General features: G+C 38.3%; 1 protein-coding gene across 1 annotated transcript; it reads left to right on the top strand.

Annotated features, from left to right (window-relative positions):
• Window positions 1-13,922: 13,922 nt before the first annotated feature.
• Window positions 13,923-54,550, top strand: LOC121390713. Its single transcript, XM_041522611.1, has 3 exons — window positions 13,923-14,095; window positions 30,394-30,538; window positions 54,167-54,550. The coding sequence occupies exons 1-3, from the start codon at window positions 13,967-13,969 to the stop codon at window positions 54,259-54,261; spliced, it is 369 nt and encodes a 122-aa protein (XP_041378545.1). The 5' UTR covers window positions 13,923-13,966; the 3' UTR covers window positions 54,262-54,550.
• Window positions 54,551-72,089: the final 17,539 nt, after the last annotated feature.

Genomic DNA, 72,089 nt, shown 5'->3' with positions numbered 1-72,089 from the left:
CAAGATAATTCGTAGTCATCGGCACCGAGTCCCGCCGGATCAGCTTCTTCAACCCACGGTTGACGGCATTCCGAAGGATATTAAAACGGGCTATAGTCATTTCAGGGGACTTCCTAAATACCCGACGGCGGCAAATCTTCAGGATACACACTCGAGCCACCCCCTCAGTCAAAAAAAACGTTGACGCAACCTTAAAAGGCGGTCAACTATCTCCTTCGGGACTGTCCCGGGGGCAATGTCATTGCCGCCCAGGTGTATTATCACCAGGGACGGCTGGTAATCTACCACTGCCTTATATAACTCCTCCGAGATACGGTCCGACCGCATACCACCTTGACCAAAAAATCGACATTCGGCTGACACACACATGTCACCACGTGTGTGCTGTCCTAACCGCCTGACATAGCTGCTACCAAATATAGCCACCTTCTCCATGTTAAAACAAGTAATGGGCAATGGGCAACTATATTTACGTGCCCCTATCCACAAGGGTTCAGGCACGCCCGCCCCGGATCTAGCCTCTCACTTCGCCAGTGACCACCTCCGGGGCGGGACAAAACAAGTAATGGAATATTAGCAATAGCCCGCCTATTTATTAAAACCAGACAGGATTAAAAAATACGTTCCACTAATTGGTCAACCACAGGACCAATCAGGGTCACCAAAGCTCCCAACCAGAATAGAACTCACTAATTACACCATCTCTCTTCCAGAAACATCAACTGAACGATATATCCAATCAACGACCGGAAAACTGTACATAACTGAGGACTGTTCATTAAAAAATTATCAAATGTTATTATGCACTTTATGTATGTAAAATAGTAGATACAATTCCTTTCACAGCAGACAAAGGTGAGTAATAGTCGCTACAAACAGACCAGACGATCGCCGATAGAAAACAAGATACAAGTAAGATTAGCTAACCACTTACCTAAATAACTAGATATTCATACTCCCCCAGGGGGCCCAGGGTGGGACCGGGAGGCATACCTATCGATACTCGTATGACTGTTGTGAATGAATGGTACCTACTACCTAAAAATTATCATATGCAAAACACTAGGCTTTTAAAAAAAACTACACTCACACTATAAGGGAAATCCCCTTCAAATTAGATAGCTAGAGTAACCAATAACACCCCCCCCCCCCCACCTCCTTGCATTCACTATGCAATTCAAGGAGGGGGGGGGGGATGGGTGGCTTTGATCAGCCGTTGGAAACATAGAATAAGGACTCAATACAATAAGAACAACCATAACAAAAAAAAAAAAGGTAAACATGAACACGGCACTCTCAGCATATCATAGGGTGCATTGACTAATGATAACAATGCACACGTCCATACGCAACACCAAATAATGGCCCAGCACGTACTCCAATAAGGAGTCGGACAAAAGAAACCGGCTCCGAGTACACCACTGCACTGCACCCAGAAGGGACTGAACAAAAGAATACCAGCCCCTTCCCCCAAACCCAAAACAAAACTTTCCTTGGCGCTGGTAGGACCTTGGGCAAAACGGACGAACCTACTCCACCTCCACGGCAACAGCATCGGCAACAAGCTTCCAACATCAAGCTCTCCACCAACGCCTCTACCTCGTCCAACATGCACAAATTGCTCGAATCTACCCTGGGTGTTCATGCCACGATCAGAAGAGATCAGGCCCTTTCTAAGGGCCCTGTGGGCAACCTAGGGAGACACCCTACAGCACCAAGACGGTCATAATAAAGAGTCACTTTCGGAATACTAAAAGCAAAACCTATTGGCTCTCTTCACTATTTCAATTAGAACGACCATCAAAATTGCGCCAAATTTCCTTCATGTAAAACGCGCACCTCTTCCTCTTTGACATAATCCTACGGAACTTTCAAAATTCCATAGCACCAAATACCCCCCTCCTGCCACCAACATTGGACTGCTGGTGCTCCCTTGCATTTGCCAGTGCAGGCGTTCCCTCTCTACAACCCTCCCCCAACCCTTTCCTGTCCTGGACAGAGGGAACCGGCCTTGCCAGGATAGGCGTGTGCTACAACAGCTTGCTCTGAATGTGCACGTAAATCTCTTTGTCTTGTCTTGTCTTTAAAGCGGTCAGGCCCTTTATCAGGGCCCGATGGGCAACCTAGGGAGACACCACAGCAACACCTAGGTCTAATTAACGAGCTACTCTCGATATACTAAAGTCAAAACTTATACTAGCTCTACTACCCTTTACAGTTTAGACTGACCATTCAAAATTCCCGCCAAAATTCCTTCAAACCTTTTCTCTTTGGCATATTAACTGCTCCATTCAAAATTCCATAGCACCACCACCCACCCCCGCCTGCTACCGATCCCGGTCGGACTGCTGGTGCTCCCTTGCACCTGCCAGTGCAGGCGGTCCCTCCCCCCCCCCCCCCCCCCCCCCCAACTTTCTGTCTTGGACGACAGAGCTTGCTCCGCAAGCACTTGCGCACACGACAGGCGTGCGCTACAACAGCTTGCTCTGAATGTGCACGTTAAACCATATGACATGACATGAGATATCAGGGAGAAACATATTGGAAGGCTTTCAGGGAACGCGTCCGTTTGGACTTGGTAAATATTATTTCTGCTCTGTTGTATAACCTTGATGTGATTGATGTGACTTTAAATATTTTAATACTGTATTATACCAATATTATTTAGACGGTGCTGCCTGTAATCTGACGCAGTAAACTGTAGGCTCACTGTCTAATATATAAAAAGCTTACCCAGTCATCCTAGAGGACCTAGGTAAACTGTAGGTTCTTGTCTTTATTGTGATAGGTACCAGTATTAATTCTGTATTACAAGGTTACTGAATGAGTAGATAAGGGTTAATTAAAAATTAACCAGTTAGGAATAGAGTTGTAATTCCTTTATTAATTAAGTTCCCCTGGAAGCGTTTCTCAATTATCACACGTGTGGGTGTTGTGTCACGGTGAAGTGATTAGAATATTGTATAAACTAGACACCTAGTGATTAACTAATTAAGTGATCAGTTCTGGGTTGTTACTATTTGTTGTTGTTAATTAACTACTGCGGCAGTACATTTGTCAGCGTAGATTAATACAGATTCCAAAGTGTATTGTGTTTTTGTTGTGTTTTCTAGTGAACTAAACGTGCTATATTATATATACTTTATATAAGATCTTATCTCTGTTCATACCTAGAGACGAGCCACGCGGGTATATACTGCCCGATACAGAGAGATCTAATAGATATACAGTTAGGAGAGATATTTGGATAATCGTGTTTCATTCAGTTACGGGTATTATAGGATCCCCGTGACAATATATATATACACACACACACACATATATGCATATGTATATTTGTTTATACGCATTTTTGTGCTTATATCCAATTACGGTTCAAGCACGCTGTCCTGGGCACACACCTAATGCTACCAGGACTGTATGTCGACGACAGTGGGTCAGTGGTTAGTGAGAGAGAAGTCGGTGTAGCGGCCTTACCCCTACTCATCGAGTCGTTAAACTCGTTCTGGGAGGGAGTCGGTTCCGGGGTGCGAACTCTGTACCTACCCGACTTAAGTTCGATGGCGAAACGAGAACACCATCGAGGCCTCATACATAGAAAATGTCCCTTATATTGGCCCAAAGCAAAATGATGTAAACTTCCTTTAAATGTAATTCACATCGATTTATTAATCATCGGCTGTTGGATGTCAAACATTTGATAATGTTGACAGGTAGTCGATTTATTAATCATCGGCTATTGGATGTCAAACATTTGATAATTTTTACATGTAGTCTTCAAAGGAAACGCGTTACATTTTTTCCATTAGTAGCAAGGGATCTTTTATATGGACCATCCCACAAACAGGACATCACACGCCACAGTATTTTATTTACCTGTCGTGGGGCACTGGTTGGAGCGGGAAAGCTCAGATCAGATTCGATCCTACGACCAACTCTATGGTGGGGGCGTGACGTAGCCCAGTTGTAAAGCGATTGCTTGTTGCGCGATTAGTTTAGGATCGATCCCCAATGCTGGGCTCATTGGGATATTTCTCGTTCCAGCCAGTGCTCCACAGCTTTTATAACAAAGGCCGTGGTATGTACTATCGTGTCTGCCCGGGAAAAAAGGAAAGACATGTTTTATTTAACGACGCACTCAACACATTTCATTTACGGTTATATGGCGTGAGGCATATGGTTAAAGACCACACAGATATTGAGAGAGGAAACCCGCTGTCGCCACTTCATGGGCTACTCTTTTCGATTAGCAGCAACGGATCTTTTATATGCACCATCCCACAAACAGGGTAGTACATACCACGGCCTTTGATATACCAGTCGTTGTGCACTGGCTGGAACGAGAAATAGCCCAATGGGTGTCTGCCCGGATACTGCATATAAAAGATACCTTACTGCTAATCGGAAAGATTAATCCATTGTTCTGCGGCAGCGGGGTTTTCTGTGTGATCCTCAACCATAAGTCCGACGCCATACACCCGTAATTAAAATGTGTTGAGTGCGTCGTTAAATAAAACATTCCTTTCTTTTTTTCTACCGACTAACTTGGACTGAATCCCTCCAAAGAATTTGCCCTGAGATTGCTGCTTTTTTACAACATCGGCCTCGGAACGTGGTACCGTGGTTAAGCCATCGGACATAAGGCTGGCAGGTACTGAGTTCGCAGCCCGCTACCGGCTCCCACCCAGAGCGAGTTTTAACGACTCAATGGGAAGGTCTAAGACCACTACGCCCTCTTCTCTCTCACTAACCACTATCCCTCACTCCAGAACACACAGCCAAGATAGCTGAGGTGTGTGAGTTCCCAGGACAGCGTGCTTGAACCTTAATTGGATATAGGCACGAAAATAAGTTGAAATAAAATACAATGCTACAGATTAACAGTCGTTTTGTAACGACTGAAAAATACATTAAACAAATTGTCTTGTTTTCCGATACCGGTGCCTGTATAACAATATGTTTCTGGTCTTCTTAATATCTACCGGCCTCGGTGGCGTCGTGGTTAGGCCATCAGTCTACAGGCTGGTAGGTACTGGGTTCGGATCCCAGTCGAGGCATGGGATTTTTAATCCAGATACCGACTCCAAACCCTGAGTGAGTGCTCCGCAAGGCTCAATGGGTAGGTGTAAACCACTTGCACCAACCAGTGATCCATAACTGGTTCAACAAAGGCCATGGTTTGTGCTATTCTGCCTGTGGGAAGCGCAAATAAAAGGGAGGGAGTGCGTCGTTAAATAAAACATTTCTTTCTTTCTTTCTATCCGAAGTGGTCAGACTAAGCCCACATTTAAAAGCTGACGATTAACCACAAGAGACAAGCACCTGTCGCGTTTGGAGAGACAAGGACTGGGACGTGGAGGTGGACAGCGAAAGAAGTTGAAAGACAGAAGGAGTAGACAGATCGGCAAGAAATAGAGGAAGAACAAGAAAGGAAGTTTGTTTTGTTTAACGACACAACTAATTGGCTTGGGCAGATGAATACGTTTTCTACATTAGATAAATATGCCTAGTCATTTATGTGGTCACTGAACACGAACCCGGTGGAATGGTTTGTCTACGACTAAGTTTTATATCCGGAACTTTAATTTATTCAAAATGGCGGCAAAGTTTCATCCCGTTTTGTGTGTTTTGTAGCTTCTACATCCTACACCCCTATGTAATATATCTATATATGGATTTAATGGGTAACAGAAAACAAAAAATGACTCTTTCAAATATCACAGACTTCATATTGAGGTCTTTCCTGCCTTTTTGCACAATAAAATAACACTTTCTCTACAGGATATCATGGAATTTCACTATTTTGTCAGCATCTTGGGTGAGCAATTTGAAAGTGGGTCATGTCTTCACCCTATTTAATACCTAAACATGGGTCTATATCGTTATTGTTGAAAAGGGATGGCATAAATGTTTCGAACCATCCTGTTATATCTGCAAACACAGTGTGGACAGAACGGGTTACTTATTCGTCGAGTCCTATCAACAGGCTCACGAATACCAACCAAAACGATAACTGTTTCACGGGTGCCTATCTGAAAAGTAGCACGCTTTCTATATGTTATGTACCAGAAAAAAGGTCTTCAAGTAACTAAAACGAGAGCAAATTAAACTGTAGGTAAAACGATTGCATTGCTTGGTTAAAATATATACAGCTTTATACCCAAGACACAAATTCTGGTTGACTAAGACATTTCAGAATATTGCAGAAAATTAGGGGGGGGGGGGGGGGGGGGGGGGGGGGGGTGGTTACAAATTAAATGACTGACCACTAATTTATTCAATATATCAACAAAGAAAGATGATGAAGTAACTAAAAATAACGAAGACATCTATTTGAATAATGGGCATGGACAATACAATGCAACAGTACACCTTCCATTCTTGAACATTACGTTCCTTTAAATGGCATATGAAAACAATATGTGAAGAGAAAGAAAGTAAGAAATGTTTTATTTAACGACGCACTCAACACATTTTAATTACGGTTATATGGCGTCAGACATATGGTTAAGGACCACACAGATATTGAGAGGAAACCCGTTGTCGCCACTACATGGGCTACTCTTTCCGATTAGCAGCAAGGGATCTTTGATATGCACCATTCCATAGACAGGATAGCACATACCACGGTCTTTGATGTTGCAGTCGTGGTGCACTGGCTGTGACGAGAAATAGCCCAATGGGCCCATCGACGGGGATCGATCCCAGACCGACCGCGCATCGACCGAGCTACGTCCCGCGCCATATGTGAACAGAGAAGAAACATATTATAAAAGAAGAAGTAGGACGTAAAGGACAAAGTAATGTGCAACAGAAGTTCACTTTCGAGATTAACCAAGAACCCAATCAGTTAGTTTATAAAGGATTCTATTGTACTGTTTAAATATACATTATGTCAGTGTTGGGAGGTGTGGCTGGTGCCAAAATCAGGGGTGAAGATGGTCATTCAAACTGAAGGCCTACAGTACACCAGATTCATTTGTGAACTCAACTGATAAGGTTTGGTAAATCATGTAGCTCCTGGGTAGAATTCATTTGCCACCGGCATCGGTGGCGTCGCGGTTAGGCCATCGGTCTACAGTCTGGTAGGTACTGGGTTCGGATCCCAGTCGAGGCATGGGATTTTTAATCCAGATACCGACTCCAAACCCTGAGTGAGTGCTCCGCAAGGCTCAATGGGTAGGTGTAAACCACTTGCACCGACCAGTGATCCATAACTGGTTCAACAAAGGCCATGGTTTGTGCTACCCTGCCTGTGGGAAGCGCAAATAAAAGATCCCTTGCTGCCTATCGTAAATGAGTAGCCTATGTGGCGACAGCGGGTTTCCTCTAAAAAAAACAGTGTCAAAATGACCATATGTTTGACGTCCAATAGCCGATGATAAGATAAAAAATCAATGTGCTCTAGTGGCGTCGTTAAATAAAACAAACTTTAATTAATTTGCCTGTTTTCTTTGTCCCATTCTTGCCGTTTGTGTATACATAATGCATTATCTTATTAAAGATAGTTTTTGAAATATCATTTTTAAACTTCATGTTAAATGTACTCCATTTTCATATTCTAACTTTGTTACTGGTAACCGTTTCTGGTTCGGATATTATACGCATTAAATTATAAATCAGTCATTGACATTTTAAAATATTTTGTTGACTTTGGCTTGGAACTATTCTCATACTTCTTAATTTTTCTCTCTTTTTTTTTGATCTCGTCCCAACCAGTTCACCAAGACTGGATACTGCATATAAAAGATCCCTCGTAGTTGATACCGAAACAAGAGACATTAAAAACGAAATCAGAATGCACATCCTGGTTCATGCGCCATGTTATTTCGGCTCCAAATGCGGTTTTGCGTCATAGCAAGAAAAGCCCGGCAAAAATCGACAGCATACTACGGGAATTTAATTATTTTTTTTTAAATAAGGGAAATATTTAAATTGAAATCAGAATGCATGTCCTAGTTCATGCGCGATGGCATTTTGGTTCTAAATGCGATTTTACGTCACAGTAAGAAAAGCCAGGCAAAAATCGAGGTCATACTACGGGAAATATTGACGAGGGTCAGTATTGACGCGCGCGATGACCAGAGACCAGAAATGTAATTTGTTCGGCCTTATCTGAAGCATAATCTGTTACATCCTGTTACTTCGTTTTTATTCTTCTCATCCTAACTCGCATTTTTGTTAACAGGGTTCTTTGCCTGAAGGCAAGACCCCTTTTCCATTGTTCCATTTTCCTGAATATTAGTCTCAGATTGTCTCTTCAGATGTTCCCAGCTGATATAAAACGTGTGGCTGTAATTAGGCCATTCGTTAGGTATACTAGCCACACAAAATTAAGCAAATTAAATTGTTTTATTTTCGTAAACCATCTTTCCAACCGTATGTTGACTTACTATAATAATATCAGTAATATTATATATCATAAACCGGCTTCAGTGGTGTCGTGGTTAAGCCATCGGACATAAGGCTGGTGGGTATTGGGTTCAGAGCCCGGTACCGGCTACCACCAAGTGCGAGTTTTAACGACTCAATGGGTAGGTGTAAGACCACTACACCCTCTTCTCTCTCACTAACTACTAACCAACTAACAACTAACCCACAGTCCTGGACACACAGCCCAGACAGCTGACGCGTGTGCTCAGGACAGCGTGCTTGAATCTTAATTGGATATAAGCACGAAAATATGTTGAAATGGAAAATGGAAAAATCGCCATTGCAATTAAATTATCATGTCGATTATATTCTCTTCCAAAAAAAGTAGGGGAACTCTAATAAGAATTTACAATTGCCAATATTGTAAGGTATATTAGCTGTGGGGAATGGTTATATGATAATAGTGAATTAATTGGGCAAACATTACAACCGGTGGTTCAGTATTACAGTAGGTTTTATGACCACCAAAGATCTTGAAGGACGAATGGGGTCAGAAATGAAATTTGAAAGTTGACGTTTTTTTTATCAGTAAATCGCAAATTCAAACAATAAAAATGAGTAAAAACAAAACAATAACAACTGTATGATCAACAGAATGAAAAAGATTGACAGACATAATGTTCCACACTGATTAATCGACCTTCCTGGAAATTGTCAAAATCGAGAATGACGCCCCACGCACGTGTACTGCGTGATGCATGTGCAAACTATGGAATGTGTTTCGGTATGTTGATAAACAGACCTCAACGTGTTTTACTAGGATGTCTGTGGTCTAATAGTTGATATTAATATTTCAGGTTCCCCTACTTTGCGTATATATTGCGTAATTTATTGTGGGGAGTATATGTTCGAGGAATCACTATTTTTACAAACTGAGCATTTGTGATACGGTCAACTTAAGGTATTTTGTCAGACTGACATTTTCTGTTTTATTTTTTATAGAATTTTTTTTTTAATTATGAAATACATTCCTTTTGATAAAAAGGGTCAGGCGCGTGTGCAAGAATTATAGCTGGAGGGGGGGGGAAGGGATCTAGACTGTGAAGACCGATGTTTAAACGGGGGGGGGGGGGTATTGAGATATACTCGCCCGGATAATGTACTAAAAACAAAGAAAATTTCCTTGAGCGGAGGGAGGATTGGGGGAAGGGGGGTCGAGTCGTAGGGTATCCACGAGTACAGGAGTACTCAGGCACGGGTCGAGTCTAGCAAGACTCGAGTCCGTTCACAGGTCTCGAGTACCCGTGTAAGGGAAAGCACTCTCATTTAATTCTATTTTCTTACGTCATTTTGTCGTATGATTTGCCGCCGGTTACATTACATGATTACGAGACATGGACGGAAAACAAAAGTCGAATGTGCGGGATGCAATACAATGGCATGATTTGGCATCCATGTTCAGCGCTGGAATTAAGATGCATTATGCTATTTTACTTTATTCTTTCTTCCCCCCCCCCCCCCCCCCCACCCCCCCCCACCCCCCCCCCCCCCCACCTCATATGCTATCAAATTCAACCATACCTAACCTGCGGTATTAATGTCAACAAACGAATGAACGGTTTTATTTAACGATGCACTCAACACATTTTATTTACGTTTATATGGCGTCGGACATATGGTTAAGGACCACAGAGATATTGATAGAAGAAACCCGCTATCGCCACTTCATATATAGCACATACCAAGGCCTTTGATATACCAGTCGTGGTGCACTGGCTGGAGCGAGAAATAGGCCAATGGGCCCACCGACGGGGATCGATCCCAAACCGACCGCGCATCAAGCGAGCGCTTTACCACTTGGCTACGTCTCGCCCCAAATAATGTGCATGAAGACACTAGGAACAAAACCAAACCAAACAATCTCTAATATCAGTGTGTAGATTCCGTTCTCGTTTCATCACAACCAATGTGCATGAAGACACTAGGAACAAAACAAAACCAAACAATCTCTAATATCAGTGTGTAGATTCCGTTCTCGTTTCATCACAACCAATGCCCGAAGACTGGTATATCAAAGTGCATATAAGAGACCCTTGAATGTTGTTGTTGTTGTTTTCGGCAGTAGGTATGGCGGCAACGGGTTTCCTCTCTTATTATCTGTGTGGCTTCTAACCATAATGTCCGACGTCATTATAACCATGATAAATTGTGTTTAGTGGTGGGTCATCAAATAAAACCATATCTTCTCCTAACCGTTGACAGAACTTCCGAGCAAAATCTAGAACTGCAATGTTTAACGAACAAATGACACCCAGAATCTAATGTTCCTAGTGCCAAGAAACACTATAGGGGCTGGATTTAGCTCAGTCGGTTGAGTGCTTGCTTGAGGTGCTTGCGTCGCAGGATCGAACCACCTCGGTGGATCCATTCAACGGACTGGGGGGTTTTTCTCGTTCCATTCCAACCAGTGCACAATGGCATACAGTGTTTAAGTCTGTGAATCGCTTAAATGCCTCGCCTATAGGAGGACATTTCATTTTAACTTATTTTCGTGCTTATATCCAATAAAGGTTCAAGCACGCTATCCTGGGCACATACCTCAGCTATCTGGGCTGTCTGTCCAGGACAGTGGGTTAGTTGTTAGTTGGTTAGTGGTTAGTGAGAGAGAAGAGGGTGTAATGGTCTTACGCCTACCGATTGAGCCCTTAAGAACTTAATCTGTGTTGGAGCCGGTACCGGGCTGCGAACCCTGTACCTACCAGTCTGTAGTCCGATGGCTTAACCACAGCGCCAGCGAGGCCGGTATAGGAGAACAGCCACTCCTATAGGAGGACAGCCATTCCCCTGGAGATATAATGCTAGTCGATACAAAATGTTAATAGTCAAAAACATCTTACAATGCAGCACACTAAGCATAGTCCTTTAAAGGAACTGCCCCAAGTCTGCAGCCAATGTAGACAACTAAACATATATTAAATAGGGCTGCAAACGAATCACTACGGGTTTTCACATGGATTACACCCAATTTTGAGTGTTGAATTTTGGAAATACATGGTAAAAACGTCTCTGGTTAGCAAATGTTGCCCAAATATCTGTATAATTTGTGCCCGAATTTGAGGTTTTGCTCCAGCACTAGGTGTGGGGGGGGATCCCCCCTGACTCATACGCTTATGGCCACTCCCGTGGAAACCATTTACTGAACAATGCACCGTTATTGAACCACTCAAAGAGGACTGCCACTCCTAGACTAGGTCATTGGAATAAACTATAGCTGTGATGAGGAAATGTTTTGGTTTTTTAAAAAAGAAATGTTTTATTTAACGACGCACTCAGCACATTTTATTTATGGTTATGCGGCGGCAGACATATGGTTAAGGACCACACACATATTGTGGGAGGAAACCCGCTGTCGCCACTTCATGAGCTACTCTTTTCGATTAGCAGCAAGGGATATTTTATATGCACCATTCCATAGACATGATAGCACATACCACGGTCTTTGATGTTGCAGTCGTGGTGCACTGGCTGGAGCGAGAAATAGCCCAATGGGCCCACAAACGTAATTGTTATGAGTGCATCTCATCACAGCTATATTTATTCCAATGAACTAGTCTAAGAGTGGCAGTCTTCTTTGAGCGGTTCAATAATGATGTCTTGTACAATAAAGGATCTCCAAGGGAGTGGCCATAAGCGTACGAAACAGGGGGCAGGGACATCTGCCCTCCCTCACACTCCCCGGTGCTTGAGCAAAACCTCGAGTTCGGCCAAACATTATACAGCTATTCGGGCAACATTTGCTAACCTGAGACGTTTCTACCATGTATTTCCATCATTCTACCCTCAACATTGGTTGTAATCCATGACAACATGCGTCGCGATTCGTTTGCAATCATATATGGCTGTTTGACATTATTGCTAATATGAATATATTGTATTATCCAGATTCGGGCAACATCCTATTAATTCGGACAAAAGCCAGCCTGTACCCCTACAAAAACAATTAGAGCCCGTACGACTATGTGAGTGGCTGTCGTCCTATAGGCGAGGCACTAAAACGATTCATAGACTTGAATACTGTATTGCATTTTACCGAGGTACGTACGGTTTTTAACCATGGATAATTTGGTTTTGTCGCTCAGATTTAGTCATTAAAGAAAGAAAGAAAGAAATGTTTTATTTAACGACGCACTCAACACATTTTATTTACAGTTATATGGCGTCAGAACAATGGTTAGGGACCACACAGATTTTGAGAGGAAACCCGCTGTCGCCACTACATGGGCTACTCTTCCGATTAGCAGCAAGGGATCTTTTATTTGCGCTTCCCACAGGCAGGATAGCGCAAACGATGGCGCCTTTGTTGAACCAGTTATGGATCACTAGTCGGTGCAAGTGGTTTACACCTACCCATTGAGCCTTGTGGAACACTCACTCAGGGTTTCGAGTCGGTATCTGGATTAAAAATCCCATGCCTCGACTGGGATCCGAACCCAGTACCTACCAGCCTGTAGACCGATGGCCTAACCACGACGCCACCGAGGCAGGTTAGTCATTAAAGGGACAAATTCTAGTTTCAACCCGTGAGAATTAACACTAAGTTTAGTTAATCTACAAACCTGTAACACATTTGGATAAAGTTACAATAGAGTGAAACATGAGTCTGTGACTTTGAAATGATGAAATACCCTCTACAAATAGCCTAAAACTCCACTCCATAACTGTTACTTCTCTGACGCACGTGCGTTTTTAAAATATGAAAAATGCATTTTGTGATATTAAAAACACCAGGATGAACAAAAACACTCCGAATGTACGGAAATTGATAATCTAAACCATAAAACCTAAGTAAAGTATGATTTCATTTATCAATAAACAGCTATAATAGTCAAAACAACTAGAGTTTATTCGTCTTAAACATGTTGTAATGTCAGTAGACTCAGGGCAATCTCATTAAAAATAATAAAATTACACCCCCGCAAAAACAACAAAATATTGTTCTTTGAATTTTCAATGACCTGCCTCAAAAATTCTTTGACAAATTCTACAATCCCATGCGTTGGCAGTGCTTCAGTTTGCATCATTCGCACGCCATGTTGATCTGTGTTAAAAATACTACTTAATTACTCGCTAAGCACCGAGAAGCCAGTCTATTTTCTAAACAACCCTCCATAGAAAAACGGTTCCAATTGTGAAAAACGGTTCTTTTGTCCTGGCAGGAACAACAGTGTTTTTTCCTAATCTGTGTGAGATTAGTCGTTGTCGTGTGTTGGCTTGCTTCACGAAATAATTGCCTACTTTTGATAACCTATTCAGTATTATAATTTTTGTACCTATTTTCGCTCAATCAAATCAATTGACACCCATGCGTGACTTCTAATCTGAAGAACAGATTTCACACACACACACACACACACACACACACACTCACACACACACAAACCAACGAAAAACGAATAACCCACTCGCGTTTCCGTGGATGCTTTTGTCGACCAACAGGAAGAGGGAAGAAGCTAGGCGCTGGTTGGATAAAAACGGCGCGCGATCTCGTGCATTGGTAGAGCAAGTTTAGACGTTTGGCAGACGAGTCGGAAAGATGAAGTGTTCAACAAACGTTCAGCTCTTCCAAGCCTTGTCGTTATTTCTTCTTCTAATTCTTCACAGTTTTTCTCACGCGGCGCCCATAGATGGATTTTCAGCCGAGGAAGATGAAGAAGCATATAAGGTACAGTAAATTAATTTGGTGTCAAGGATATTGATTTATTTCTAACATTATTTAAGAAGTCTGACCCTCCTCCGTCCCTCGCCCGCTACCTTGGGGACTATAATTTTAGTTTCCATCTGTCTGGCTGTCCGTCTGTCTGTTTGTTTGACTGACTGACTGTCTATCCACTCGTTTTAAGAAGCGATCTTAACACTAAGATTACCTTAAGTACATAAGGAAGTTATGCAATTAAGATGATCTCAGTGCTAAGATCTATTCGTAAAATGGGGTCCAAGGAGGCAGTACCACTAAGCGATCTTAGCGCTAAGATCACCTTAAATGTATACAGTCGTTATGCACGTAAGGTGATCTTATGGCTAAGATCGTTTAGTAAAATGGGGTTCAAGGAGTCAGTTCCACGAAGCGATCTTAGCGCTAATATCACCTTAAGTGAATAAAGTAATTATGCACATGAGGTGATCTTAACGCTAAGATCACTTCGTAAAACGGTCCTGGATCATTTTTAATAGAGTTATGACCGTTGAACTTAAGAGATACTAACATTTGTCTTGCCCAGCAGAGGACACGTATTTCTTTAGCAGCACTGTGAATGCTTGGGTTGGGTTTTTTATTGTCTTTATAAAATGTTAAAAATCGTATATATTCGAGCGAGCGGTCAATTCTGTTTCTACCTACCTTACATACCAGGTAAGGATTTCATTACTTATCATGGACTTATGCCAGAAATGTGCCTCAAAATGAGTAGAAAAAAATACTGTTCTCATTTTGAGACACATCTCTGGCATAGGTCATCCACCACAAACATTCACTGATTAGCACTGTTCAACTTTGATTTGACAAATTTTCTAAACCATCTTGTCCAAATCTATGTATGTGTCTCTTACGTCTTTGCAGAAAGGCAAGAGTGTAAATCAAATTCTGTTCTGTTACAAACATTTTAAATACTGACATAACATTACATACAGCCTGGATTACGTATTGGAATTAAATTCAGGGCTGAAAATAGTAAGTAAAATGGCAGGCCAAACAGAAATATGTCCTGTTAAGAAAAAAATATTCGTTCTGGAAACAAGACAGCTAGTGGTTTGAGATGGTAAAGTAAAGTTTGTTTCATTTAACGACGTCACTAGAGCACATTGATTTTTTATCTTATCATCGGCTATTGGACATCAAACATATGGTCATTCTGACACTGTTTTTTAGAGGAAACCCGCTGTCGCCACATCGGCTACTCTTTTACGACAGGCAGCAAGGGATATTTTATTTGCGCTTGCCACAGGCAGGATAGATCACTGGTCGGTGCAAGTGGTTTACACCTGCCCATTGAGCCTTGCGGAGCACTCACTCAGAGTTTGGAGTCGGTATCTGGATTAAAATTCCCATGCCTCGACTGGGATCCGAACCCACAACCTACTAGCCTGTAGACCGAAGGCCCAACCACGACGCCACCGAGACCGGTCTGGTTTGATATGGTGTCACTGCGTAAAAATGTAGGATATCTGTGATGTATTTCTTCATTGTGGAATTAAGATATAACAGAATCTTGAGATAAACAGCAGATGAGATAAATCTGTCTCTTGATAAACGATCTGCGATTTTTGTATGGTTTTATTTTTGTATGGTTTTATTTTTGTGTGGTGCATTTCTATTTCATCTGCTAGTTTTAAAAATGGACTGTTTTTTAGTTGTTCGCAGGCCGCTAGTTTGAGCCCTGAATTATTTTTATTTAAACGGAGATGGAGTGAGAATTTTAACAAGTGATTAAGGATAAAGTTGCGTAAAAGATGGGTACAAAAAAAACCACCATGTTGATGGGGGTGGGGGTGTCTTTCCTGATTTAGGATTTATTTACTGGTTCGGCAGTTTGTGTCCCCAGTGAGCGTGATTGAATATTAATGCGATTTAATTATAAGCATGCTAAATTCCTACACGTGAGCAGATAGTCCGTTCAATTCAATTCTGTTATCGCTTTCCGGTACAAGCTTATCTGCATTGATTGTGACTGTGACTGTGATATGTGATATGTAATACTGTGATACTGTAAGGTGGGCTTACATAAACCCTAATTGGAGGTAAGCATTGGAATTATTACTTAATATATCACAGGGGTGAGGGTTTGATTGAAAACATATTTTATTGCATATATTGCATATGGTTAACTTAAAGAGCATTTGTAATAATTGTCGCTCTCAAAGTTTTGAATCATGTCAAACTTTACCTTTCTATTTATGTATCAGTTAAAGTTTAACAATTACCAGTCATTTGGTTTTGTTAAAAATTAATACATCACAGGTCGAGCAATCTGGGGAAGGACCCGGTAACGTGGGGTTTACCAGATCGGTTTTTAAAAAGTTCTGCTTTCTTGTCATCCAAGCAATCTTGAGTAGTGCCCAGAAATGGGGGTGGGTGGCCAGGTTGGAGAAAGAAAGTACAGGTGCGAAGCGTAAATAATTTTGTGTAAAACAAATGTACTTATAGTGTTATTCGGCATTCAGTGTTTTATTTGTTAGTTACGTTCCGTCATGTTTTGACCTCTGTAAAATACGTCAACGTTAGTTTCTGTTATTTATATATGCATGTAAATGCCTTCTTTTTTTCGTTTTTTTTTCTCTATCAATAAATACATGTAGCCTATATGACCAAGCATATATTTCAAATTCATCTGGGTTATCTTTTTTGTTTTATTTACTTACTTTTACAATATACGTAAAATGAATGGACCACAGGCGTCGAAAATGTCAACAGCTAGGGTGGTATGGGACGAGATGGGATGCCGTGGGGTAAGATGACTGATATATTAATTCGCCTTTCAACTGGGGATGCATATTTTTTAGAGTTCAGAGGTAGGCAGCAAAGCGCACGCTTCTTACAATATTAAGCGAAATCAACCACCTGCAGTGCAATGCAGTTTCAAATTTGAACACATATATTAATTTCGAAAACTCGCACTCCCTGAAACTCGAACTATCGAGTTATCCAAGTTTGACCGTATGTGTGTGTGTGTGTGTGTGTGTGTGTGTGTGTGTGTGTGTGTGTGTGTGTGTGTGTGTGTGTGTGTGTATACACACACACACACACACACACAAAAGGATTGGGCACAAGTTATCCAACTTACGAGGCCCTCTCCTAATTACAAACAAATTGTAAAATAATGGCGACTGCAATTTTCAATAAATAAATCAATTAAAGTAAACGTTTGTGAAAAACGATTGAATAAACTGAAAGGACAGAAAATGAAAAGAAAGGGAATAGAAGTAACGACTATGGACACGAGCTCTAGTTATTGTATTTGCCCAATTTCATCATCACAATAATTTTGTTTTACTCTGTTGTAACTTTATTAAAATGTGTTGCAGGGGGAAATTTCACAAAACATCGTAAGTTTACGTCTGCGACTAGCGGTTATACCGGACATACATTTACACTTTTAAATTCACTTTGCCATAAATTCAAACTTAATGGACGCTGCCAATTTTGTCACTTTAATAGAAATTCCGATATACACGGTGACCCTTGTATATAGCCCTCATTAAAGTAATAAGGGCTGGCTATTTTGTCAGTTTAATAGAAGTGGCGGTATACACGGTGGCTGTGTATATAGCCTCGATTAAAGTAATGATGGCTGGCTATTTTGTCACTTTAATAGAAATGGCGATATACACGGTGGCCGTGTATATAGCCCTCATTAAAGTAATAAGGGCTGGCTATTTTGTTACTTTAATAGAAGTGGCAATATACACGGTGGCTGTGTATATAGCCTCGATTAAAGTAATGAGGGCTGGCTATTTTGTCACTTTAATAGAAATGGCGATATACACGGTGGCCGTGTATATAGCCTCGATTAAATTAATGAGGGCTGGCTATCTACACGGCGGTGATATTGCGGGGGGGGGGGCTTATTTTAAGACCACCACACCACATTTTAAACTTTCCCCGTTCATAGCGTTGGTTACATCAAGTTTTTGTCTAATGAGATTTTTTTGAATGGAGAACAAAATACCGTTCTCGACCTTTTATGGTGCTGGGCGCACATTAAATCAATACGTTTCTTAATGTGCAGGGCGAGTTGCTTCCTTCTATTTGGGAAATTTAAAATTAAGTGTGGTTCTTTCTACGTCCGATATATAGCTGGTATCCAAACTTTGTGGCACCGTGTTTCAACCGAAATAGTGCAACAAATGGACATAAACCAAAAATGTATAACCTACAATATTCACTAAATCCCGATTTAAGCACTTGCATCATTATTAACAAAATAAATCTTCCAACTACAACATAAAAAAAAAATAGCTCGCCATTTTAAATTTGCTAAATGAAGGGAAGCAACTCGCCCTGCACATTAAGAAAAGTATTGACTAAATGGGCGCCGTGCACTAGTGGTAATCTAAGTACTTATAAATTTAGAGAACTAATGGAGAATAAACGAATTAGTACCCTAAAGAAATTAGCATGTTTCTTAAATATAATAACTAATGAATTCAAAAGCCCTTGACTACAAATACTATCAAAACCAAAAATATTTTTAAAAATATTACCATTATCCACTGCACCATATTAACGTTTAACAGTCTATTCGTTTATAAGTACTTGGATACTCGTCTATCTGTATTAAATATTGTATTATTACATACTATATTGATATGTGTGATTGTATGTGTTTGTGTATGTGTTTGTGAATGTATTGTAATTAATGTATTTATCGGCAACCATCTTGTCACGTGAATATAACAAAATGTTTATGTATATATTCCTCCTATGCCGTTGTGTAACGGCCCGAGTGTAAATAAAGTATTGTCGTGTCTTGTCTTGTCTTGTCCTAGATTTATTTTGATGCCTGTTTTAAAGGGACATTCCTGACTTTGCTGCATTGTAAGATGTTTCCGACTAATAAAATATTTCTACGATTAAACTTACATATTAAATATATTTTCTTGTTTAGAATATCAGTGTCTGTATATTCAATGTGTTTCTGGTCGTCTTAATATTTGTAAGAAAATCAAACTAGATTTTGTCTTCAAATAATTTCGTACGTACGAAAAAACGATATTTTAGGAAATAAAATGAAATTTAACCTAGTACAAATATTAGAACGATCAAAAACACGTTTAATATACAGCCACTAATATTTTATGCAGAAAATATATTTGATATGTAATCACATTCGTTATAAAGTCTCTGTTAGTCGATAACATCTTAAAAATTGCAGAGAACTCAGGAATGTCCCTTTAATATTTTCCACCCAAAAGCCGATGTGTATTTGTGTGCTGGGGTGTCGTTAAACATTCATTCATTCATTGATTCGTTTTAGTATATAATTTTATTGGTCCAAATGATTTCACATAGATCTATTTCCCTGATGTGGTGATTTTAAATGTTACAAATATCTCAACAAGGGATTTAAATATCATTAAAGAGACATATTCCCGCTAAACTAGAACGTAAAGCGATCTGGTGATACGATTTTGATTACAGAATCTGTTATGAGCCCGTCTTTACGTCAATAGAAGGAAAAAAAACACCCACAGAGTTTCATCAAAGTTGAAACAGATGGGTTTTTTTACTTGGTTCTGTACAGCATCTGAGATGAGATGTAACTTTTATATGATGTTCAGCTGTGTTTATCACTTGTTAATACGTCGACACGACATGTTTCCCAATTATTTGTCCGCAATTATTGGTATAACAACAGTTTCTTACATAGCCGTTGGTGAGAACATCATTCGTTATTTTTGATAACACATAATACTAGTTTACACATGTACGTGTGTTAACAATTTCAAGACATACGATAAAATTTGCTTAAAACCTGGCTTTTGAGGATACGTATGAAATAGAATAATACATTCGTGTCCGTTAGATACTATTTATCTCACAACTCGTTGCTTAAAAACGTATCAAATTCGCTTTCGCTCGTTGACGTTAGATACATTTTAAACAACTCGTTGTGAGATAAATGGTATCTAACGGCCACTCCATTATTATTCTCTGAGTTAGATACATTTTAAAACAACTCGTTGTAAGATAAATGGTATCTAACGGCTACTCAATTATTATTCTCTGAGTTAGATACATTTTAAAACAACTCGTTGTAAGATAAATGGTATCTAGCGGCTACTCAATTATTATTCTCTGAGTTAGATACATTTTAAAACAACTCGTTGTAAAATAAATGGTATCTAACGGCTACTCCATTATTATTCTCTAGTTATCACTTGTCAATACGTCGACACGGTAATGTTTCCCAATTATTCGTCCGCGATTAGTGAAAGTAAAATATGGCTTTTAAAAAAAAAAAAAAAAAAAATAGCAGGCCAAAAGAAATATGACCTGCCAAGACAAAAATATGATCTGCCTTGAAGATGACAGCACGAGGTGAATGGAGGGTTTGGATAATTAGACCTCTGAGATGTGTTTTAGAACATTCTAAAATATAACAGAATCAGGTGCCCAGCCTCAGCTAAATAGAACTTGGGATGATTGTCTCTTGAAAAATTATCTGTGATATTTTAGTAATTTTAGCTGGTGAATTTTTATTTCACCTGCTAGGTTTAAAAAATGGGACTACTTTTCGCTTTCCGACGGCCGCTATTTCGAGCCCTGTGTGACACGTATCCGATATGTTTTAATGTTCTTCTGTGATGTTCCAATGATAGATTATAATCGAAAATTGATCGCTTTAGCACTGGCGATTATTAAAAGGTATATGTCTAATCGATTATGTGGTAAAATATTAATCGTATTTGTTACCCCTTTCGACGCCATATAACCGTAAGTAAAATGTGTTGAGTGTGTGTTTAAATAAAACATTTCCTTCCTTTCCACGCCATATAACCGTAAATAAAATGTGTTGAGTGTGTATTTGAATAAAACATTTCCTTCCTTTCCACGCCATATAACCGTAAATAAAATGTGTTGAGCGTGTGTTTAAATAAAACATTTCCTTCCTTTCGACGCCATATAACCGTAAATAAAATGTGTTGAGTGTGTGTTTAAATAAAACATTTCCTTTGTTCCTCCTTTTTAAGAGACCGGCCTCGGTGGCGTCGTGGCAGGTCATCGGTCTACAGGCTGGTAGGTACTGGGTTCGGATCCCAGTCGAGGCATGGGATTTTTAATCCGACTCCAAACCCTGAGTGAGTGCTCCGCAAGGCTCAATGGGTTGGTGTAAACCATTTGCACCGACCAGTGATCCATAACTGGTTCAACAAAGGCCATGGTTTGTGCTACCCTGCCTGTGGGAAGCGCAAATAAAAAATCCCTTGCTGCTAATCGGAAAGAGTACCCCATATAGTGGCGACAGCGGGTTTCCTCTCAAAATCTGTGTGGATGAACCTGCTTATATATATGTATATGTATATATATGTATATGTATGTGTATGTGTATGTGTATGTGTATGTATATATATATATATATATATATATATATATATATATATATATATATATATGTTACAGAGAATTTGATCACATTTTGATTGTTAATATTTTGTCGTGAAAGAAAGTTTGTTTTGTTTAACGACATCACTGGAACACATTGATTAATTAATCATCGGCTATTGGATGTCAAACATTTGGTAATTCTAACACGTAGTCATCAGAGAAAACCTGTTACATTTTTCCTAATGCAGCGATGGAGCTTTTATATGCACCATCCCACAAACAGGATAGCACATACCACGGTATTTGATATACCAGTCGTGGTGCACTGGCTGGGACGAGAAATAGCCCAAATGGGCCCACAGAATGGGATCGATCCTAGACCAACCACGCGAGCTCTTTGTCACTGGCCCAGTGGTACAGAGGAAGATAGGTAAGAAACCCGCTGCTGCTATATAGGCTAGTCCATACAATAAAGCAGTAATCAATCTTTTGTATGAAACCAACCGGCTTCGGTGGTGTCGTGCTTAGGCCATCGGACTACAGGCTGGTAGGTACAGGATTCGCAGCCCGGTACCGGCTCCCACCCAGAGCGAGTTGTAACGACTCAATGGGTACGTGTAAGACCACTACATCCTCTCCTCCCTGACTAACAAACTAACAACTAACAACTAACCCTCTGCCCTGGTCAGACAGCCTAGATAGCTGAGGTGTGGGTGGGTGTGGGTGTGTCCAGGACAGCGTGCTTGAACCTTAATTGGATATAAGCACGGAAATAAGTTGAAATGAAATGTATGAGACCTCTGAAAGTCGCGAAGTCTATTTTTCTTTCGTGTATTAAATGTAGAACATTTAGATGTACGGAAACGGATTACCTAAATAATTCCGCACTGAAACAATTCACGCGGTGAAGAAAAATACCTTTAAAAGAGTTCCGACTAGATTGTTTTTCCTGATTTCAGAATCATTGTATTCTGCATTCAGCACCAATATACACCGTGGGTACATAACCGACCATTCTATAAATAGATAATACTAAATGATTTGCCGAAAGATAGCATTTATCTCGCAAAGAGTTGTTTTAAAACGTATTTAACAAGCGAAAGCGAGTTGGATATAGAGAATTATACTACATGAGTGGCTGTTAGATAACATTTTATTCTTAAACGGGTTGTTTTAAAATGTAATTATCGAGCGAAAGCGAGTTGGATACGCTTTTAAACAACGAGTTGTAAGATAAATGATATCTAATGGACACGAATGTTATATCCTGAAAAAAAACCCAGTTTACAAATACATTTAAATGCCCTTTCCAACTAAAACCTATTTACGGCCCTTTCGCTTATAGTTAACTTGTGCGTTACAAACAAGTAAATTTCAAATTATCGTGTACGTCTTTTTTTCATTGTTTGGTATAGCATTGCTGACCTGGTTATCACATAGGAGCAGTCAGCCGTATGTCTTTAAAATGTTATCGCACGTATATGTGTTAACAAGTATGTGTTATCAAAAATAACGAATGATGTTCTGACCAACGGATGTGTAAGTTGTAAGATAAATGATATCTAACGGACACGAATGTGTCATAGACTCAAACATTTTAAAAATAAATTTAAACGCCTTTTCGTACTAAAACCTATACACGTCAATTTTAGGTTATCTTGCACGTCACAGAGTGAACGATTTCGATCGTGTTTTTTTTTCATTGGATGATTTGGCAATGACGACATCGTTAGTCGTGTGTGTTTAAATTGTTATTAGACGTATGTGTGTTAACAGTATGTTATCAAAAATAATGAATGATTTTCTCATCAACGGGTGTGTAAGAATTAGTCTTAATCTTGAATTCATTGTTAATGAAAGTCACAGCACCTACTGAAAATTTAATAATTCACTTTTTAAAAAACGAAGCTTATAAAGCGACAATTAAAAACGTGGTTTCCAATGTAAAAAAAGCAATATGCAAAGTGTAAAAAAGCAAAATGCAAAGTGTAAAAAAAGCAATATGCAAAGTGTAAAAAGTCCATTTAAATATTACTCACTTTAAACACGAACTGAAGAAGAGATATGATGTAGAAAAACATACAAATGTTTACTAAGAACAGTCTTAAAAGGACATTCCTGAGTTTGCTGCAATTTTAAAGTATGCCAGATACTTTTTAACGATTGTAAGTACATATTAAATATATTTTTCTACATAAAATATTAGTGGCTGTATATTAAACGTGTTTCTGATCATTCTAACATTTGTACTAGGTTAAATTTCATTTTATTTCCTAAAATGTTATGTTTTTTCGTACGTACGAAATTATTTGAAGACAAAATCCAGTTTGGGCTTCTTACAAATATTAAGACGACCAGAAACACATTAAATATACAGACACTGATGATCTAAACAAGAAACTATATTTAATATGTAAGTTTAATCGTAGAAATAGTTTATTCGTCAGAAACATCTTACAATGCAGCAAAGTCAGGAATGTCCCTTTAATATATTTTTACCAAGTAATCACCATGTCGTTTTTTTGTTTGAAAATATATAACGTACATTCCCTTTTCCCCAAATCTTAAATATAATAATTTTATAGCTGAAAAAACATAAAATTCATATATATTAAAGTTTGTTTTGTTTAACGACACTCTTGAGCATGTTGATTAATTAATCATCGGCTATTGGATGTCAAACATTTGGTAATTATGACTCGTAGTCATCAGAGGAAAGCCGCTACATGTTTTCCCTACTAGAGAGAGAGAGAGAGAGAGAGAGAGAGAGAGAGAGAGAGAGAGAGAGAGAGAGAGAGAGAGAGAGAGAGAGAGAGAGAGAGAGAGAGAGAGAGAGACAGAGAGAGAGAGAGAGAGAGAGACAGAGAGAGAGAGAGAGAGAGAGAGAGAGAGAGAGAGAGAGAGAGAGAGAGAGAGAGGCAAAGAGATACATAAGCAGACAAAGACCGAGGCAGAGACAGAGACAAACGATATATTTTGTCTCATAATTAGTTACCAAATGATTGATATCCAACAGCCGATAATTAGTAAATCAATGTGCTCTAGTGGTGTCGTTAAACTAAACAAACTTTAATTTTGGGTGCGTGTGTTCCCAATCCATTCTGTACAATGGGATTTATTTCAGATACATTGTACTTATTCATTCATTCATTCATTGGTTTTATTTACTTCTTTATGATGACCCTTTGTTAATTATTTTATTGTCGAAGTAGTCCAGTAGCATATATTTATAAATGGATAGAGGATATTTCATGTGTTTTTTTGTCAAATATGATTTATATCTCATCGAGTGAAGTTTCAATCATATCTCACGAGTCGCGCTTGCTCGACAAGTGTGATATGATTGCAAACTTCACGAGATAAGATATAAATCGTATTTGACAAAAAACATGAAATTTTCTATTTATTTAAAATGCCAGCAGCAAAATAGTCCCGGCTTTCTTGCAGTAATGATAACACTTTCTACAGTGACTATAACACATTTTAGAGTAATATAGTGACATTTTCACTCTAAAATGTGATATCGTCACTGAGTGACTAATAACACTTTCTACAGTGACTATAACACATTTTAGAGTGATATAGTGACATTTTCACTCTAAAATGTGATATCGTCACTGAGTGACTAATAACACTTTCTACAGTGACGATAACACATTTTAGAGTGATATAGTGACATTTTCACTCTAAAATGTGACATCGTCACTGAGTGACTAATAACACTTTCTACAGTGACTATAACACATTTTAGAGTGATATAGTGACATTTTCACTCTAAAATGTGATATCGTCACTGAGTGACTAATAACACTTTCTACAGTGACTATAACACATTTTAGAGTGATATAGTGACATTTTCACTCTAAAATGTGATATCGTCACTGAGTGACTAATAACACTTTTTGTTATACTGATATTTTAAGATATTTCACTAAATGTTATATAATGAAACATAATATTATATAGGTATTTACTTACTGCATTTATTTATTAAGGGATTTTGATTTAGTTTTCGTTTTACTTATATGTATGTTACTACATGTATCTTGAACAACTCATCATCGTGTATGCCCCTCTGCTTGGTATGTCTTTGTATCTGAGGAAATAGAAACAAATACAGCTTTTAAAAATTCCAAGAAACAAAACAAATGAATTTGATCTACAAAACAAACTTTAACATTGCTGAGTGTACTTTATTTCATACTTTATGTCTGTGCGTACGACTGTCCATAAACGTTTAATTGCCGGAGAATGTCCTATCTATTCATATAGAATGATCAAACCTTGTAAGCAAGTACAACTTGAGATGATGGTGATGTGTCGCGTACCATAACTGGGTCACCGCGACCTACTTTTCACGCATTACTGCACATTAAAGGAAATCGTTGACCAAGCCATATCTTCCTTATCAATTCATAATATAACAATTATTTGTGTGCTTCTCCATCAAGCTCATAATGATAGTTTTGTTAACCTTAATGGAAGCTACTAAATGTTGCCCTCTGTTTGTGATCGGTGAAAATGTTCTTAATCCTCAGAATAGCATCTGAGGATTGATTCATTTGGATTTATTTCTAAAAGGTACCTGCGTATGATGAACAGTAATAGCTATAGTTAAGTACTATTGTTTCCGAAGGCTCTGTTATAGTCTGTACTACAGACGACTTCAGCGGCTTGTTGAATTGAGGGTGAATACAACCCACGCTGGCAATACCAGACAGAAAAACAATAGAAACAATATAACAAAAAGCTTTGTATCATTTCATTTTATTTCCATTTATTTTCGTGCTTATATCCAATTAACGTTCAAGCACGCTGTCCTGGGCACACGCCTCGGCTATCTGGGCTGTCTGTTCAGGATTAGTTGTTAGTTGTTCAATGGTTAGTGAGAGAGTAGAGGGTGTAGTGGTCTTACTACAGCTACTCATTGAGACGTTGAAACTCGCTCTGGGTTGGAGCCGGTACCGGGCTACGAACTCCGTACCTACCAGCCTTATGTCCGATGGCTTAACTACGACACCACCGAGGCCGGTTTTGTACCATTAAGAATTAGAAAAAAAGTTTGTTTTCGTTAGTAGCAAGGTATCTTTTGTATTCGCCATCCCACAGGCAGGATAGCACATACCACGGCCTTTGGCATACCAGTCGTGGTGCACTGGCTGGAACGAAAAGAGTTAGAAAGAATAAAATATATGTAAACCGTTTGTACCATTAAGAGTTAGAAAAACGTTTGTTTTGTTTAACGACACCACTAGAGCACATTGGATGTCAAACATTTCGACATTTTGACGTCTAGTCTTAGAGAGGAAACTCGCCACATTTTGTTTTCATTAGTAGCAAGGGATCTTTTACATGCTCCATCCCACAGGCAGGATAGCACATACCACGGCCTTTGATATACCAGCCATGGTGCATTGGCTGGAACGAAAAGATTTCAAAAGAATAAAATATATGTAAACTGTTTTACAATTGTAGTGTATGTGAAATGCACTTTAAAATATCTGTTTATACTATATGTGTGTTTCTAAAGACATGTAGTAAACATTTTGTTAATTTTATATGCAAGAAATGTTCCAATCGACTATTTTCACGTTTACCATCACCGCCAATGCTTCTGTAACTACTTTCATACCGATGTTCGTGTTTACCTTATCATCTGGTGAGATCCCTCCCTTAGAAATATTCCAATGGGCGCAGTCAGAGTTTTTCCAGAACAGAACAGAACAGAACAGAACTTTATTCAACTCAGATCACCAAACGGTGATGCACTGAGGTGGTTTACAAACATAATATACAGACGGCTGCAGTAAACGAATTAAACGAAAATGCCTGGATTTGCATTATTACAACATACAGCTATATATTGGGTTTCAAACAAATCACTACACAAACCAATTGGGCCTACCAGCGTAGATCGATCTTAGACCGACCGGGCATCAGGCGAGCGCTTTACCACGGAGCTACGTCCCGCGTCCCCATCCCCCATTTGGTAATTATGACATATAGTATAAAAGAGGAAACCCGCTACATTTTTCCATTAATAGCCAAGGATCCTTTTATATGCACCATCCCACCAACAGGCTAATACGTACCATGTCCATTTATTCACCAGTTGTGGTGCACTGGCTGGAACCAGAAACAGCCCAATGGGCCCACCGACGGGGATCGATCCTAGACCGACGCACATCAACCGAGAGCTTTACGACTGGGCTACGTCCCGCCCTCGTGTTTATCATGTGCACGACCTCTAATTACTCTTCATTAGCGATGTGCTGGGGCATTATTAACCACACGTTGCTTTCATTTTTCTTTTTTTAAGTTTTACTTTGACGGACAGCGCCCTCCGGTCAGTACCTGACTCTTGACCCTCCGGTGGGTCTAGCTTCTGTTTGTGTATTTTTGAGTTAGTTCGTGTTGATTTTTTTTATATAAATCTGAACGACTGAACCTTAAAGGGACATTCCCGAGTTTGCTGCATTGTAAGATGTTTCCGACTAATAAAATAGTTCTACGATTAAACTTACATATTAAACATATTTTCTTGTTTACAATATCAGTGTCTGTATATAGAATGTGTTTCTAATCGTCTTAATGTTTGTAAGAAGCCAAAACTGGATTGTGTCTTCTAATAATTTCGTACGTACGAAAAAAACAGATTTTAGGAAATAAAATGAAATTTACGCTAATACAAATATTAGAACGATCAGAAACACGTTTAATATACAGCCATTAATATGTTATGCAGGAAAATATATTTGATATGTAATTACAATCGTTAAAAAGTCTCTGTTAGTCGATAGCATCTTAATAATTGCAGCAAACTCAGGAATGTCCCTTTAATATATGATCCTGGGAACAATTTCACAAAACATCGTAGATTTACGTCTGCGACTAGCAGTTATACGGGTCATACGTTTCCACGTGTTTGACATCTATTTCATGCAGAATATGACATCATCACGGAAGATGGAGCATTTTTAGGACAAAATAATAATAATAATAATAAAAAAATATGTGTACTTCATATTTATTGTACTATTAGTAATATTAAAAATGGTAGTTTAGTCGTAGATTACGATGTTTAGTGAAACTGAGCCATGAGTCGTATCTTTGCACATGGACATTTGCCAAAATATACTCCACAACAAAAGTTTAGCAAATATCTTTTATGACATCTACATTTGCCATGGATGAATAAACTTAAAAGAAAACAGGGTCCTCCTGTTGTGTTAAGGCAAAGGTTGTTGAGTTTATGTTGTTTGTAAATGGTAAACATTTCAGATGTGAATACTAATTAATAAAAATAGGTTAATTTATAAATGTTATGCCATTTCTTTTAACATTAGCTAAACTTTCGTTGTTGAGTATATTATATTATAGTGGCTAATTACATGAAGCTCTATCTAGCGTCTCGTCTATAGGAGGGTAGGGGAGATCCTTTGCTGGGGGTGCTCCTAACTTGGGGGGGGGGGGGGGTCCATATCTCGAAATGTTAGTAATGGGTCACGGTATAAATGTGCCAAGTTTCATGTTTTAACCAGGGGTGCTCCTAACTTGGGTCCATATCTCAAAATGTTAATAATGGGTCAAGGTATATATGTGCCAAGTTTCATGTTTTAACCAAACGTGCGCAAGATTTTTTTGTTAACCGCCCCACCGCGGTATCTCCGTCCAGGAGATCCTTTATTGGAGATTTCATCTTTCTTGTACCGCTACAAAGAGGACTGCCACTCAGACTAGCATACCAGATAATGTCTAGCACAGATTAGATCCCATTGGAATAAATGTGATTATTTCTACGTTTAAAGGACATTCCTGAGTTTGCTGCATTGTAAGATATTTCCGACTAATAAAATATTTCTACGATTAAACTTAAATATTAGATATATTTTCTTGTTTAGAATATCAGTGTCTGTACATTCAATGTGTTTCTGGTCGTCTTAATATTTGTAAGAAGCCCGAAAATTTAACCTAGTACAATTATTAGAACGATCAGAAACACGTTTAATATACAGCCACTAATATTGTATGCAGAAAAATATAGTTGATATGTAATTACAATCGCTAAAAGGTCTCTGTTAGTCGATAACATCTTAAAAATGCAGCAAACTCAGGAATGTCCATTTAACGCATAGACACTTTTTTTTTTCTTTGTTAGTAGTTTATTACATATTATAGTAAATTACTAATTCAAATTGGTAAAACCAAATATACAAGCTATGGAAGATAACTCGTCACTAAATCGTTATAACGGTAAACTCTTTATAACAGCAATACAAACATAGCCGCTGTAACGAGAGTTGACCGTATCTTTAATGATTGTGCTCCGTGAATCCATTCAACTGACTGGGGGTTTTCTCGTTCCAACCAGTGCACCACAACGACCGTGATATGTGCTTTCCTGTCTGTTGGAAAATTGCATATAAAAGAGCCCTTGCTGCAGTAGGGAAAACATGTAGCGGTTTCCCTCTGATGACAACTTGTCAGAAATACCAAATGTTTGATATCCAATAGCCAATGATTAATTACTAGTAATCAATGTGCTCTAGTGGTGTCGTTAAACAAAACAAACCTTTGTTTTCATGGGACGAAGATCGCTTCGTGAAACGGGGCCCAGACAAGGTATATACCTCGAAAACTATAGGTCGTTCCATCTTTCTATAAACATGATTTTTGTAAATAATGTAAGTTTGGGTTAACCTAAGAAAAAAAGCAAAAGTGTTTTGGAAATAACAAAAATATGCTATTTGTGTGAGCAATTCACAAATCGGTTCAGACATAAATAACTTGTAGTAAATTTCATCGTATGAAAAAAGGCGTTCCCTGTGGGACGGACTATAGAGTCTGTGATTTGAATGTTGGTATTTGAGCGTGAAGTAGAACATGCACCTTTAATGTTTTTGTCTTGTTTGTTTCAGAGATCGATGCTGATACAGAGGTTAATGTCGGTGAAAAAACGCTTAGATTTAGAGACGGATGTGTGGCCAGATTACAAAGATTTAATGGCGGGTCCACCATATTTCAAACAAAAGAGAAACGGCCCGCCCATACAGGGAAGATCAGGTATGTTATAGATAATCCTTTTTTTATAGGCAGTGGCCCCAGCACGAAAAATACATCGGCTATTGGGTGTCAAACCATGGTAATGCAAATAAATAAAGTGATGATCAACATCAATATAAAAATTCAAGATTTAAATAAAAACAGTGTAAAGAACTGTGCAAAAATACAAATATCACAGATAGATACTGACTTTTACTCCAAATTTCAATTTGTTTTGCTCTATTAGCCATTCTCAAAGAGAATGTTACACCCCTGCACCACGGTGAGGTTACAGCACGCGCAGGGGTGGCGCTTGTAAGTGGATTCATGCATCTTTATAGGTGTGGGGCGGGATTTAGCTCAGTCGGATGAGTGCTCACTTTAGATGCTTGCGTCGCAGGATCGAACCACCTCAGTGGATCCTTTCAACTGATTTGGTTTTTTCTCGTTCCAACCAGTGCACAAGTGGTCAAAGGCCGTGGTATGTGCTTTCCTGTCTGTGGAAAAATGCATATAAAAAATCCCTTGATGCATTAAGAAAATGTAGCGGGTTTACTCTGTTGACTACGAGTCAGAATTATCAAATCATTGACATCCAATAGCCGATGATTAATACATCAGTGTGCTCTAGTGATGTTGTTAAACAACACAAACTTTACTTTATAGGTGCATAGCCCTTTACACACAGTTAGTTGGTTTGTTTTGTTTAACGACACCACTAAAGCACATCGATTTATTTATCGTCAACTATTGGATATTTGCTCATTCTAACAGTTTCTTACGAAACCTGTAAGATGTGACCCTCTGCAACAAGAGATCTTTTATATGCACTTTCTCACAGACAGAAAAGTGTACACTACGGCCGTGGGATTCTGGTTGGAACAGGAAAATAAAATAAAAAAAATTAAATTAATGCGTTCTCCAAGGAGGGTCGATCTTACGAGACAAGCACCTCGGATGAGCGCTGTAGGTTCTAATATACCAAATCAGTTTCTATTGCCGATAATGTTAACGTTTACTGATATTAGCAGCGTATCAACACACCCAGGAAGTAAAGCAATAGAAAGTGTGCCACCTCACATCTAATCTACCTGCAAGAAAATGGGGGGGGGGGGGGGGGGGGGGGGAGTCACATACCATTTAAGAGATTTAATTAATGTTTTTATTAGCAACCGTCATTTTTGCTGACAATTGCAGTTCCATATTTGGGGGTACCCTGCATTAATTTCAACCTCTGGTATATACTTCATAACAACTGTATAAGAAATAAAAGTGTATTTATTTATTGTCAATGGATAATAGTATTTGCACAAATAATCAATGTTACATATTACTACCAATCACAGCCACAGCTGGGGTTTTTTTTTTACTCCGTAAACATTTGACACCTCGAACTTTGACACGGAAATCTCTTCGTTGGTACCATGCAACCTGTACCAAAGTCGTGACACCGTGTGTAGTGGGGTTCCAGTGACCTTTTTTTTCTCTTTAAATTTTGTTTTCCTTTGAAATGCCCTTTTGGCGAGTTAGCCCATGTGCCCTTTTCCCGTACCCCTCCCCCACCCCCAGCACCAACACCACCATCACCACCCCCAACCCGCCGCAAAATATTTCCCTGATCCACCCCTGGGGACAATACATTCTGAAATTAATTTTACATGAGTAGAGCCAAAGAAATTATTATTTCAAGCAAAACACTTAGAAAATATTGTACAATATTTTAAAGTTCGTTTATTTCTCTCTTTTTTGTGTGTTTTCCTTCTCGTCTTAAAGGGACATTCCTGAGTTTGCTGCATTGTAAGATGTTTCCAACTTGTAAAATATTTCTACGATTAAACTTGCATATTCAATATAGTTTCTTGTTTAGAATATCAGTGTCTGTATATTCAATGTGTTTATGGTTGTCTTAATGTGTGTATGAAGCCCAAACTGGATTTTGTCTTCAAATAATTTCGTACGTACGCGAAAAATTATTTTAGGAAAAAAAATGCAATTTAACCTAGTACAAATATTAGAACGTTTAGAAACACGTTTAATATACAGCTACTAATATTTTGTGCAGAACAATATATTTGATATGCAATTGCAATTGTAATAAAGTCTCTATTAGTCGATAACATCTTAAAAATTGCACCAAACTCAGGAATGTCCCTTTAATATAATTGAATGAATAACCAGGTTAGTGACAAAAACGAAATGTGAGGGGGAGGAGGCGAGGCTAATTAATATTTGTTGTTTTCTTTCCTCCTTTTCATCAGTTGAACGGAACGAAATGTTTTATTTAACGACGTACTCAACACATTTTATTTACGGTTATATGGCGTCAGAAATATGGTTAAGAACAATGCAGATATTGAGAGAGGAAAGCCGCTGTCGCCACTTCATGGGCTACTCATTTCGATTAGCAGCAAGGGATCTTTTATATGCACCATCCAACAGACAGGGCAGTACATATCACGGCCTTTGTTACACCAGTTGTGGAGCACTGGCTGGAACGAGAAATAGCCAAGTGGGTCCACCGACGGGGATCGATCCTAGTCCGACCGCGCATCAAGCGAACGCTTTACCACTGGGCTACGTCCTACCGTCAGTTGAACGTTCCTTTACTTTTTGGTCTTTAGTCGATTTTTCTGCAGCTAACCGATATACAAAAATAAAATAAATAAATAGAATTATGGCACAGAAATACATTACTTGCAGTCCTTTGAAAATTGCGAGAACGATCTTTCGTTCGCGCGTCGTTCACGCAAATCTAATTCAACATAATCTATTTTCCGTTCGCGCGTTAAATTTAGCATATTATTTGCATGGACATAACGGATAACGCCAAAAGAAAATGGGTTACCTGAATTTATGTTTGCATAACCTATAAATGATTTACGCAAATATTTAATCGTCAGACGCCTGACTTATTATAATAATATATATTTGTACAAAACATTAAATTAAATTATGTCTAAGAAATACAACAACATAGTATGTTTTTGTATACGCTACATTAAGAAAAAAGATTTAGTAGAGTAGATATATGCATTGATGGAAGAAATCGTAAAACCCAAATCATCAAAATTATAAGAATGTAACAAATGATGGAAGAAAAAAAATATATTTGTTTTACAACATCGCAAAATAGTTTAAACTGCGGCTATTTAAAGTGTTCGGGGTTGTATTCAGGGTGTTTTGTCGTGTTCATTTCTTCTTTTAGATTCGTTTTGTTTTTGTCGTGGTGGGTTGTTGTTGTGGGTTGTTTTTTGTTTTGTTTTGGGGGGGGGGGGGGTTGGGGGGGTTTGTTATGTTTTCGTGTGGTGTGTGTGTGTGTGTGTGTGTGTGTGTGTGTGTGTGTGTGCATGTTTGTGTGTAAGTGTATACGTGTGTTTGTTTCTTTGTGTGTAAGTGTGTGTGCGCTTGTGTGTGTGTATGCGTGTGGTGGAGTTTTGTTTTTTGCGCGTGCATGTTTGCGTGCGTGTGTGTTCGTCGTATTTTCGATATAGTTACAACAGCGAAGACAGAGCAAAGCGGTATAAATTATAGGATTAGTTATGAAAGCCACAATAACAATGTCTTTTCATTCCGTATTATAATTATATAGAGGTCTGAAATATAATTACTGCGGGTGTGTGGGTGTGTATGTTTGTTGTTGTTATTGTTGTTTTATGTATATATTTGTGTGGGTGGGTGGGGTTTTGTTTGTTGTTATTGTTGTTTTATGTGTATATTTGTGTGGGTGGGTGGGGTATGTTTGTTGCTACTGTTGTTTTGTGTATATTTTTGTATGTGGGTGGGTTTTGTTTGTTGTTGTTATTGTTGTTGTATGTGTATATTTGTGTGTGTGGGTGGGGTTTTGATTGTTGTTCTTGTTTTATGTGTATATTTGTGTGTGTGGGTGGGGTTTTGATTGTTGTTGTTTTATGTGTATATAAATGTATGTTGGTTTTGTATGGGTGGGTGGGGTACGTTTGTTGTTTTATGTGTATATTTGTGTATGTGGGTGGGTTTTGTTTGTTGTTGTTGGATTTGTTTGGAGGGTGGGGAGGCTTTTTCGGACTTTGCTATAATAATTCCTACATGCCATGTAAAATAATTTATGTGGGTGGGTTTTTTTGTTGTTGTTATTGTTGTTTTATATATGTGGGTGGAGTTTTGTTTGTTTTCGTCATTGTTTTATGTGTATATTTGTGTGTGGGTAGGGTATTGTGTGTTGTTATTGTTGTTTTATGTGTATATTTGTGTATGTGGGTGGGGTTTTGTGTGTTGTTGTTATTGTTGTTTTATGTGTATATTTTTGTATGTGGGTGGGTTTTGTGTGTTGTTGTTATTGTTGTTTTATGTGTATATTTGTGTATGTGGGTGGGTTTTGTGTGTTGTTGTTGGATTTGTTTGGAGGGTGGGGAGGCTTTTTCGGACCTTGTTATAATAATTCCTACATGCCATGTAAAATAATGTATAGCATTTCCTCCCTCGGTCATCCATTTAACTCTTGATCTACTGAAATATACTTTTAGATTTTCTTTTCATCAATTCCATCAATTTTTATTTCTGTTCTTCAATTTCACTGACATTTAACGCTACATTTTCTTCTAATGTATTTGCGTCTACTTTCCTCCATTGTGGGCTGCTACGTAAGAAATTAATTTGATAAAAGCATTAATGCAGTTAGCAATTTATCATTTATTAATAATAAGAAAGCAACACCATTTTTAATGTTTTCTCAAATGAAAATGCGTCAGAGTTTATTTCTTAGGTGAACGTTTCTGTTAGTATTTCTCCGCAACTTTGATGATGATGATGATGATGATAACTAGTTTAACGTGCCCATATACCACTAGGGTTTCGAACACGCCCATCCCGAGTCCGACCTCCGATAAGATATGTGGCCTGACTCGGGATGTGTGTGTGTGTGGGGGGGGGGGGGGGGGGGTAGTGTTGAAAATGTTCTGAATTTTGAAAATAGCAATTAGTAAAAAGGTTAATAGAATAAATACAAAATAAGGGGAAAAAATTACAAGTTAAAAATAAAAAGAATTGACTGCTCGGCCGAATATTTATATAATTTGGAGCATTTTAGAAGGACAGTCCAAAAATAAATAAGAGAAAGAAGAGAGGATCGGACTATTTAATAATATTAAAAAAAGAAGTAATTAGCAACTTTGACAAAACACGACAATTTATTGCAACATTGATATAATATATAATTAATCATTGGTACAGTTTTGTCGTATATGGTTCCTGTGTCAATTCGTGATGTGTAAATTATGTAACAGGGATCAAAATTGGTTGAAATTCCTGCCGGACATTCGGTCCGGTAAGCTATCAATTTGGCCGGTCCGAATCAAAACCTTCAGGACCAAACATGATTATAATATATATATTATAATTATCTCCGTATGTTCCCGTCGATCTGGCGAGATATTCCGAGTCGATACGTATGGAATCACGTGTTCATTTCCGTAACAAACGAGCAGCAACGATAACGTCCGACTAAAAAAAAAAGCATCTTTGCAGTGTGATTTCCTTTTATATAGGGGCGAGACGTAGCCCAGTGGTAAAGCGCTCGCTTGATGCACGGTCGTTTTGGGATCAATCCCCGTCAGTGGGCCCATTCGGCTATTTCTCGTTCCAGCCAGTACACCACGACTGGTATATCAAAGGCCGTGGTATGTACTACCCTGTATGTGGGATGGTGCATACAAAAGATCCCTTGCTGCTAATCGAAAAGAGTAGCCCATGAAGTGGCGACATCGGGTTTCCTCTCTCAATATCTGTGGTCCTTAACCATATGTCCGACACCATATAATCGTAAATAAAATGTGCTGAGTGCATCGTTAAATAAAACCTTTCTTTCTTTCTTTTTTTCTGAATCACGATAATCTGTTGACTATTTATGAATAAGTAAATGAAACTGATTTGTTTGTGCTTATTCTGTTTTATTTAAAACAAGTACAATAACTTGACAATAACAAATAACAATAACAAATAGCTTAACGCGTGCTTTGTATATGGAAGATTCAGATAATTCGTGGGAGTCCAACGAACATTCAGGTACATTAAAGCCCTGTAAAAGTGTAAACCTAAACTTCAACTGGAATTACAGTTGTAAAATGGCGAAAATTGCATTACCTAATAATCAAACAAAAAGTATTATGTGAGACCCTGACCTTCAAATGATGTCAATATTGCATCTATTTCTCAGATTTATATCCCATCAACTTTGTCTACCTTTAGGTTTATCATGTATATCTTAAAGCCGCACACCCTAGTTCCATCCAGCGAAAATAAATTATAATTTGGTTAATCTACAAACCTATAACACACTTAGATCACGTTTTTATCAAATGGAGTGAAAAAGCAGGTTTTATATCGATAAATACCATGGGAATCCCCATGTCCCAATTGCTTGAAATAATTTTGAAAGTTAGTATTCTGATGTCACCGGTAGATGTCGCTCGAAGCACAACAATGCCTACGTCACGACAAATTTCACAGACTTGGGGTGCGTTCGTTTCACGTCTTCTGGACATGTTCCAACTGTTCTGGCCTGGTTGTATCCCCTCTCCAGATATCGTAAGACTTAGCAAAATTATTGGTTTTAAGGGTTTGTAACGTTTTGTATTGAGACACTTACTTGTCTGAACTTTATTGTTACTGAAAATGTTCACGAACTGTGAAGAAAAATCTCACAAATGAACAACAACAAATCGGATGTTGATTGCGCGGACCGTGCACGAGAAAACAAACCGAACCAAAATGATAACGGCCACGTGATATACCAACGTCTGTGACATTGAAATGGAAATATCCCCTCTAAAAATAGATTGGACCTCGCTTGCTTAACGGTTTTTTCTCGACAACACGTCTTCTGAAAAAATGCAAAAAATGCATTTCGTGGTTTTACAAACATCAGGATTACCAAAAAGCACTTGAGGTGAATGGAAATGTGTATTCTAAATAATAAAATGTAAGTAAAGTGCACTTTTATTTGTGAAAAATGGGGTTTAATAGCGAAAAACAACGCCGTAATGGTTAACAAATAAACGTAACTAGGGTGTGTCCCTTTATAAATATTGTATGATGTTTTTATTTAGTTACCCTGTTAACAATTCTTTTGAAATACTGATTTTAAAGGGACATTCCTGAGTTTGCTCCATTGTAAGATGTTTCAGACTAATAAAATATTTCAACGATTAAACTTTCATATTAAATATATTTTCTTGTTTAGAATATGAGTGTCTGTATATTCAATGTGTTTCTGGTCGTCTTAATATTTGTAAGAAGCCCAAACTGGATTCTGTCTTCAAATAATTTCGTACGTACGAAAGAAATCATATTTTAGGAAATAAACTGAAATTTAACCTAGTACAAATGTTAGAACTATCAGAAACACGTTTAATATACAGCCACTAATATTATATGCAGAAAAATATATTTGATATGTATTTTACAATCGTTAAAAAGTCTCTGTTAGTCGATGACATCTTAAACATTGCAGCAAACTCAGGATTGTCCCTTTAAGGAAAGCGGTAGGGTTATCAAAAGTGTCGTTACACAAAAACACTTCCAAAAACCGTATATATAGAAAGTAAATATTAATTAGATGTCAATCGCAAGCTTCTGCTGCAATAAAATCCTTCAAAAAGAATATTTGAGGTACTGAAGCTAAACTTTATGTTACATTTTTACTGAAAAATAAAACTGTGAATTATATTTTGTAACGTTACAGAAAAAGTGTTATATGAGACCCTAATCCTCAAAGGATTTCAATATTGATAACATATCTGAATTCACCAATCTATTGCCTCTCAATCCTCCAAGTTTTGCATTCCTAAATGCCATAACAAACATTTTACAATGCTTTTAAACTACTCACCTTTAAGCAATTCTATAAAAATATAACTGTCGTAGAAATGGGGGTTAAGGTCACAAAACGGGTGTATACACACACAAAGCTGCGAGTCTTGCAAATTTTCCATTCCTAGGGATGTAGTCCTTAACAAACATCACTATGAGCATTCGTGTCCCCCCTCCCCCCTCCCCCCCTCCCCCTCCCCCCTCCCCCCCCCCCCCCCCCCCCCCCCCCGGTGGTACCAATTGGCCAAGTTTTGGGTCCTGGCTCATGGATTATTTTAGAGAAAATTCGATACCGTGCAGTCTTCCATTAGCAGCAAGGGATCTTTTATGTGCACACATCCATGAGGCACTGGTTGGGCTGTGGCAATACACTTTCAGAGAACGGGTTCACCCAGATGCGGTTTATCTTAGTAGCACATGTAGCACATGTTACGAACCCCGCGCTTCAGGGGGCCCGCCACGGTGATGTGTTCATTTATTTCCTTCAGGTCATTTCCCCCCACCCAAAATATATATCCTGGGAAGAATGGAAACCTTTATGCCAGTAATTTATGTGTTCTCTTTAGATGGTGTATGTGTGTGTGTGTGTGTGGGGGGGGGGGGGGGGGGGGACTGTTACAGGTTGTTTATATTCATGCCCGAGGGGGTTGCAAAATATATATCCCGGGAAGGGGGTCCCGCTGTTATTTGTGCTACAGGCCCCGCAGATCCTTAAACCGGCTCTGGGTCCACCGAGGGGACTCGATCCTTCAACCAAAGCTCTTCAGTCGAACGCTCTACCGACTGAGATAGATGCCGCTTCTAAATGTACTTGTACCAATAATGGATCACTGGTCTATGCATATAACTTATAGTCTATCCCATCATTCTATTAAAATGTTGGGGGGGGGGGGGGGTGTAAATAATTTCAGTTTGGTTTGACGTAAGATGAATATTTAAAGTGTTTTGGAAATAACAAAGAAACACAATTTATGTGTACAATTTACAAATCAGTCAGCTCGGAAATAAATAACTTGTAGTAAATTACAGTGTGAAACAAATGCGATCTAAGTGGGACGGACTATACACATACATGTAACTCTTGTGCCAGGCAGTGTAAATGTGAGTTGCAGCCAGTTGCAGAGATTCGATCCCAGTGCTCCTGCCTGAATGATCTAGCTAAGTTCTGCGTCATTGAAAATGTTTGTTTTATTATTATTTTTAAATCTTTTTTTTTTTTTTTTTTTTTTTTTTTTTTTTTTGGTTCGCGAAAAACCAGCCCGTGCGTTACCGATAGTAATGGTATCAATTACCATAAAACCTCTCCAGTGGTTAAAACAAAATTAATAATAAAAGTTTAACACCAAAGCTAATGATAATGGGGAAACCGATATTGTTTGGTTATAATGACAGTATTGCAGCTGGGACAGGGAGCGAAAGAAATTATAACGGGGGTGTGTTGTGGGGGAGGGTGCTCAATTATAGAATGCCAATCTAATATACAATGGGTTGTAAGAATCGACGATCGTATCTTTCCACGTCACAGGCCAGTGTTTCATTAATGGTACATCAAATGTGATGGTATGTGATGTCCTGTCTATAGCAACGCGCATATACAAGAGCCCTAGCTGCTGTTCAGAGAAGTAGCCTATGTGGCGGCAGCCGGGGCGAGAGGGGGTTCTCTTTTACTTTCTGGGGGCGAGATCTAACTCAATAGGTAGCGTAATCGCCTGAGGTAATTGGATCGTAGGATCTGACCCCCCCCCCCCCCAGTCGATGGACCCATTCTCTGATTAGTTTTCCCGTCCCAACCAGTGCCCCACAGTTGGTATATAAAAGGCTGCGAATGGGAAAAATATAGCGGGTTTCGTCTGAATTGGCAAACGTTTGACATCCAGTAGCCGATGATTAGTTAAATCAATGTGCTGTAGTAGTGTCGTTATACAAGGCAAACTTCTTTACCGTTATTTAAAACTAGGCCACGTTTCGTATTAATATTTATGTTTGAACTCATGTAGCCGTAATTTGTAGCATGCTGCGGTGTCGATAAGCCAATAATTATTTCATCTTTTGTTCATTTCCCTCGCTTTTTTTAGTCTACTTTCTTTTTTCTTTCTTTTTTTTCCCTTTGTTTTTTTCGTCTGTTTTTGATACAACAATTTTTAATGTAAGCAAGGACATGAGTCACATGGGTGCGGAATATCTACCTATTATTGGCTTTTTTTTTTTTCTTGGATAGTTTTTGTGTGTGTCATTCAAACATCGTTGAAAAAAGGGACTAGATGAGTTTGCTGTATTGTAAAATGTTTCCGACTAACAAAATCTTTTAACGACTAATATTACATAGTAGTATGTGTTTTTTTGTTTAGAATATCAGTGTCTGTATATCCAACGTGTTTCTGGTCGTCTTAATATTTGTAAATAGCTTAAACAGAGGTTTGGAGAGGGAGGGGGGGGGGGGTTATAACTTTTTCTTTTCTTGACTATTTTCTTGTTGACAAGTGGTAAACAAAGCAAAGGGAGAAGACATAGGTTGTTACAGTAATTATATACACAATTTAAACACACATAATGTAGTTACTACTTTATGTGCAGGATTAATTAAAATGATATATTCACAAGGACCTGGATTTTAACAAGTATCTAGAGTAAATGAAAGTACATAATGCTATATATGAGAGAGAGAGAGAGAGAGAGAGAGAGAGAGAGAGAGAGAGAGAGAGAGAGAGAGAGTAGAAGAAATATGCCCAAACAGAATTTGGTATTCCAATAATTTCACACGTACAAAATATACATATATACGAGAAAATAAAATGACGTTTGACCTAGTGCAAATGCTTTCACTACCAGAAACTCGTTTCATAGTCAACTACTAATATTTTATTTAGAAAACTATATTTAATGTGATATAATGTCGTTCAAAAGTCTCGCTTAGTCGGCATCCGAATACTTAGGATAATCTCTTTAATGTAAACATGAAAAGAAAAAAGTTCATTTGTCAATGGCATGGGGGCGGAATATCTACCTATTAAAATGTTTTTTTTCTGGAATAGTTTTCATGTCATTTAAACATCGTTGAAATCATATTTTAATAATATATAACACAAACTGAGGGGGCCGAGCGCTCGCGAACAATTTGACAGGTACCATCGTCTTGTGTCATGTCACATTTGTTTTACGCCCTGCAAGTTCAAGTTCCATATTTGTCTTGAATTGTACAACTTTATCAGCTGAATACATAACGTAAATAATACAGCATAGTTATATACAAAATGCACACGTGCAAAACAATGGTGGGTGTGGCTGATATATAATCATGGACATTGAATTGATGAAAGAAAGAAAGAAATGTTTTATTTAACGACGCACTCAACACATTTTATTTACGGTTATATGGCGTCAGACTTATGATTAAGGACCACACAGATCTTTGAGAGGAAACTCGCTGTCGCCACTGAATGGGCTACTCTTTCCGATTAGCAGCAAGGGATCTTTTATTTGCGCTTCCCACAGACAGGATAGCACAAACCATGGCCTTTGTTGAACCAGTTATGGATCACTGGTCGGTGCAAGTGGTTTACACCTACCCATTGAGCCTTGCGGAGCACTCACTCAGGGTTTGGAGTCGGTATCTGGATTAAAATTCCCATGCCTCGACTGGGATCCGAACTCAGTACCTACCAGCCTGTTGACCGATGGCCTAACCACGACGCCGATTTGAATTGATGAATAACAGGATAGTAGATACCACGGCCTATGTTACACCAGTTGTGGAGCACTGGCTGGAACGAGAAATAGCCCAATGGGCCCACCGACGGGAATCGATCCTAGATCGATCGCGCATCAAGCGAGCGCTCTACCACTGAGCTACGTCCCGCCCCTTGCAACAGTGGGGACAGGGTTAGACTTGGAGTTTCATATAAATGTGGAGCATCGGCTGTATAAAGATTTGAATATGTATAAAAGATAGGATGAGCTGCCCGATAGGGGATAAAATGAGACGGAATTCGAACGAGAAAAAGGAATGTTGACAGTGAAATAAAATGGGGGGGGGGGGGGGGGGGGAGAAAACGAAAGAAAGTAACTTTGAATAAAGGAAATAATTTATAAAAATCAACAGTCAAATCATTCATTCAGTGCGAAAGGTTCCCATAATACAGTTTTATTCAATTCCACATACACACACACGCACGCATGTACGCAAACACACACATCCCTACACACACATAGAGAGACACACACACAAACACAGAGAGAGAGAGAGAGAGAGAGAGAGAGAGAGAGAGAGAGAGAGAGAGAGAGAGAGAGAGAGAGAGAGAGAGAGAGAGAGAGAGAGAGAGGGAGAGGGAGAGGGAGAGATTGAGATTGATTTTCACACATATTCAACATATACGGCCTACGTTTCGCCTTGGGCCATCTGAGTTCTATGCAAAAGATCATGTTGAAATTGGCCTCTGTAGTTTGTGTTCCAATAACTCGGCGAAGACAACACAAATGGCATTTTGTGCAGCTCGTGAACGTGAGAAAACGGAAGACTTTCTTTTGGGAACAATACAGTTGACCAACACGGTGCCTGTAGCCTATGGTGACAGCGACCCGAAACGTGCCGTAATTAACGTTATTATTTCGTGCCCTGCGAAACGGCGTGCGGCGGATGGGCCAAACCACGGCTCCGTGTCTTTAAGCGTCGGATTGGAACTCTCAAGTGGGTTCTCACAAAGAGGAGGTACAAATGTCACCACTGCAGTTTTTGTCTCCCCTTGAGCATAGGATAAAGGGGAATTAACCCAAAGTGTTGTGTTCCTTGGTAATCGATAAATATGTACATTAAATATTGTATATAAAAAAAAAAATTGGGAAGTTTTATTTTGTATTTCTGAATATTTACTTTTCAATATTTACGTTGCTGTGGGAGGAATGTATGCTGATAAACGCCAATCTAAATTGGGGTCATCCGTGTTATATTTAATAGAGAATTTTGTTTATTTTCAAGATATTGTCAAAACGACAAAATGTTCAGATATATAATGTTTCATTATCATCACATTATAACATATACTTACCAAGTTTTATTGTTCTACACAAAATAGTCTTCCATTCTGAGAACATGGCATGGGATTTCTGCTGAAACTTGCGTTATTGCTTTTCTCGTATCAAATATGTATGCGTAGATTGCTGGCACAAGCTACTGTGTATAGTATGTCATCAGTTTTATATGGGAATGTATTATTCTATATATTCTATAGATCACTGATCTGAAATAAAAATATATTATAATCACCATCATCAACATCGTCATTATCATTATCATTATATTATTATTATTATTGTTATTATTGTTATTATATTATTATTATTATTATTATTATTATTATTATTATTATATTATTATTATTATAAAGAAGAGTAAAAGCTAACGGTCGCGATCAGCCCCAAGTTCAGCCAGCAAACGTTTCGCTAACGTTCGCTATCTATTTGACTTGTTCCCAAAGTAGCCATTTGGTTTATCGTCAAGCGCATAAACCAAGTCTAGCGGACTTTTTTTGCCGCACGGTTTGGTTTGGTTGAAAGAATGAATAAATGAATGAATGAATGTTTAACGACACCCAAGCACGAAAAATACATCGGCTATTGGGTGTCAAACTATGGTAAATTGGTTTGATTGAACGCAGCCCAGTTGTAATCTTTTGAATCATACTACATTCTGGCAGTTTAATAGGGATGGGGGAGGGGGTATCAAAGAATAGGTCCACCAAGTGGGTTCGATCCTACGACACAAGAACCTTAAGTGAGCACTCTACCGACTGAGCTAGATGAGGTAATGTTGGTGCTATTGGAGTTTGAATATCCTGTAGGACTAAGTCAAACAGAAAAGTAGTGCACAGTTTCTTGAAGGAATTTTGGCGCATTTGTTTTTTACCGTGATGAATTTCCCTATAAACACTCACGCCGGAAATTCCGTTCCTTGATGTATGCAATGCTTTATGGGATACCTAATTTACCCCATTCAAGAAATGTGACCGTAAACCTCCAACCGCCTATCGGTGTGTATTGGATAATAAAGGGTGCATTTAGAACGGTTTTATACCGACAACGAAACACGTACGTTAATTTAGTTTTATTTAACAACATTCTTAATGATGACAACAATAAACCGTGGTCCACTTCAAAATGTCTTCTTTTCCCTTTAATCACTTTGGTTGGTTCAGGACAAGGCAAATACATCACATTATTGTCGCTTAGTATATTTATTTAAAGGGACATTCTCGAGTTTGCTGCAATTTTTAAGATGTTATCGACTATCAAAGACTTTTTAACGATGGTAGTTACATATCAAATATATTTTTCTGCATAAAATATTAGTGGCTGTATATTAAACGTGTTCCTGATCGTTCTAATATTTGTACTAGGTTAAATTTCATTTTATTTCCTAAAATATAATGTTTTCGTACGTACGAAATTATTTGAAGACAAAATCGAGTTTGGGCTTCTTACAAATATTAAGACGACCAGAAACACATTGAATATACAGACACTGATATTCTAAACCAGAAAATATATGTAATATGTAAGTTTAATCGTAGACATATTTTATTAGTCGGAAACATTTTACAATGTAGCAAACTCGGGAATGTCTCTTTAAGTTGCAGCGTGTATTTGATGGAGTACAAAACAAAAGATGTTCGTCAATTTTTTGTATTAACACCACTAGAGCACATTGATTTATTAATCATCGGCTATTGGATGTCAAGCATATGTTAATAATTTGTATATATAGTCTTAGAGAGTAAAACCCGCAACATGTTTTCATTAGTAGCAATGGTTCCACCGAGGAGGTTCGGTTCTATGCTCCCAGCACATCAGAATAGAGTATCTGCATTAATTTTCATGCCGTAGCCAAATAACCTCGCTAAATAACCACGATATCAAAATGTAGTAATCTGATTTTCTACATTTATCAACAGTGCAAAAAGGCCAGTTCACATTTCTATAATTCGGAAACTAGAAATTATTTTCTCCATTCTTACTTTTACAGGATGAAACAGATAACCTATAGTCCGTCCCACGGGGAACGCCTTTTTTCATACTTTGGAATTTACTACCAGTTATTTCTTTCTGATCCGAGTGTATTGTAATTTGCACAGCAAAAATAGTATATGTTTGTTATTTCCAAAACAATTTTGCTTTTCTTTTTACTTCTAACCAAACTGAAATTATTTACAAAAAAACAACAACACATTTTTATAAAAGGATAGGACGGACTATGGGTCATTAACCTGTGTGGATTGTATTTGCTACAAACTTAAGATAGTTCCTTTTAATGACTCCATTGACATATAAATGTCAAAACTAGAAATAAAACTGGAAGGCAAAATATGAATGACTAAATTATTACTGGCGTTGACCCTTTAATAACCAATCAGGGCTTCTAAAAAATTTATATAAATCCACTAGCCATGGGATCAGTGATTTTAAAAATTTACTAGCCATGATTAAAAATTCACTAGCTCAACTTTATGTACATACAATTTTACTATTAGGAATAATCGGATATGTCATTTAAAGAGAGAGATAGAACTTAAAAATCAATAAACAAATTTGTTTTTGGGGGTACAGGATATTCATATTTACAAAATAGACTTAGATGCAGCATCTGCCTAAAACAAATTCAATAGCCGTCGGGCAAGGCTGTAGTATTTATTCACTAGCCCATCATTGAATACCGCTAGTCCTGCCCAATGTAATCAAATCATTGCATATCTTTACAGACACTATTTGCAAATATATTTCTAATGAATACGTATTGAGAAGTTCTATATATGCCCAGTATCCTAAAAGTGAGTACAATTCACTTGAATTACTTAACTTATATTTAAACAGTCAAGAATTTAAATGTGTACTCTATTGAGTACAATAGGCACATGCGGCAACATGTTTGACTTGAAATCTGTTATCTGCACTTCTACAACTGGCCCATTGGGCTATTGCTCGCTCCAGCCAGTGTATCACGACTGGCACATCAAAGACCGTGGTATGTGCTATCCTGTCTATGGGATGGTGCATATAAAAGATCCCTTGCTGCTAATCGAAAAAGAGTAGCCTATGAAGTGGCGACAGCGGGTTTCCTCTCTCAATATATGTGTGGTCCTTAACCATATGTCCGACGACATATAACCGTAAATAAAATGTGTTGAGTGCGTCGTTAAATAAACCATTTCCTCCCTTCTAGAACTGATACACTGTTCTTATGTTGTGTTAAATGAATTTGATATGGGTTTTTTTTCTCCGATTGCAATAAATATTTAATAAATCTGATGTAGTAATTTGCTGGTACCCATATCAGTACGGCCCGATGTACTCACATGTGTACATTAAAAACAAATTGTAAATATTTATTCCAAATAGCCTGAAATGTATTTAAGAATGGTGCTATATTAAACAAAACAAACTTTAACTGAACGCAGGGTAGGCAAGCGAGCGTTAGTTGCAGTTCTGTCTGGCTGAACTCAACCCAAATATTTGTAGTCTCGATTAGATTCTTCCTCCTAACAGTCGATAATTCTCCTGTTTTGATTGGACACAATGTCATTGTACTGTTAACGACAATCTCCGTCATTATTACAAATTATATAATTTTCAGTCTATGTGTTCTTAAACGTAGTCCTCCCAGTCTACGCAACTAACAAAAAACACACCAGTTCTCGATATTTTAATCTTGGATAATTTGATTAATAGCAATAATTTCATTAACGGTTTTTTTTCTCTCCTTTTGTTTGGTTATGCCAAACGTGTCCGCCATTTTCTCTAAGTTTATATTAAGTAAACACTCCACAACAACATAATTTTTTCCGTATAAACAAATGCACCGTCACGCCATGGCAGAAAGGTGTGCGCAGAATGCTACCTTCAGTACGAACATTCGGGCATGCCGGAAATGGGTTCAGACATCACGCGCTTAACCGGAAACAATTGTTTCCTCAAACGATTACTTGTGTTCCGCTAACTAATATGACCTAAGATTCTATTATTTTCCTTATGGTGTCTTTTATAACAGTATTGAACCGATATAAACCAAATTTCCTCTTTTACAGCGGTCTAAAATAAGCGGATTTTTCTTTCATTGGGTGGAATTTGCTATTACCAACAAGACGGACATTTGGCTTGGAAAAACATGGGAACACGTGCAGTAATTCAATGTACTATTTTGAATATAAAGGCAGAGACAACACAATCGACCTTGGTAATTTAGTGGTTAAGCCATCGGACTTGAGGCGGGTAGGTATTGGATTTACATCCCGGTACCGGGTCCCACCCTGAACGAGTTCGACAACTCGATGGGTAGGTGTAAATCTAATGCACCGACTTCGCTCTTACGAAACTAACCACTAAACTGGTTCGCTCGAGTCACCTCCAGCCCTACCCCTTATTGATACTGATGTTAATAAGGGGTAGAGCTGGAGCTATAAACCACTGTCATGGGGCCCGTTTTACGAAGCGATCTTAGCGTTAAGATTATCTTAACTGCATTAGGTCGTTATGCACTTACGGTGATCTTAGCGCTAAGATCGCTACGTTAAACGGGGCCCTGAAAAAGTAGTCCAGGTATCTGAGGTATGTGTCCAGGATAGTGTGCTTGAACTTTAATAAGATGTAAGCACGATACTAAGTATAAACGAAACGAACATATGTTGTTGTTTTGTTGTTGTTGGTGGTGGTTGTTTGGTTGTTGTTGTTTTTGTTGGGGTTTTTTTTTTTTTTTTTTTTTTTTTGGGTGGGTTTCAACATGGCTGCCACCAACACTCGTCATTGCATTTCGGAACACTTGTAACAAATCCTTCAATACTGACTCTTAGTAGTGGAGAGAATATCACCATTTATATGTCAAATATCGAATCCATAATTACTTTATTATTTTATTTATAGAACATTTTGCTCAATCAATTCTTCAGTCTTTCTTTTCATTTCACTTAAAGGGACATACCCTAGTTTTTAAACACTAAGGTATATTTTTTACTATTATAGCCGTTTTTGATAACTGAAATCATACTCTACTTAGATTTTATGGTTTAGATTATCGATTTCCGTACATTCGAAGTGTCTTTGGTCATCCTGGTGTTTTTAATATCACAAAATACATTTCTCATATTTTTAAAAACGCACGTGCGTCTGAGAAGTAACAGTTATGGGTCGAGTTTTAGTCAAGTTTTCAGAGGGTATTTCACCATTTCAAAGTCACAGACTCATGTTTCACTCAATTGTAACTTTATCCAAATGTGTTTCAGGCTTGTAGATTAACTAAACTAGGTGTTAATTTTGACAGGTTAAAACTAGGGCATGTCCCTTTAACGTAATCTTGAATGGGGGACGGGACGTAGCCCAGTTGTAAAGCGCACGATTGATGCGCGGTTGGTCTAGGATCGATTCCCGTCGTTGGGGCCCATTGGGCTATTTCTCGTTCCAGCCAGTGCACCACGACTGGTATATCAAAGGCCGTGGTATGTGTTATTCTGTCTGTGGGATGGTGCATATAAAAGATCCCTTGCTGCTAATGGAAAAATGTAACGGGTTTCTCCCCTCACTGTGTCAAATGAATGAATGAATGAATGTTTAACGACGTTAACTGTAACTGTTCTTAGTTTTAATGATGGAATTGATGTAAGTATGTTGGGGTTTGGGTTTGTTTTTATGCAAAGAAAACAGATACTGAATAAATATTAAACATAAACTTGTTTAAATTTTCTTGATGAATACAATAGGTGTATAGTTAAAATCCTTCTTATGTTCAAAAATGTAGCGAGGTTTCTCTCCAAGACTATATGTCAAAATACCAAATGTTTGACATCCAATATCCGATGGGTAATAATCATAATAATGTGTTCTAGCGGTGTTGTTAGACAAAACAAACTTTAGCATTCTTGTATTTATATAATTCTAATAGATTATGTACTCGAAAGTTGATCAGTGGTTTCAAACAGATTATTTGAGCGATGGTCGATGATGAAACTCCAATCGATTCACAAAACTGCTACACCCTACAAAGACACATTAATGCTTGACACACACCTACTGATAACATAGACTTGGCAGATGCGTCGGCGTTAATCGTTCGGTGTGTGCAGAGCAAATGTGCGACAGTCACGTCTAATCTTCAGTTTTGCCCAGATTAGACTGTCTTGTCGGCTGGTGTGTGCAGGTTCACATTTTAAGACTACTGCCGACGCGACAGTCGAGTCGACATTAATTGGTATGTGTGCGCGCCAAGCATTAGTATGTGATGCTTGTGTCCTCAAGTATAACGTCGGGATCAGCCTCTCCGGCATATCTAACGTGATTAAATGACACAAACAATGATTATATTTGCTTAACCGCTAGCCGTGTGTCATTGACGGTAACGTAATACAATTACTGCAAATTCGGTTATTAATACTTCCAGACGCGTGAAAGAACACAACCGATTGCCCGCCATGACCTGATTAAATTTGATTGAGCAAGATGTTTATTGAACAATATTTTCTCATGTTATATTCTTAATCCATTTTTTTTTTTTACATGATTAACATAACACCCACACGGTTCTAGCTCTGCATCTTTAGACCTTTATAAAGGTGCATATATAAAAGACAGACACCGGCCTCGGTGGCGTCGTGGTTAGGCCATCGGTCTACAGGCTGGTAGGTACTGGGTTCGGATCCCAGTCGAGGCATGGGATTTTTAATCCAGATACCGACTCCAAACCCTGAGTGAGTGTTCCGCAAGGCTCAGTGGGTAGGTGTAAACCACTTGCACCGACCAGTGATCCATAACTGGTTCAATAAAGGCCATGGTTTGTGCTATCCTGCCTGTGGGAAGCGCAAATAAAAGATCCCTTGCTGCCAATCGGAAGAGTAGCCCATGTAGTGGCGACAGCGGGTTTCCTCTCAAAATATGTGTGGTCCTGAACCATATGTCTGACGCCATATAACCGTAAATAAAATGTGTTGAGTGCGTCGTTAAATAAAACACTTCTTTAATATAAAAGACAGAACATGAACAGAATTAAAGTGACAGTCCTGAGTTTACAATCACTCACTGTAAAATGTTTCCGACAAATAGCGCCTTTCTGATGACGTAACATACAAATGAAATACATTTTCTCATATAAAATAATCAGTGTTTGTACTAGAAAGATGTAGCAAATGTGACCGGCCTCGGTGTCGTCGTGGTTAAGCTATCGGACATAAGGCTGGTAGGTACTGGGTTCGCAACTCGGTACCGTCTTCCACCCAGAGCGAGTTTTAACAACTCAATGGGTAGGTGTAAGATCGCTACACCCTCTTCTCTCTCACTAATCACTATCTGCTAACCCACTGTCCTGGACAGACAACCCAGATAACTGAGGTGTGTGCCCAAGACAGTGTGATTGAACCTTAATTGGATATAAGCACGAAAATAAGTTGAAATGAAAAAACATAAATGTAGGAGGTGTCTTCTGAATAGCAGGTTACGTGTAAGGATTATCAAATGTTTGACAATAAGTAATGAATGTACCTTAGTTTATGTTCTCAAACAAAACAACTTTAACTGTATACAATACAAAAAGGTTATGTACGTCTGGATCTTGGGCACTGATCGAAGAAAAGCAGTATGCGTTGCACTATTACACGCAACGTTACTATGATTGTGGAAACCACTGCACTGGCAGCTCAGTGTGTGTACTGTCAGTGTACTCTGACGGTGCGCCACATTTTGTTGGAGTGCAAAATTATATATATTTGAAAGAAACTTGAAAAGGTATATTTGGTCAGAGAAATGTGATGGAATCCTTTCGATTCCATCCAGAACTTATTTTACAGTTTCTATGTAATACTGACTTTTACTCTAAATTTTAATTTGATCTATTTGTGATATTTGTATTTTTGCACATTCTTTAAACTGTGTTTTATTTGATTCTTGAATTTTTATATTGATGTGGTTCATCATTTAATGTTTTGCATTTACCATAGTTTGACACCCAATAGCCGATGTATTTTTCGTGCTGGGGTATCGTTAAACATTTATTAATTCATTAATTCATTGCACTGGTGTAGGAAGCGGGGTGCTTTATATATATATATATATATATATATATATATATTATATTATATATATATATATATATATATATATATATATAGGGGGTGGAGGCTCCCACCACGTTTTGGCACCTTCCTACGCCCGTGCATTGTTGATGACATAATTGTTATGTTGTCGTGCTGAACGAGACTTCGCCCATGAAACAAATAAAATGTCTCTCTTTAACCAGACACGATTGAGTCATCATATTTAATAGTACTATCGTAGTCGGTACCCCTCCCCCCCCCCCCCTCTCTCTCTCTCTCTCTCTCTCTCTCTCTCTCTCTCTCTCTCTCTCTCTCTCTCTCTCTCTCTCACTGTGTGTGTCTATGCCACTTCAAACTTAATAACTGGACACCACCCCAACCATTTTAGGCTCTCTCTCCCACTCTCCTCTCTCTCTCTCTCTCTCTCTCTCTCTCTCTCTCTCTCTCTCTCTCTCTCTCTCTCTCTCTCTCTCTCTCTCTCTCATCTATCTATCTTACCCTCTCTTCTCTTACCTCTCTCTCTCTCTCTCTCTCTCTCTCTCTCTCTCTCTCTCTCTCTCTCTCTCTCTCTTACCCCTTTCTATCTTACCTCTCTCTCTCTCTCTCTCTCTCTCTCTCTCTCTCTCTCTCTCTCTCTCTCTCTCATGGCAGGTAGGAACTGGGTTCGTATCCCAGTACCGGCTCCCACGCAGAGTTTAAATACTCTCTCTCTCTCTCTCTCTCTCTCTCTCTCTCTCTCTCTCTCTCTCTCTCTCTCTCTCTCTCTCTCTCTCTCTCTCTCTTTCTCTCTCTCTCTAACTTACCCCTTTCTCTCTCTCTCGTTAATAAATTACAACGTTTCGTCATTAAACAACTTTAACACAGCCCCTTGTAAACAAAACAAACGTTTAACTTCCCCTGTTGTTAATTACACTGAGGGCAGCGACATGGCATTATCACCTACTTAGATGGCATTTTCACTTCAGCGAGAAAACGTTTCTCTACCTCTGTAAATGAGAGATGTTGTTCTTTGTGGTGGCGCGCATGTCCATTATATGTACTTTTCACTTGTTTAGATCATCGTGGGCGAGGGATAGACATGCTTGGACCTCTGTTAGATATGGACACGTTAACAAAGTAACAGTAACTAACAGATCATCAATCTCGATTGTATTTTTATGTAGACATTATATTAACAATGAATGAATGTTTAACGAGTCCCCAGCAAAAAAACAAAAACACAACGGCTGTTAGGTGTCATATAAAGGTAAAAGGCATTAACTATTATATAATACAGTTTTGTTTTCTCCGAGTACAGGTCAATCTTTGTTGCCTGTTCACTGCGATACTGATGTGCAATCTAGGTTAGGGTTGTTACAGATTGAATCACTTGTGGGGGTGAGTGGTGGGGGTGGGGGTGGGGGAAATTTGTACACGTACTTGCAACCCACAAAGCATACCCACTAGACATAAAATTATAATTAAATGCATTTCGTGGTATTTAAAAACCCCAGACCGGCCTCGATGGTGTCGTAGTTCAGCCAACGGCCATAAGACTGGTAGATACAAGGTTCGCAGCCCGATACCGGCTCTCACACAGAGCGAGTTTTAACGACCCAATGGGTAGGTGTAAGGCAACTAAACCAACTTCTCTCTCAATAACCTCTGACAACTAACCACTGACTCACTGTCCTGGAAAGACATACCAGATAGCCGAGGACAACGTGCTTGAACCTTAATTGGATATAAGCACAAAAATAAAAAATAATAAAAAAGAAAGAAAATCCCCAGGATGAGCAGAAACACTTTGGTTGCATACGGAAATAGATAATCTAAATAATAAAATCTAACAATCTAATTAAAATTAGCTCCACTATTACATGTGGATCTAACACCAGCCAGTTGGAGCTCATGTCCACCAATCAAAACCTTACTTGCAGAATCCTGCCAGTGATTTAAAAATAATTTGAAAACATTCCGAATTATTCTGAGGGTATACGAATTACGAATGCCTTAAAACATGTTTTATTTTATAAAATAAATAATTTGTAATGTAAAACTGAACACTGATTTAGGTTTTTTTTATAAATAAATATATAAATAATGTTTAATGTAAAATTGAACACTGATAACCCACCCCGTACGTACTGGTATGGTTCGCTGTAATGCGGCCACTAAACTAGACTCGCCCTATATTTTTAGAATTTGTATGCTCCCAAATAACGTTATAAAAGGCGAAGTGTGATTTGTCAATATTTAAATTATTATTTACAGACGAAATGTTACCTGGACACTGGGGACTACGCAGTGTTGTTAGTTTTAAATCACTGGCAGGATTCTACAAGTAAGGTTTTGATTGGTGGACATGAGCTCCAACTGGCTGGTGTTAGATCTACATGTAATAGTGGAGCTAATTTTAATTATATTGAAAATATAAGTAATGTCCGATTCCAGTGGTCAAAATCGGCTCTAATATATAGTAGAAAATACGCCGCAGTGTTTAAAAACTATAGGGTCTGTCACTTAAAGAGAAAATACAACCTGCCTAGGGCGGGCAAGAGGTTAAGTAAATATTTTAGAAATATATGTCTCACAAATGTGTGTATTGTGTTTTCCAGGTGGGATGTCCGATTGTGTATATTGTGTTTTCCAGGTGGGATGTCTGACGATTGTGTGTATTGTGTTTTCCAGGTGGGATGTCTGACGATTGTGTGTATTGTGTTTTCCAGGTGGGATGTTTGACGATTTTGTTTATTATATTTTCCAGGTGGGATGTCCCTCTGCCTGTGGAAGGTATGTCCAGCAGCTCCTTGGCTAGTGTCCAAAAAACGGATGACGTCAGAATTTCGAAACCAAAAGTGAAAAACTTATCGTGAATGTTAATACATTATCCGACATGACAATCATTGAATCAGATTTGGAATATCGCTCTATGTGTGTGTGAAATATAATATGTAGACATTGACTACCGCAGAAGAAATAAAATATCTTTTCGTGAAAAGTTGCTTCTTTAACTTGATTTGTGCGTCAGTTACGTATACATATTACATAGACTCGTTTTGAAAGGAAAAATAAATAATTATAGGGGAGCGGAGTGGCGCCCCCTTTTTTCTATACACAAACGTATTGTTGCCATGTTATGTACGTAAGAATAAACAGTCTGATTTCATTGACGCATTTATTGACTGGATGTTGGTATTTACATATATATTACATTATATATTACGCGCTCACACACACACTAGAATCTCGGAAGGGTCGTATACACCGCAACACTCGAACAAAAACGAAGTTACAGTTACACGTTATTACAGGTCGAACTACCCGAAGGCTCGGACACTTTCTCGAGCCAATGGGATTCATTGTGTAGATGGGTGTGGGTTTGTCTGTATGTATATATGTTGACGCTGGTACAGGAAATTATGCACAGGGGTCTTGATTGTGGTGAGCGAAGTTTCTAGGGGAGGTTCGTGATGGCATAGCAGTTCCTAAGTTCAGCCAGCTAATGTTCGCGAACTATTTAATTGGTTCCCGATGTTGCCATTTGGTTTAACGTGAAGCGCATAAACCAGTTTAGCGGACGTTTATTCCGCACGGCCCTGGAAATGAAAGTGATGTTTCAACACCGGGCAAACAACTAACGGCATCACTGTTTTGACAGCGATTCATGACGGATATATATTTCTTTCTTCAATTTATGTTCGTGTTTATAATATCTCCAATTATGGTTCTAACCGGTCTGTCCAGGACAGAGGGTTAGTGGTCAGTGATAGAGAAGAGGGTGTTGTGGTCGTTAAAACTCGCTCTGGGTGGGAGCCTGTACCCGGCTGCGAAGCCTGTACCTACCAGCTTTATGTCCGATGGCTTAACCACGACACAAATATATATTGTTGTTGTTTGGGCGTTTTGTTGTTGTTTTGGAGGGTGTATTAAACCAGACTTATAAGTGACAACCCTCTTACAAGCGGCACATGAAGGCTATTGGGTGTCAAACTGGTAATGCAAACAAATAAAGTGATGATCAACATCAATATAAAAATTCAAGATTTAAATAAAAACAGTGTAAAGAACTGTGAAAAAATACAAATATCACAGATAGATACTGATTTTTACTCAAAATTTCAATTGTATCTCGAAGAAAACAAGGGGATTTGGCCATTCTCAAAGAGAATGTTACACTCCTGCACCACGGCGAGGTTACAGCACGCGCAGGGGTAACCTTGTATAAAGGATCTCTTGGGAAGTGGCAGTCCTCTTATAGACAAAACACCTGATAACGTTAAAGTTTCTTTTGTTTTAACGACACCACTAGAGCACATTGATTAATTAATCATCGGCTATTGGATGTTAAACATTTGGTAATTATAAACCCGCTAGATTTTTACCTGATAATGATTCATGAAGGTAATCTTGACTTCGACAAAATGCCCTTTCGATTCTGCGTTGTGCAGAGATACGAAATTAGTTACGAAAAACGGTCTTGTCGTTCAGACTACATGTAAATTAAATATAAAATGAACTTCGCGATCGATCTAGAATCGATTCCCGTCGGTGGGCCCATTGGACTATTTCTCGTTCCAGTCAGTGCTCCACAACCGGTGTAACAAAAGCGGTGATATGAATCGGTCATGATAAGGGTTCGAACCTTCGGACCACGCACCTCAAGCGAGCACTCTACTCGCCCCTAAATTTGATATAGAATAGAACAGATGTTTAACAACACCCCAGCATGAAACTAAACTGGATATAGATGAGATGCTAATTGGCATAATTCTACTATAATTTCTTATATTGCTGTTGTTTGGGGGCATTCCTACACGCGGAATAACTTGAAAGGTGTATTGGCTACACACACACACACACACACACGCACACACACACACACACACTCTCTCTCTCTCTCTCTCTCTCTCTCTCTCTCTCTCTCTCTCTCTCTCTCTCTCTCTCTCTCTCTCTCTCTCTCTCTCTCTCTCCCTTCCTTTGAGGCTTAAAATATTTAATTTTTTGTCCGAAAATAAGTCTATAGCCTCTCTCCCCCATAAGTACATACACACATACACCTTCATTAGCATGTGCAACCTTAGCTTCACATATCTTTCTCTTACGGCCTTATTACCGAATACCGATCCTTCGTCTATGAATGAATGAATGTTTAACGACACCCCAGCACGAAAAATACATCGGCTATTGGGTGTTAAACTATGGTAAAGACGTCTATGAATGAATAAACGACACTAGAATACGAACAACCATGACTGGTATATCAAAGGTCGTGGTATGTGCTATCCTGTCTGTAGGATGATGCATATAAAAGATGCCTTGCCTTCCTAATGGAAAAATGTAGTGGGTTTCCTGTCTGAGACTATATGTCAAATTTACCAAATGTTTTACATCCAATAGCCGATGATTAATAAATTAGTGTGCTCTAGTGGTGGCGTTAAACAAAACACGAACAAAACTGTGCCAGAGGAAGAGGAGAACTATATTAACGTGCCCATATCCCACAAATGGTTCGGGCACGTCTATCCCAAGACCGGTCTCTGTCTGGCATGGCCAGGGGTCTGACTTGGGACATAATTAACCACTGAACACTCTCCGAAATGGTGGGGGGGGGGGGGGGGGGGCGGTATTTCTCCTTCCAGACAGTGCTCCACAACTGGTGTAACCAAGGCCGTGGTATGTATTATTCTGTCTGTGGGATGGTGCATATGAAAGATGTCTTGCTGCTGATCGTAAAGAGTAGCCCATGAAGTGGTGTCAGCAGGTTTCCTCTCACTATCAGTGTGGTCCGTAACAATATTATGTCCGGACACCATATAACTGTAAATAAAATGTGGCGGGACGTAGCCCAGTGGTAAAGCGCTCGCCTGATGCGCAGCTGGTCTAGGATCGATCTCCATCGGTGGGCTTATTATACTATTTCTCGTTCCAGCCAGTGCACCTCGACCGGTATATCGAAGGTCATGGTATGTGATATCTTGTCTGTGGGATCGTGCGTATAAAAGATACCTTGCTACAAATGGAGAAATGTAAAGGGGTTTCCTCTCTGCTATATGTCAATTTTTTTCAAATGTTTGACATCCAATAGCCGATGACTGATAAAATAATGTGCTCTAGTGGTATCGTTAAACAAAACAAAGTGGACGCACTAAACCCATAGCAAAAACTGATGGGAAACAATTCGGATGGTCACAAAAGACAATCATCTGTTGCTGTTAGAATGAATGAATGAATGAATGGATGGATGGATGGATGGATGAATGAATGAATGAATGAATGAATGAATGAATGAATGAATGAATGAATGAATGAATGAATGAATAAATGAATGAAAAAATGAATGAATGAATGAATGGATGAATGGATGGGATGGATGGATGGATGGATGGATGGATGGATGGATAGAAGGAAGGATGGATGGATGGAAGAATGAAAGAATTAATGTTTAACTACACCCCAACACGAAAAATACGTCGATTATAAGTTAAGTATAGGAATGAATTCGTAATCAACGTCGATATAAAAATTCTAAACTTAAATTAAAAAACAATCTAAAGTTTTGTGCAAACAAGAAAATATCACAGGAAAGTAAACTTTTAAAAAGTTAATAAAATTCGGTGTCTTTCATATATTTTAACACATATGTAGGATGGTGAAAGTTTGTTTTGTTTAACGACACCACTGGATGATATTGATTGATGAACTAATCATCGGCTATTGGGTGTCAAACATTTCGTAATTTTGACACGTAGTCATCAAAGAAAACCCGCTACATTTTTCCATTAGTAGCAAGGGATCTTTTATATGCACTTTCCAGAAGACACAGGAAAGCACATACCACGGCCTTTGACTAGTTGTGCTACACTGGGGTTGGAACGAGCAAAAAACAATCAGTTGAATGGATCAATCGGAGGTGGTTCGATCCTGCGACACAAGCACCTCAGGCGAGCACTCAACCAATTGAGAACTAAATCCCGCCGCCATATGCAGGATGGAGACAAGGACTGGTATGTGGACTGGTATGTGGAGATGGACAGTAAAACAATAAATGAAAGACAATTTAAAAGGGACATTCCTGAGTTTGCTCCATTGTAAGATGTTTCCGACTAATAAAATATTTCTACGATTAAACTTACATATTAAATATATTTTCTTGTTTTGAATATCAGTGTCTGTATATTCAATGTGTTTCTGGTCGTCTAAATGTTTCTAAGAAGCCCAAACTGGATTGTGTCTTCAAATAATTTCGTACGTATTTTACGAAATAAATAGAGAATACTAAACGAGTCCCCGTGAGAGACCGTTTATATTACAACGAGTGTGTTTTCGATCGTACATCACGAGCGGAAGCGAGTGATGTACGATCGACAACACACGAGTTGTAATATAAACGGTCTCTCACGGGGACGAGTATAGTATTCTATTTATTACAACGCGCTACATTATTAATTTGAGTCGCCAAATATATTTTTTGTCTCTCACTAAACAGGACACTAAACGTAAACAAAACAGCGGAGTGATTCAGAGTGCATAACCCTTCTTTGCCTATGCACTCTTTTTATACTATTGAGTTATGTGAAGGGACAGTCTCCGCTACTTTCGTCAGCCGATATTTCGCAACTTGTCGCATGAGTCCGGTATCTGTTCTAATGTTAAACATCTTATAGCTTCCGAGTGGCTGTACAATTGAAGTTACCCGTCCCCTCTCCTGACCATCGATTTTAACGTAGTCGTTTACACAGATGTGGCTAGAGTGTTCCATTTTAACGCTGCAAAGACACGTAAGCGACAGCAGACGTGAAACATTTCTTTTCAAATATTTTTGTTTATTTATTTAATAATGTAAACTATTCTTGTTTCATAACGAAAAACAAAGTTTTATGTCATGTTGTTTATGAATGAGTTAAAGTAGTTCCGTGGATCATGTGATCGGAGGTCATGACCTCTCAAAAAGCATATCTCACATTGTGGGATATGAAAAATCTCTCACGGGTATCTCCGTCACCGCGGTGTAATAAAAGGTAATTTAACCTAGTACAAATATAAGAACAATCAGAAACACGTTTAACATACAACCACTAATATTTTATGCAGAAAATATATTTGGTATTTAATTGCAATCGTTAAAACGTCTCTGTTACTCGATAACATCTTAAAAATTGAAGCAAACTCAGGAATGTCCCTTTAACACCAAGTTGTTGGAGACCAGACATGAAACGCACTGTAGCGCTAGATCTCAGAAAAATGAGATGGAAATCAAGAAAGAGAAAGAAAAGAGGTCAATAGGTTAACAAAAGAAAGAAGGAAATTAATTTATTTTATTTGCTTCGAATCGCTTATAACCCGTCACAGGTGACCGTGATGAATATGAGCCGGTCAAAAACAATTAATGCGAACATAATACGCTTAATAAAAAATTCAATTAAACCTTTATCGATTGGGAAATAATAATTTCTCTGGTCATTATTCATCGTGTAACTCAATTTGTATTGATAAAACGACGTTAAAACGGCAGAATACAAAAGGCAAGCAAGAAATGGTTAAATACCCACATCAAATAAAATGTACACCGAAAAGTCAAAAATAATAAAAATAGTGTTTAAATCGGGTTTTTTTTAAATGCATTAATATCCCATATTACTTTACGTTTCATTTTTTTGTCATGATTTGCGTGCGAATTTTCTGCAGGCCGATGACATCATACACAAAATACTTTTTTTTTCTTTTATCTCTTATTTTTATTAATGTTTTTAATTATTATTTTGTATTTATTTATTTGGCGATTTTAAGCTTTGGGCATCTAACTGCTTCGTCATAAAAATTTGAAAGGTATCTACATGTTTGAACTCATTGTAATCAAAAAACGACGGTGCATATTTTAATGTTTAGCAGGGCTCGAAACAACGAATGCAAACAGCAGTCCATTTTGTTAGACATTTCAGATGAAATAGAAATTCACTGACCTGTTACACATTTGGGTAAAGTTGCAATCAAGTTACATAAAGAGTCTGTGAGGTTGAAACGGGAAAATACCATTAAGAATAACACTAGAAATTGTCTCCACAACCGTTACTGCTCAGAGGTATGCGCGCTTTTATGATTGTGAGGTCGGACTCTGGATGGGCGTGTTCGAAACCTTAGTGGTATATGAGCACGTTAAACTAGTTATCTATCTATCTAGGGTCGGACTCTGGATGGGCGTGTCACTAATGTAACCGAATTATGTGTGAATTCGATTTTACGTAAAAAAAATTGTATACTAACACTATATCTCTGTATACTGTAAATCATTTAATTAATGCGTCATGATATTATTGCGTCCGTACATGAGTGAACAAAAATGCGTATTTTTATTAATGCGTCGGGCAAAAGTCCACATCACATAAAAACCACAGTTGTGTTATTATTATATTGTTTGGGCTTCATCTTTCATGTTAAAAGAAGTCAGTAGTTGTTTTGACAGCTACTACATAATCTGAAGCTAATCGCATGGTGGGTCGACCAGGAAGCCTTAATTACTTAAAGTAGTGTAATTAGTATAACTACACCTTATTGTTAAGGGTATGCCTCGCACTTTTGTGTGGTGATTGCTTCTAATTAATCCACCAGTAGGAATAAAAGGTAAACGGGTCGCTATTGCAGGGCACAATAGTTCACGCGAATGCAGACGTATTATTCTAACAAATGTTTTAGACTGATTTTATACACTTGATGCGCAGCACAGGAATAGACGTTAACAAATGCGATATATTACAACAGTGACAACTTGCGACCAGTCTAAACTTAAAATGCCATGTATAGAGTCGAGCCAAATGGTTTGAAGAAATATGCACGGATTGTTGGTTGCGGTTATATAATGTTCTACTGTTTCATTTTTAAAGGAATATATTTAGTAATAAAATTTGTTGATGATAATTTTACAAATGTTCAAAACAATTTAAATGTATACAGCAATCCAGAAGTGTAAGAAAATTTGAAAAATACTCGCATCGCAAAATGAACTTTTTAAAAACAAAACATTTGGAACATCACTATTATATAACCGCTATGATATTCCAGGAAAGTGACAATAGAATGGCAACATCGAAACGAAAGAAAGATTCTTGAAGTATTCACAAAACGACATTTAACAAAAATAGTTTTTGTATTTTGTTTCATCTTTATATTATAAAAGTTTTATTTTATTTAGAAGTATTATAGTAAAATCATGCACATTTTTTGTATTGGGAATGAGACTAAACAAAATGCGTCGTTATTATTGCGTCGATGTGTTCGCCGCATTTTTCGCATTAATTACTTGCTCGCATTAATTTCATGATTTACAGTATATGTATATATTATGTGCTCAAGGTCCACTAGGCCTAATATGTTCAGTGACGATGCAACGAAGTAATGTAGACACATACAGCTTAATCGCTGACACACAATCTACCCACATTTTCTAAAACGAGCAACACCCGTGATAAGAATTATTGCAGAGGGAACCACATAATCACAACAGGTTGATTTGCACTCTTCTGCTGTAGCCTACCAGGCAACCATTCCCGACATTGCTTCGACAATAACAATAACCCAAAGGCGCACAGGCTCCCATTTTTTTAAGGGGCGGGGGGGGGGGGGGGGGGGGGAGCAGGCTAGCTTTTGATCTTTTGATCGAATTAAACAAAATGCCCGAATCCGCATAACAACATTTATTCATATTAGCATTACTTCCAAACGAATCTCTACGCATTTTTACGTGGATTACAACTAATTTTGAGGGAAGAATGATCGAAATACATGGTAAAATGATCTCAGGTTAGCTAATTGTGCCTGAATCTCTGTATACTTTTTGCCAGAATTTTAGGTTTTTCTCCAGCAACTCACCCACCCCACCCCCCTTCCCCGTCTCGTACACTTGTGCAATAGCCCCCGAATGTTTAGAACAACATAACAAATTAATTCAGTACATGAAGGAAGGAAATGTTTTATTTAACGACGCACTCCACACATTTTATTTACGATTATATGGCGTCAGACCACACACATATTGAGAGAGGAAACCCGCTGCCACCATTTCATGGGGTACTCTTTTCGATTAGCAGCAAGGGATCTTTTATATGCACAATCCCACAGATAGGGTAGTACATATCAGTTGTGGATCACTGGCTGGAACGAGAAATAGCCCAATTGGCCCATTAACGGAGATCGATCCTAAACCGACCGCGCATCAAGCGAACGCTTTACCACTGGGCTACGTCCTGCCCAATTCAGTACATAGGCCGTCAAAATGGGCGTAAAATTATCACAAGACATTGACCATTATAATAGACACACACAAAATGAGATTCAAATCGAATAATTTTAAATAAATTAAACAAAAATAAATTCGTAATCGCATTTCGCTTGTTATTCAGTATACATTTTTAAAATTATCATTTAAAGGGACATTCTCGAGTTTGCTGTATTGTAAGATGCTTCCGACTAATAAAATAGTTCTACGTTTAAACTTACATATTAAATATATTTTCTTGTTTAGAATATCAGTGTCTGTATATTCAATGTGTTTCTGGTCGTCTTAATATTTGTAAGAATCCCAAACTGGATTTTGTCTTCAAATAATTTCGTACGTACGAAAAAATCTTTTTTAGGAAATAAAATGAAATTTAACCTAGTACAAATATTAGAACGATTAGAAACACGTTTGATATACAGCCACTAATATTTTATGCACAAAACAATATATTTGATATGTAATTACAGTCATCAAAAAGTCTTTGTTAGTCGATAACATCTTAAAAATTGCAGCAAACTCAGGAATGTCCCTTTAATCTTTTAGATTAAACCATATTACGTGTCCTTTATTCCAACCAGACTGAGTGCCTCACGCCTAGTATATTAAATGTCCTGATTATACTTCCCTGTCTGTGGGAGAGTGCTATTGGATGTCAACCACGTGGTAATTATGACTCGTAGTCATCAGAGGAAACCCACTACATTTTTGCTAATGCAGCAAGGGATCTTTTATATGCACTTTCCCCACAGACAGGAAAGCACATACCACGGCCTTTGTCCAGTTGTTGTGCACTGGTTGAAACGAGAAAAACACCAGTCAGCTGAACAGATCCATCGAGGTGGTTCGATCCTGCGACGTAAGCACCTCAGGCGAGAAATCAACCGACTGAGTTAAATCCCGCCCCTTGCATATAAAAGATCCCTTGATAAAACTGTAAAAGATATCTTGTCGCAATTATCTAATGTTTGAGAGCCAAGAGACGATGATAAAAGTGACCGACCTCGGACCAATAGTCCGTCCCATCATTCTATAAAACTGGTTTTTGTCAATAATTTCAGCTTGGTTTGACGTAAGAGGAAACGTAAACGTGTTATGGAAATAACAAGAAAATACTATTTTTGTGTGCAATTTACAAATCAGTCGGCTCAGAAATAAATAACTTGTAGTAAATTTCATAGTATGAAAAAAGGCTTTCCATGTGGGACGAACGATTTAGTTTTTAAACACGGCGACCTATTTTTCACTATTTAATTGGGGCCATTTTTGATAATTGTTAGATTATTTTCATTTTCGTATTCATTCATTTTCGTACATCCAAAGTGTTTCTGATCATCATGGGGTTTGTAATACCACGAAATGCATGTTTTATCATTCTAAAAACGCACATACTTTTGAGAAGTAACAGTTACTCTCTTTTTAAATGATATTTGCCCGTTTCAACATCGCAGACTTGTAACTTTATCCAAATGTGTTACAGGTTTGTAGATTAATCAAATGTTATTATTTTATTTTTAGTGTCCATTTTGTACGAGTTAAAACTAGAGTCTGCGACTTTAAAAACTATTTCGATTCCGGTAAAACGTTTTTAGTGTCCCTAGTCTAGTATTTCGCACTTTAGCCATCCACCTACAAGCGCCAAGCACAAACAGATATACCAAGCCCACTTGAATGGGACATGACGCGGAATTTTGTGAATCAGAAGTTACAGTTAAACATTACCTTACAAAACCGTTAAAAATAGTTCCTGCTAATACGATTTCTCAACAAAGGAACGCACGTGCCTAACGAGCCGGTGACGCGGAAGCCGAATATCTCATTAAGTAACCTTGGCAATTAATTCCTGGTCGGGATCGGCAAATACTGAGTAGAAGGTAAATTTCCTTCCACAAATAACCGGACACCGATACCAGGCGATCAGGTTGCGCATGGGCAAAGGTGACAAATGTCAACACCGCTGACAGGAAGTAATAATGATTTATTCCACATTTACTGCTGTTTTAGAATTGCCATATATCCTTAGGGTCATATCTAGGGGGTGGGGGATAGGGGGTGTAGGGGTTGTCAAAGAGAAACCATTCCCTGTCACAGGGAAAAAAAATAAAAAATGACATTCTTATTGTTTAGGGGCGGGACGTAGACCAGTGGTAAAGCGCTCGCTTGATGCGCGGTTGGTCTGGGATCGATCCCCGTCGGTGGGCTCATTGGGCTACCTCTCGTTCCACCCAGTGCACCACGACTGGTATATCAAAGGCCGTGATATGTGCTATCCTGTCTGGGATGGAGCATATAAAAGATCCTTTGCTACTAATGGGAAAAAACATGTAGCGGGTTTCCTCTCTATCACTGTGTCAGAATGACCATATGTTTGACATCCAATAGCCAATGATTAATAGATCAATGTGCTCTAGTGGTGTCGGTAAACAACAAACTTTTTTTCTTATAGTTTAAAATTTCATGTTCTCGCTATCTACTAGTCCTGTTCAATTGTTTAGACCCTAAGTTATTTGCAAATGTCACGTTTAATTCCTATTCAATCCTTGCTTTCTTTAAATTTGCATGGAAACAAACCCAAACCCCGACAGGTTTTATTACAATACATCATCTAAAATGCACGAAGTTGACTTATTTCCATTTTACAAAAATCTCTGTATGTTTACAATACAGGTTCGTTCTCCTATAAATAACTATAACTATTTGCATAGCAAAAGATTAGGATACGAGGCTACGTGAAGGCCATTATAGCTTGTTTCATTGAATCAAAGTTATCGATGTTTTGCAATGTACAATGTGTACCAGCTTTGTCTAACCTTTTCTTTAAACATATACGTTAAAATACATGTAACCATTACATGTACATGCAGTATATGGAATCAATTTTGCCAATACATTATTTATTTTTATTTTATTTTATAAATGATAGATTTACATAGTATTTATGGTGGTGCTTGGGGGCTGTACTTTTGTAATGCGTAAAGCAATTTTGTAAACCAAAAAGCTATTGTTCAGACTTTTTCGAAGGTTCCACCACTTGCTCATCCCCTAGACACGGCCCTGAATGTCCAAAATACGATAACATATCAAGTCGATGGTCAATGACATATTATGTTGGAAGTATAATCTATGATTGCACATGCTGTTGTAGCATTGTGTAAACCACATGCAATATAAGTATCGAACGGTATATAAAAAAGAAAGAAATGTTTTATTTAACGACGCACTCAACACATTTTATTTACGGTTATATGGCGTCAGACATATGGTTAAGGACCACACAGATTGTGAGAGGAAACCCGCTGTCGCCACTAGATGGGCTACTCTTTCCGATTAGCAGCAAGGGATCTTTTATTTGCGCTTCCCACAGGCAGGATAGCACAAACCATGGCCTTTGTTGAACCAGTTATGGATCACTGGTCGGTGCAAGTGGTTTACACCTACCCATTGAGCCTTGCGGAGCACTCACTCAGGGTTTGGAGTCGGTATCTGGATTAAAAAATTCCCATGCCTCGACTGGGATCCGAACCCAGTACCTATCAGCCTGTAGACCGATGGCCTAACCACGACGCCACCGAGGCCGGTGTATATTATGTTGGAAGTATAATCTATGATTGCACATGCTGTTGTAGCATTGTGTAAACCACATGAAATACAAGTATAGAAGGGTATATAAGTTCACAGAAAATGTATCACGGGACATTCCATACATTATTGTTATTTGAGTAAAATATGGGTAAATCGAAAATTGCTTCTCCCTACCCATCAAGCATATAAAGTTCAATGCACTTATTTACTCTTTAACACTGAAAACAATTTATTTCCATGACATTCATTATCAGTCACTATCAAACAACCTATCAATTGAACAAATATAAACGTGTATAACAAAAAAAGGACAATCAATATAAAACCATATAAAATACACCTACATACGAAGCCAGAGGTGGGTGTGGGGTTGGGCAGAGGGCCACGCCTCCACCAATCGCGGGTATACAATATTCTGGTCACGTGTGTGTGCAATATTTAATTAAACCTTCACCCCAACCCCCAACCCCCCTCACTAAAAGGTAACGTGGCCTTCAGAAGAATACTTGCCAGTGCATTAGTAAATAATAAATATTATATATTATTCGTGGACATACAACCTGACAGTCATAATGTATCAACCTATCTTATAGTTACTTTACAGTGTTTTATCCCCAATAACACCCAAACTTATTTATTTTTGTTTCAGTATATTACATTAATGACATAGCAGGCGCGGATCCGGACGTTTTTTAATAGTGGGGACCCAAAACCCGTTGTTGCTTTTGAACAGGTGGATGGGATAAGCTTTAATTTTTTGTGTATTCTGTAATATATATTGTTTGACAAAAATAGATGAGGGGGGGGGGGGGGGGGGTCACCTGAACTCCCCGCCTGAATCCGCGCCTGAATTGCTTATTAAATTATGTTTCTAAATTGTTTCTTAAATATAGGTCATACTACAATATATTCCTCAAGAAAGGTGAAAAAGAACATTAGTTTAAAACACACTATAGAGTGATGCTTTTGTTATGCAAATGGCCATAGTTATTTTTGGAGAACGAACCTGTATTAAAAACATACAGAGATTTTTATAAAATGGAAATAAACATCGATAACTTTGCTTCAATGAAACAAGCTATAATGGCCTTCACGTAGCCTCGTATCCTAATCTTTTGTTATGCAAATAGCCATAGTTATTTATAGGAGAACGAATCTGCATTGAAAACATACAGAGATTTTTTGTAAAATGGAAATAAGTCAACTTAGTGCATTTTAGATGTTGAATTGTATATAAAACGTGTCGGGGTTTGGGTTAGTTTTCATACAAATGTAAAGAAAACAAAGACTGAATAGGAATTAAAAGTAACATTTGTAAAAAAAAAGAAAAAAAAAAAAGAAGCTTAGTGTCTAAACAGTTGAACAGGACTATAATGAAAACTCCTTTATTACCCTAAATCTGTTTGGGTTTTTGTACTTCCCCACCCAGGGGCGAGACATAGCCCAGTGGCAAAGCGCTCGCTTGATGCGCGGTTGGTTTGGGATCGATCCCCGTCAGTGGACCCATTCGGCTATTTCTCGTTCCAGCCAGTCCACCACGACTGGTACATCAAAGGCCGTGGTATGTATTACCCTGTCTCTGGGATAACCCTTGCTGCTAATCGAAAATAGTAGCCCATGAAGTGGCGACAGCGGGTTTCCTCTCACAATATCTGTGTGGTCCTTAACCATATGTTTGATGCCATATAACCGTACATAAAATGTGTTGAGTGCGTCGTTAAATAAAACATTTCTTTCTTTCCCCACTCAATAATTAGTTTAGTTTAGGTACGGCCCTGAATCACGGATTAATTAAGTACTGCAGATATTTTAAATACGTTCTAACTCAGGAACGAATACAATATTTGATCAAGGCGTATTTGGTTGGGAGCGTCGTGGTACGATTTAGAAAGTTTCATTGTGCATGGTGCATTTATTTAAAGTAAGATTTCCAAACAAAACTGGGGTTAGGTTGCGTTAGGTTAAACTAAATGAAAAATAAATGTTGAAATATCGAGATAGCGTCTTTAACGTGTTTATCGCGGACTGTGTACAGCTGTGGGTATCAGATATTCGAAACGATATAATGATCAAACGGAAAATTTGTCGTTGAATTCCATGGTTACAAATTAACTCTTGAATTTTTTTTCTTTTTAATTTAGTTTTTTCCCCCTTCTCTTCTGTCTTCTTTTTGAAGTACTAGCACTGTTCAGGTTATGTGTTTCAAAGGCTGGTTAATCAAATATTTCACAAAGCAGACTTGACGTACGCCAATGTAAAACGAACTGAAATCAAATAATAGACTGTTCCCGTTACTCGTAAGCGTGTACACATGAAACAATATATTGCGCAACTTATAACGAAATTGGGTTTAATAAATTTCTGTTACTCTTCTTAAAAATGTTTTACAATATTTAATTTTTTTTAATTTCAGTTACTCTTTTTAAAAATGTTCGACAATAGTTTTGTCTGATACGTTTTCTATGTGATAGTTTGTAGATCGATGGACGAATAGAAGCATGGACTATGAGAGTAATACAATGGATTTGGTAATTTCATTATTTAATCATTTGACTCGTTTAATATGAGAAGAAATACAGGGTTCGAATTTCACCACGGCACCGACGGCAATTGCCGTAGTTGCCCTCCTTAATTGCTGTTAAGGGGGGTGGGACGTAGCCCAGTGGTACAGGCTGGCTCGATGCGCGGTCGGTGTGAGATCGATCCCCGTCAGTGGCTATTTCTCGTTCCAGCCAGTGCACCACAACTGGTATATCAAAGGCCGTGGTATGTACTATCCTGTCTGTTGGACGGTGCATATAAAAGACCCTTGCTGCTAATCGAAAAGAGTAGCCCATGAAGTGGCGACAGCGGGTTTCGTCTCTCAATATATGTGTGGTCCTTAACCATATGTCTACGCCATATAACCATAGATAAAATGTGGTGAGTGCGTAGTTAAATAAAACATTTCCTTCCTTCATGCATGCGAATCCAGATGATATATACAGGATACTAAACGAGTTACCAGTTATTATCAAATTTATGTCCCGAGTGAAATAAATTTCACTTGTCACTATCTAGTTCACGAGGGACATACATTTAACAAATACCTGGTACCGATTTTGTTATTCTATTTATTACCCCAGACCGGCATCGGTGGTTAGGCCATCGGTCTACAGGCTGGTAGGTACTGGGTTCGGATCCCAGTCGAGGCATGGGATTTTTAATCCAGATTACGACTCCAAACCCTGAGTGAGTGCTCCGCAAGGCTCAATGGGTAGGTGTAAACCACTTACACCGACCAGTGATCCATAACTGGTTCAACAAAGGACATGGTTTGTGCTATCCTGCCTGTGGGAAGCGCAAATAAAAAATCCCTTGCTGCTAATCGGAAAGAGTAGCCCATGTAGTGGCGACAGCGGATTTCCCCTCAAAATCTGTGTGGTCCTTAACCATATGTCTGACGCCATATAACCGTAAATAAAATGTGTTGAGTGCGTCGTTAAATAAAACATTTCTTTTATTATTATTACCCCAGTGGGTTTTTCCTAAAAGCCTTTATACATACACGTACATGTATATATATGGAGACGATGTAAACATATTTTCACACTATCTGAGTATTAATAAAACTTTGTATTTCAATCACATTCACATATATATTTCAAAAACCACACAGTTCCATATATTCTGTTCTCTTAACAATCTGTAATGAATTGCATGTTATTATAAGTTTAACATTAAAAACAGAACTCTTTAAACTATGTGACGTCATTTTGTGTTTGCCAAATCATGACGACAAAGTTATTGGTTTATAATCGTTAAATTGTCCAATAGTAGTGCAGAATATTTCTCACTGAGAATTTTTCAAAAATATTTTCTCCGTTATGGGTGACCGCTGAGGTAATAAAATACAATATTTAGTAGTCTCCTAATTAATCCCACAACTTCAAACCCACAAACACAACTTCAATCGGGAATACATCTAGTTTGTTTTAACGACACCACTAGAGAACATTGATTTAATTTATTAATCATCGGCTACTGGATTTCAAACATTTGGTTATTCTGATATATGGAGAGGAAACCCGCCAAATGTTCCCATTACTAACAAAAAAAAGACGTTTGTTTTGTTTAACGACACCACTAGAGCACATTGATTTATTAATCATCGGCTATTGGATGTTAAACATTTAGAATTTTTTGACATAGTTTTAATTAGAGAGGAAACCAGCTACATTTTTTCCATTAGTAGCAAGTAATCTTTTATATGCACCATCCCACAGACAGGATATCACATACCACGGCCTTTGGTATACCACTCGTGGAGTACTGGGTGGATCGAGAAATAGACCACTGGGCCTACCGACGGGGATCGATCCCAAACCGACCGCGCACAAGGCGAACGATTTGACTACTGGGCTACGTCCCGCCCCGGAATAGATCTGACCATGTCTGGGTGTTCGAGAACACTTCCTCTGCAATCAATTACAACTCGACCAGAGTCGCGAAGTCTCGCCATCGATCACGAGATTTCGACTGTCGCCATCTTGAACCACAGGAACCGCTATTTCCGCCATTTCCCCAGAGTGAGGTTATTTACCGGCTTGAGCGCAGCGTTGCGTTCCGAAACCTCTATGTCAATCTAGTCCCCATCTGCTGAAAACGTTCATCATTTGTTTGTTATTTCGGCGTAGATTAAAGCCGGAAGTACAACTGTTTAGAACCAGTTAGGTGTAGCTGCCACGGTTTATAAAGAGTATCCGTTTAAATGGTTAATAACATTTAGCCGTGAAAATTGCATGTCGGATTTCGGAAGTAACTGGGTGTATTTTTATTATTTTTTAATCATTATTATTCTTGAATATTTTATCCTATAAATGTTGTAATTAAAATACGAGTGAGTCGCGCACTTATTCTATAAGCAGGTACCAATTTGACCTTTTTTCAGTAATACGCCTTTAATGACACAACTACGGCCCGAGTGTGGACTATTTCGATTAACAACACTTTTTTTTTTTACAAAAGAAGCGTAGTAATAAAGATGTACTTCGTTAATATTTACAAAGAAGGAAACGGCGCTTTGTCTGCCTACAAAACAAACAACAACAAAACAAAACAAAACAAAACAAACAAACAAACAAACAAACAAAAAACAAACACCACCGATAATGAAACAAAACGAAAACAAAAAGCATTACACATTTTTCTCAGATTACAAGACTATCGCCGTACTAAACAACAATACAAAACAAAACAATAAAGCCAGGAAACAACCATAAATTCACGAAACACACACACATATACATGCGCGCGCGCGCGCACACACACGTTTGTTTTGTTTGACGACACAACTAGAAAAACATCGGTTATTGGATGTCAGACATTTGGTAACTCTGCAAAGAGTCTTAGAGAGGAAACCCGCTACACTTTTTTTTGTAATAATATCATTTAGAACATGTAAATTTTTTTACATTATACTTTGTAATATGGAAATTAAAACCGACAATATCGGAAAACAACCTATTGTGTTCAATAACTTTGACATTTAGAATTTAGAAAAGTATCATTGATAGTTGTGATGTATATTATGTTACAAAGATAATTTTCACATGCGCTGATTGATTCGCAATTGAAAATATCACAATTTTTTTTTTTTTTTTTTTTTTTTTTTTTTTTTTTTTTACGAGAAAATTTAAAGTATTAATCCTCGTCACTACAAAGTGTAAACCAGTTTTGATATTACAGGTTGTTTTTAACCGTTAAACACGTGCTGGGGTGCGTTAAACATCTATTCTATTCTATTCTATTCTATTCTATTCTATTCTATTAACCGTTCATTATTACAACAGTATTT

Source organism: Gigantopelta aegis, chromosome 15, assembly GCF_016097555.1.
Source record: "Gigantopelta aegis isolate Gae_Host chromosome 15, Gae_host_genome, whole genome shotgun sequence".
NCBI lineage: Eukaryota > Metazoa > Mollusca > Gastropoda > Neomphalida > Peltospiridae > Gigantopelta > Gigantopelta aegis.
Note: the sequence above shows the minus strand (reverse complement) of the source record. Positions and strands in the feature narration are given on the sequence as shown.

Coding starts and splice junctions, on each gene's coding strand:
- LOC121390713 (XM_041522611.1), top strand. CDS start 13,967: ATGAAGTGTTCAACAAACGTTCAGCTCTTCCAAGCCTTGTCGTTATTT. Junction 14,096..30,393: donor AAGATGAAGAAGCATATAAG/GTACAGTAAATT, acceptor TGTTTGTTTCAG/AGATCGATGCTGATACAGAG. Junction 30,539..54,166: donor GCCCATACAGGGAAGATCAG/GTATGTTATAGA, acceptor TATATTTTCCAG/GTGGGATGTCCCTCTGCCTG.